Source organism: Manis javanica, chromosome 2, assembly GCF_040802235.1.
Source record: "Manis javanica isolate MJ-LG chromosome 2, MJ_LKY, whole genome shotgun sequence".
NCBI classification, from domain to species: Eukaryota; Metazoa; Chordata; class Mammalia; order Pholidota; family Manidae; genus Manis; species Manis javanica.
The window spans coordinates 103,167,081-103,239,169 of record NC_133157.1 but is presented as its reverse complement, the minus strand read 5'-3'; the positions used below and the strand labels follow the sequence as shown (position 1 = coordinate 103,239,169).

General features: G+C 41.0%; 1 protein-coding gene across 3 annotated transcripts; it reads right to left on the bottom strand.

Moving 5' to 3' along the window:
• Nucleotides 1–47,129: 47,129 nt before the first annotated feature.
• On the bottom strand, nucleotides 47,130–71,084 carry MAP3K8 (mitogen-activated protein kinase kinase kinase 8). 3 transcript variants are annotated; one of them, XM_017652264.3, is made up of 8 exons: nucleotides 70,456–71,084; nucleotides 64,581–64,942; nucleotides 58,107–58,274; nucleotides 55,725–55,986; nucleotides 54,151–54,257; nucleotides 50,108–50,260; nucleotides 49,173–49,419; nucleotides 47,130–48,241 (listed from the first exon to the last, which is right to left on the bottom strand). In XM_017652264.3, exons 2-8 carry the CDS (start codon nucleotides 64,917–64,919, stop codon nucleotides 48,111–48,113), a joined length of 1,407 nt encoding a protein of 468 aa, XP_017507753.1. In that variant the 5' UTR covers nucleotides 64,920–64,942; nucleotides 70,456–71,084; the 3' UTR covers nucleotides 47,130–48,110. The 3 variants fall into 3 exon arrangements, with proteins under 3 accessions (XP_017507753.1, XP_017507751.1, XP_017507750.1); XM_017652262.3 differs by lacking the exon at nucleotides 70,456–71,084 and adding an exon at nucleotides 68,970–69,742; XM_017652261.3 differs by lacking the exon at nucleotides 70,456–71,084 and adding an exon at nucleotides 68,603–68,941.
• Nucleotides 71,085–72,089: the final 1,005 nt, after the last annotated feature.

Sequence of the window (72,089 nt, the reverse complement as noted above, 5' to 3'; positions counted from 1 at the left end):
AGATAAACAAATCACAGTATTTTCTTATAACGGAATATACTGTACATACCAGACCAACAGTGAAAATGCATGGACTATAGTTGACCAGGTCCATCTGAATGAACCCACAAAATTTTAAAAGCAAATTGCTGAAGATTTTGGAAAGTATGATATTGTTTTTGTAAAGTTCAAAATCAAGCAAAATAAATAATGTTTAGGAATTCATACAAACATCGTTAAAAACTCTAAGGAAAGCAAAGAAATGTAAACCTGAGCATGGCAGTCAGCTCTGGATGCCAGATTAGAGAGGAGGTCGAAGGATATTTAAGAATACCAACTTCATTAATAAAATGTGTGTTAGATGCTTTTCTACAGATCTAACAGTTCATAATTTTCAAATAAAAAGATAAAACTTCATAGGCACAATCTTTTGGCTCAAGCTGCTTACAATCTAGTGAGGGGAGTCAAACCTACAAAAACAAACTGACACAGAATGTGTAAGAAAATTAGGTCAGGGAAAAAGTAACGAATGATAACTGGGAAAATCAGGCGAGGCTGGTAACACTGGAGATAAGCCTTGAGGAGATTTTTAAGGAGCAGAGAGAGGGGGAAAAACAGTACCACTGGGATAGGGGATCTTAGGAGAACCTGCAGAGGATGCTGGGGAAATGAGGGAGAGGGCACATGATTCCGTCTCCCTTAGAAAACCCTCTCCCACGTCCAGGTCTTCTTGTTTTCTCCAGTGCAATAGAAAGAACACAGTTTTTGAGTGTGAAGGAAGGTAGTTTGAACTGCAGCACCACCGGTCACCAGCTCTCGGACTGCACCTCATTCTCCTGTACCAAAAGGAGACGCCGTAGTTGCCACGTAGTTATTTCAAGGGATGAAAAATGTGGGCAAATGTTAGCTCACTTATTCTCAGGACATGTTTCTGTCAATGGCTTGATTTTTATCTTTAAATTCTAGGTAGAGCAGATATTGCTTCCTTGGGCTCAGAGAGAAGATGGCCTCAAAACCAGCCCAGCCACAGCATCCATGATTTGAGGAAAGTTTTTTAACCCCTGTGAACCTCAGTTTCATCACTTGGAAAGAGAGAGGAAGACTGCAAGGGTAGGTAAATAGATTTCATCTCACTTGCCTTTCCAGGCAGTGGCTGCCTGGCAACTGAGCAAAGAAGTTTCAGAATCCACTCTTAGCCTCCTTGGGAGAGAACCTCCCAACCAGTTTGACCAATGGGCCGTGAGAAACAGGGAGGCACTCTTTGTCTTCTTCTAAACGCCTATGAAGTCAGAGGCAAATTGAAACAGCGGGCCAACTGTCCAAACAGTCTAAATAATCAAGGTTATGATGAACTCCCTGATCATCTTTTAATGGAATTTCTTTAATCTAAGTAAACAAGTCAGTTTGTGGTTTAGGCTGATTTCACTCATAAAATGAACGTCAAAAAAGAGCTGAGTGTACTTTTAGGAAATGTCCCCTTTTGAGTTCTGTCTAGGGTGACATCATGCAGAACCTTCCAGATGGAGAGGAATCTTTTCTGGAGGAAAGTTTTGACCTTTAAAGAAGGGTGCTAAATAGCCTGTTCTCATTTCAACCAGGCCTTTGGTTTGCAACTTTGATAATCAATGCCCATTACAGTTAGATGTGAAACTTTGATTCAATATATGAGTCACTGTAGGCCAGCATGGGATGGGGAATACCCTGTCCACTAGAGAAAAACCTCACTGTGGTGTGAGGGGTGGCTGAGTCATACAAGAGCATCTCCATGCTATTTCCCCCACGTATCTCAGGTAAACTAAAGGGCTTTTTCCTTTGTCTAAAAAAAAAAAATTTTTAATGCTCTGAGATACCAGATGGGATTTCAGAAGTTAATTTCCAAATTTTTACATCTTAAATTCCTTTTGAAGGAATCTTTTGATTGTTTGCTTTAACTTTTTATTATGGGACCTCTCAAAATTATACAGAAATTGTGCAGAAGCAGAAGGAATGACAGAATGAAGTGCCATGTACTGGCCATTCAGCTTCATCCCTTATGAATTCATGGACTACCTTGTTTCATCTGCATCCCCATCAACTTCCCCCATGCCACCACCTGGATTATTTTGAAGTAAATCCCACATGTCACATCATTTCATTAGTAAATTCAATAGGATTTTTAACTGGTGTTTCACAAGTTAAACAAGCCATGGCCAAGCAAGTTGGTGCTGTCAATCAATATCAATAAGCTGTTTGTTGTTTCTCCCCTCTTACAGATGGCAACTCGTCCTAGGTCACCAGGGTAGTAAGTAACAGAGCCAAGTGTAAACGCAGGCAGTCTAGCTCAACTCAGACGATCTAAGCTATTTAAACTTGGAACCTTTGTCAAATTGCAAGTAATGCTCTAACAAGAAACACTGAATGTGGAAGGTTGTTGTTTGCTTGCATAATAGGCTCGACCAATATTTTTCCAAGCACCTGCTGTGTTCAGAATACCTGCTTATGCATAAATACAGTTTTGCAATGTACAAGCCCTTTAAACTTCCCAATAGCCCCTAAGAGTTATTGTTGTGCCTACTCTACGAAGGAATAAACTAACATTGTGAACAGCCTACTAAATCTCTCAGACATTCGTGCGTAAGGCGTTTCAAACTGCAACTTCAAAGACAACTCTCTCCAATACAGGCTAGGTGTGGCTTTCTCCAAAGTGCCTGGAAAAGTCAAAAGCATTGCACAAATGTAAATTATGTGTCTTTATCTCTATCAATAGCAAACAAACAAACAGGAGCTGTGTTTTCCTGAAGGAAAATAGAGTAACCAATCATAAGTTCACTACCAATTACTTGTAGCTAAAAGGCTCATCTTGTGGATGGCTGTACCAGCAACTCAGGCTGTGGTAATAAACTTGAGTCTGAGAAGATGAAATGTGCTCTAGATAAAGCAGAAGCTCCTATCGGATATTCCTAATTACTAAAACCCATCACCTCCAGCTTAGCTGTGCCCACTCCGTGCTGCCTGGCCAAGCCAGCCCCAAGGAGGAAGGCCACACAGAGGAAGCCTGTCTGAGGAGCAGCCTCAAGAGGGAAGAAAAAATGCAATAGGAAAAGGACTTTCAAGAGACCCACAGAAAAAAATAGGGGCACTGAAATTTATATTTCCTATAGTTTCAGGGAAAAATCCACTCTTCTTGGTCTGTGAATGTCAACCGCCTTTCTGCTTGTGCCCAGAGAGTGAGAGAAAGCTGTAGTGTTCCTGCCGGCTTTACTCCTACAAACTCTTGTAAAGCCTCCCAACCAAGTCTTACATGTTGAGGCCTTTCAATCAAAATATTTAAGTCACTCTTTTAATAAAACACTATTTCTGCACACTGAGAAACAATGCATGTATTAATTTCTTTTGTTGACTAAAGGAATAAAGTGTACTTTACTTATGCTAATTAAGATGAGCTTCCTTGAATTACTTTGCATGAAGTACTTAAAACAGATTTCCAGACAATCAAACATCTACCATGAGCACATTTTAAAGCAATTTAAAATTTAATGTGTTCTAGGGAATGATTTCCTATATTGTAGATTTAACCAAAAAGAGTCCTTTAAAAAATCATGGTTATTTTTTAAAGTAAAGGCTAAATATTCAGTCAGTCTTCTCAGAAATCCATGCCAAGTCATGATTTTTAATGTACTTTTTGAAGTTAGCTTTTCCCCAGATATAAGCCAGAATAATCTAGTACTGGGAGATATTTTTTAAGCTACAGGACAATTACCGGTTCCAATGAGGCAGATAAAATGTAGTTTCTCCTCTGGGAAGGGTCTAAGTTAAGATGTGTCATCTTCCATTCTAGCTGCCCAGGAGGACGGTGGGGTAGGTCGGGGAATCAAAGCAGGAAGGGGCTGCTGAAAAGTCTACAAATGATAATGAACCTTGTTTACAAGTGGCATGAGCTTGTTTGTTTCATTGATCCTTGCTTTCAGTCTTTTGAGGGTCATTCTTTGCTGAATTCCTTAAAATGAAATGTCAAGGCCATCCCAATCTCACTCCTCCACTTCCAAAAATATATTGAAAACCTAAATTTCAGTTTTGCTGTTCCAAAGGACCTAACTGGACATTTTTCTCACCTGAGCTTAGTAAACCCTCACTCTCACTACAGTGCTCTGGTTCTCAAGAACTGCAGACCTCTTCTCTGGTGGATACTTTAAGGGCCAATAAACATTTAATGAGGATTTGGATTTTAGATTCTATCCTGAAGTTTAGACAACACTGACCACAAATTTATTTTTAAAATCCACTGTTAAGTAACAGTCTAGATCTTGTTTGTTTTGAAGAGCAGAGCTCTAATGACTCAACAAAAACATACACCAGATGCACCTCTGCTGTGAAGGAACCAGAATGAAGTTTCCAGTCATATCATGGAGAGGTTAAATAACTTCCCAAGACACAAAGCCATGAGTGAAGCAGCCAGGATCCAAACCCATGCTGTCCATCCCAGAGTCCATATTGTTAACTGCTCTTCTATGACAGTGAGAGGATTACCCATTGCTTCCTCTAAGTTCCATGCTCAGTGCTTGACATGCATTACTTTGCAGAAAGCCCTCAGCAGCCCTATGAATTAGCACCCTTATTGTCTCCCTTTTCCATGTCAGATTCTGATGACCCAAGTCTTCTCAGAGAGCTAAGTCAATGTTTGAAGCCATTTCCATCCCATTATGAAACCTGGCTCTTAACCAAAGTGTACACCACAGCACACTGGCTTTGTATACTTTATGCTTTAAGCAACCTAACGCCTTGAACACAGACTGTCATATGACATGTGTCTGGTCTATGCTTAAAAACAAAAACAAGAACTGATAACATATGAGGAAGTAGGAATATGGAACTTGTAATTTTTCACAGCCATTAAAGAAGGATTCCAGGCTGAAGATTAAATGGTTATGAATAATTATTTGCTGAATCATCTGTCTGTTTAACAATGCTTAGCATAAGGAGTGCTCGTGCAGTGGCAGAGCATAATAAATACAGCATTTTCTACATACTCTAGTTCAGTGGTTCTCAACCTTATATTGAATATCTCCTTTACTATCGTGAAGTGAAATTGATAGAAAATAAAACCTACATGCATATCAAAACATTAAATAAAAATTTTTAATTAAAAAATTTAATGTATAAGGATTTGATTTGGATTTAAGATAAATTTTGAAGAGATTTAAGTTATTATTACAGAGGAGAGGTTAACTGTGCCAAAAGAGTCCATTATGGATGCCTTCCAGTTAAAGACACTGGGCTGAGCACACTCTCCTGAAGCATTAGAAATATGACAAAAAGGATTTTAAAGGCATACACCATAAAGACCAGAAAACAGAAAAAAAAAGGCAGGGTGGTAGGAACTGGGAAGAAGAAAGACATATAGTAACTGACTTAGTAGAACCAAGAAAATTGAACACTGACCCAGGATTGGGAAACGTCGAGAAGAAACCTGGTAAGAAACTACAGACCTCCAAAATGCTGAAGAAATGGTATCACCTGATACTTCTGGAAGGACCAAAAACTGGACATTTGGTTAAATGTCTGCTTAAATAGCACTCAGACCTCTATATCTGCTCCCTCACTCCTAAGACTACCTGACCCTATAAGACTGGAGGTTTATCCTCTGGAAAGAACAAAATAGAAGGTTCTGGACCAGGGAAATCAAGCATAATCAAGAGTGATGTTTAGGCTCCAAGAAAAGAAGGGTAAAGTGAAGACATACTGAATGTTGAGACGCCAACCATCTTTCATCCTCCAGTCCCAGAAGGCTGACAGCCAGGTTTATACCATCAGGACAGGAAAGCAGAAAATCCAAAATCCACTGCCAAAGGAAAGACTTAAAGATACAAATATTAATACAAATATTGAGTTTTTCCCAATAAAACAGCCCATCCAGATCATTCTAAAGTGCTTCCCACTGTTAAAAACTACTCTGTATGTCCATTGCTGATCAGCTTTGAGCACCTAACTGCTAAATATGAATGGACAGCCAAGGATTGGTAAACAAGTGAAAATGCCTTTTAATAGTAAAACAGAGGTCAAAGCAAGCTAACCAAGAATAAAAACATAAAGGTAAAGAGAAGAAAACTTAAAAAATAAACTATCAATAATTTCTTCAAAACAAAATAAGGCAAGATAGTCTATTCATGAAATAAGAACAAAATTTTCAGAGGTTCTTTTGAGAAGAACTCATGTGATTTAATATTAAAATATAATAGGAAAAAAAGTTTTAATCTCTGGAAGGTTTTATGGTTTAAAATTGATGAAATATCCCAGAAATTATGAAGGAAAAAATAGGAGGAAAAAAAACACCAGAAAATTAGAGTATCTAACTGAAGAGTTCAGAAAAAGCTAACAAGAAGATGAATGGGGGAATAACATTAAATAAATTATGCTTTTAAATTTCCAAAAGCTGAAAATGAGTTTCCAAATTAAGAGTCCCAGGATTCCAGAATAAATGGCCAAGACACATGACAATGACATTTTAGAATACTGGAGTCAAGGATCAAGAATTGGAATGACTTTAAAACTGTCAAGAGCAATACTAGGAAGTAGAAGCAAATAGAAAAGAGCAAAATTTTGAAGGGAAATTATTTCCCATCTGGACTCCTATACTTAACCAATTATCAATTAAGCATGAAAGTAGAATAAAGACATTTTCAGAGATGCAAGTTCTCAAAAACGTTGCCTCCCGTGCACTCTTTCTCATGAAGCTGTGAAGTCTTCCAAAATGGAAAAGCCAGTACGTAAAGGAGAGCCGTGGAAACCAGGATGGGTGGTGAAGGCACGCTCCAGACCTCTGGCCTCATTCTGTGACTCTGTGGAGCAGCAGGCACAGATCTGAGCAGAAGACCGGGAAATCAACTAGTCAGTGATGACACGGGGGAATCCCTCAGCTCTTCCTTCAGGAAAGAACCTGTTGGAAGGAGAGCAGTGAGTGACAGCCTCCAGCTGCCATGCTGTACCATGCTCTCACCGTGCTGCTCCCAGCCAACACTCGAGCATGGTAGTGGTACTGGGGCAGGTCACTTCTGCCCAAGGTGGGATCCTCTAGTGAGGCTCCCTGTGGCCATGTAGAGGTTTTCTCAGAACTGTTCCACATCTGAGGCTCTTGCCACCCCCATCTCCCTTCCCTCTCCTCCTTCCTCCCAGGTGTCAGACCTGCATCCTAGTCTGAAGGCTCTCTCTCCCTCCTCCTGCTCCTTTGCCCCTAACTCTATCCACAGGTATGTCTCCTAATAAATCTCTTTCTCTTCAAATATTGTCTTGGTGTCTGCTTCCTGGGTGACCCAAACTGACCCAAATCCAAAATATATTAGGTCAGAAAGTTTCTGGGAAAGATTCTTCCAGGAGATAAAATTATTAGAATACCTAGTATGCTTGATTTTATTGAACAATATTAATGTAGGTGGAGAAGAACTGGGGACAATCAGAGGTAAATACATAGACAATATATAGGCCCCTGCCTGTCTCCAAAAAGGCAATGGTTAATTCTAGGGGGGAAAAGCCTAATATATTGTACAACTCAGCTCTGAATAGCAGAATAACTATGTACACACTGCACAGTCATCTCACTGAAATTGTAACTTATGTTGGAAGAATAGGGACACAGGAAGTGGCCAAGAGTATGGTAGGGATTGGTTGTGAGAAATCCATAGATAATGCCTACAATAGGAAAATAAAGAAGTAACAAGCAGTATATTATTTAGTGAAATAAGGTAAATGTTACCAAAATAATCAGCTAACACTGTTGAAAGTAATTGCTCCTAGGGAGCAGAAAATGGTGAGGGTAGTTTGGAGAACTGGGGACTTAGGGTTTAAAACCACAAAGAACAGTTTAACTCTTAAACCATGCACAACCATAGCTTTCATTAAAAATGCATTGCAAACAAATGAATGTATTGCAAAGAAGCCAAATACGGAGAAACGGGAAAGATCTAGATAGATAGTGGAAGAGAGGGAAGAGGTACTGAGTGATGTGGAGTCAGGCAGTCCCACTAGCTGGAACGAAGAGCATGTGCCATGTCTGAAATAGAACTGATGAGAGGTCATCGCAGCTGGAGTGTGGAGGGCAAGGAGGGGAAAGGCATGGATGAGCCTGCACAGACAGGTAGGGATATGAGGGACCTTGTCAGCCACATTATCTGGAGACCTTATTTTAGGAGCCAGGGGAAGACTTTGGTGGGTTTTCTGTGGGAGGATGTCTCAGATTAACATTTAAGATTACTGTCTAGGGTGCTGAGAATACGTTGGAGAGAGACTGGGGAGCAGCAGGGTAAGTGGGGGAGGGGGTAAGGAGGAGGTTGTCCCCAGTGATGGCTACTTGTCTTCCCTGAGGTCCTGGGGAATTGGCTGTGAATTACTGGTAAAGCACAGAAAGCATGTACTGAGGAGCAGCAGATTTGGGAATAAAAGACATGAATGTTTTCCATTTTAGTTAGGGTGGGTTAAAGTCATCTGAAAGTTATCTAGGTCAAGTTGTCAAGAGATCAAAATTGCAGCTCATGGGCATAACATGGTCTAGCCTAGACATGCAAATTTAAGAGTCGTGAACATACAGACTGGTGGTAATTAAGTAGGTGGGAGTAAATGAGATGGTTCAGGACAAGAGCTCAGAGTGAAACAACTCTGGATGGAGCCCCCTGGACCTCCACAATTGAAAAGCCTGAAGTGGAAGAGCACGAGACAGAGAAGGATCAGCCAGAGAGCCAGGAAGGGAACCAGCAGAGTGAGTGCATGAAGATCCCCTGGGCGCCTTCCGACACAGAGTTCAGCTATTCAAATAGAAACCTCTCATGACTGAAGTTTAGCCAGGTAGGGAGAAGAACCTCATGAGTTTGTCCATAAAACAAAATGTGAGCAGAGGACTGCAGGCTGAGCACAAGGCTACTAAAATTAGAGGCAGAAGAAAGAGGATGCGGTCCCCATCAGGTGTAAGCCCGTAACCGTGACTCTGGTCACAGAGGCTAAGGCACAGGAAGGCTCAAATGATGCACAAAAATCAACATGAACAAGAAGCAAAGAGCTATTGTGACAAACTAGAAATTGGCTAAATTTCTGGGATTTCTGAGACCTGCCTTAATAAGTGTTCAATTGTTGTAACCATCGAGTTTATAAGAAACTGATGTGTAAAGACCAGATTGTGTGATTTCTTTGGTTTTTGACATTTGTTTGGGCAGATTTCTGCAAATGTTCATGGTGCTTTACCTTAGCCAGAGTATGTGTCATTTTTGGATGGGGCCTCCTCTCAGGGGTGGCCTGGGGCAGGTACTGTCAGAACCTCCGTGTCTGCCCTGGCTGCTTATCACACTCTGTGACTGAGGTCGTTCTAGCTGCTGAAACCACTTCCTAAGTACCAGAAATGAGATGTTTTTTTACTCAGATAAAATGCAAAATATAAACACAGCCTTCTTTCAAGGCTGCCTGAGTAAAATTATGCAAAAGTGGAATGCCTTCTCTGAAAGTCTGAAAGTAAAAACCCCTTTGCAGGAGCAGTCTTCTCAATTGCTATTTTTCTCTACACACTGTCTTGACAAAACAACACCAGAAAACCTGATGGGAAGGCATTATAATATTTCACTTAAGCAAAAAATAAATAAAAACAATGTAGCTTAGTGTGCACAAGCTTCTGGTTTTAGAATGGGCCATATGGGTATGTTCTGCATATATTCTACATATTCCCTTGAATGTTGTGGATGCCAAATAAATAGTAAATGCCTCGGGAGGAGAATGTTTAATGCAAAGAAATGCTGACTGGCAGGAGTCAAAATAGGGCGTCAGAAATATCACACAACTGACTTTGGCCGCGTAAGCTAGTTTGTATGGGCATCTGCTGCAATAAAAGGAAATGCTTACTTCTTTTATTCTTCCTGTTCCAAAACAATGCATGTTAAACAATGCTTTAGAAAAACAAAAATTTTAAAGGAATATGTATTTTTCCCTTTCACCTATCTCTTTACTTCTTCATTTGCATCCATATATTTTGCTTACTTAAAAATGTAGGCTAAGGGGATGGGTGGATCACATTCAAAGTTCAGCTTCCCAGAAAAATCTGTGTATTTTGGGCATAGTTCTTGGTGGCAAACAATAAAAACTGACTCCAGCAAGTTTATGCAAAAAAAAAAAAAAAGCAACTAACTAGAAACATAATGAATGGTTTACATGATCAGAAAACAGGTAGCAGCCAGAGGAGGCTGGAAGCTGGACTTATAACAGTGCCACACCAGCTAGAATCTTTCACCAGCCTTTGCTGTCCGATAGTGGTTACTTCCCATCTTTGACCATCCTTCTGCCGCTCAACTCCATCCCACCACCATGAATATAATCTCTGACTTCCATGATTCTCTGCTTCACCCCCTTAAGATTCAGATTTTAGGTGAGAAAATGCACTTGGTCCAGCCTTGCTAATGAGCTCATACTCCAGACTCCAGGGAGAGGAGAGACAGAATACATTTCCCACTCTGAGTTCTATAAAGGAGGACAGAAACCTGCCCCCATAAATATTCACACAATTCAGCCATCTGCAATGCCAGAAAGGGAGTTCCTATTCTGGGTAAAAAAAAATGACATTTGACTACCATACATATTTCAAAACTTTTTTGACTGTGACCCTTAATAAGATATACATTTTATAACACATGCATATAAATAAATGAAAGTTTCACATGATGCTTATCATTACTAATCAGAAACATCACCTATCATCCTGTGAGCGGTGCACAAAACCACTAGGGGTGCCATCCACATAGACTACAATGCAAATGACATCCCTGGAGTGTGCAGTGCACAACCTGCACAACCATACCCAGCGACCCTGCATACAATGTACTTTGTCCTGTTTTCCTCTATTTAATTTTTTGTAAAGTTCATTGCAAACCACTAAATTGACTTCAAACCCTATGCTATGGACTGAATTATGATTCCCACCACCACCAATATTCAGTTATTGAAGCCTTAGCCCCCAGGGTGACTGCATTTAGACACAGGATGGTTTTTTTTTTAAGCAATTAAGGTTAAAGGAGGTCATACGGATGGGGTCTTAATCCGACAGGAATGGTGGCCTTATGGGAAGAGGAAGAGATCTCTTTCCCCACCACTCTTCACTCCATGCTCACATACCTAGGAAAAACTATGTGACCACACAGCTACAAGAGTAGAAGGTGACCGTCTGCAAGGCAGCAAGAGCGCTCTCCCCAAAACCCAAACATGCTGGCAGCCTGGCCCAGACTGCCAGCCTTCAGAACTCTGACAAAATAAACTTCTGCTGTTTAAGTCACCCAGTCTATGGTATTTTGTTAGGCCAACCTGGCAGACTAAGACAGCACACTAATAAGGTCTCAACCCCACAGTCAGAGCAACATGACATTGCACTATGTTTAGGGCAATGTGTTAGAAATAAGTGGACCCTTTAGAAGTTTGCTTCTAGCTTCAGAGCCTCCCTGAGAATGCCACACTGCAGCTGTCCCCAAGGAAAGCCTACCTCTCCTGAACGTCCACCTCCTTTTTCTCTCCCTGAGGTTTTTTGTTCCCCTTCCAAGCACTTCATTCACTCTGCCTGGGGAAATTTGAGGTCAGCTTTCTTTTTTCCTTCCCTCTTTGCTTGCTGGCTTTTTCCCTCCTTCCTTTCTTTGCTCCCTCTTCCTTCTTTACTTCCTTTAATAAATGGATTCTTTAAGGCCTCAACACTTCCTTAAGTACAATATCTGTTAAATCATGCTTATTAACTCAAAACAGATTTCAAGTGCGTAAGGATCAACCCTGAGTATTTGGCTCTGAAAGCTTTCTTAAGCTTTATGATCTTATCATCATGAAAAAGGTTATAGCTTTTACAGATAAAGAAATAAAAGGCCAAATTTTTTTACTTGAATTCGATTTTTTATATTAAATTCAAGCCTAGCCCCACCCTCATTATAATATCCAATCTAATGTGGTCTAGATTAGAACATAGCCAAAACTGGTCTTTAACCAAAGAGAAAAATTTAGGAAAATATACCTAAAAATTGTATCTGCCCTGTACCCTGTTTCTGTTTATCTTATTAGATCTCCTTTTAGTACTTAGCACTGGCTCGCACTCCAGATAAGAATGTTTGTCTCTTCCTTTCAACGTCTCCTTTCACTTTTCCTAACCTTCAATGTTAAAAGGGTGCACAGTTGTCTTACATTGACTTTAATTACATTCCAGTTCCTTTGTACGTATTACCCATTCTTATTCTCACACCAATGGAGTAAATACTCTTAACCCCACTTTATAGGTGAGGATGTGGAGATTCATATAGTTTAAGTCTACACTGTACTGTCTTAGATCCACATTTGTCCAATTCACTTGAGATTCTTTATTCTATACAACATTGTCTTCCAATCACATCATTTTACTAAAATCCAACCAGACTACTTACTGTCTTTCAAAAATTCTGTTTGGACATTGGAGTGGCCTAATGAGGGGGTACCATATCCTGCTGCTTTTTGAGCCCCACAAACCTGAGTTCCAATGGTGGGCACTACATGCCAGCCCCCTGGGTGGTAGTACTTGTTTCATAAAAATTCATACTTTCTGGCCTTAGGGGCTCCCACTGAAGCCTCTGGTGAATTTTGAAGATAACCCAGCATGCTGGGAGCTCCATGGTTCCTTGTCATTTAGCACATTAAACTTTTTACATCTCACTTTCAAAAATACCTGTAATTTCAGTCCATCTATCCTCATCTTTCCCTTCTAAACTGTGACAGTATAAGCTTCTCTTCAGTGTCTTTTGGATCGTGTTGTAGAAATAGGATGAAGCCAGAAGTCAGAAAAGCCTGGGCTCTCACTCCGGTGGACTCCTGGCAGCTCTGGGCCTTACCCAGAAGACCATCTCTTCAGCTTTCAATTAACAGAAGTCTCCTAAAGCCCGCCTAAGGTCTCTTTTTGCTTTTGAAATTCAGTGGTCCTTTTCCCCTTTAGCATAATCCCAATTCATTATTTAGGGTTTCATTCATATTCAGGGTTTTAACCACAAGACTAAAAAGAGAACAGTGCTAAACTGCTCTATTTAGTTCTAAGTGTTGATTCTTAATGCAGAATGTAGAATAAACTCCATTTTTTAGAATAAGACATCTCATTTCTCCAGAGATGTAGGGGTTGATACTGGAATGGGTCTAGATGGGCAGGGAAAACGTGGGAAGGAAGTGGGAAGGGCAAGGTGCCCAGAGTACACCAACGGTGGTCAGCGAAGGCCTGGGGAAGTTTCTCTCTCTGGCCCTGCAAACAGCACCACACACCAGGCAGATTCCCCCAAACACCTTTCCCGAATGTGCCCCAGGGTGCCTGTCCCTGGAACCATGTTGCAGGCCTTGACTGGCCAGGTGGCTTTCATCAGGTGGTCAGCTGGTGGCTCACACTCTAATTCTCTCCTCTGGAAATAGAATTTCATCTTTTCCAGCAGTAAAACTTTGAACAAACTTTGGTACAAATCCAGAGGCTCAGCTACTTATAAACATTCAACTTTAGAAAAACCAGTCTTCCAGGGCACCAGCGCATGGACGTGCTCACATTTCTTGGCCCAACAGGGCCACTCAGAGTTCAACTATTTCTGGGACTTTTTAAAAATGTACTTTGTCTAATCAAGCAAACCCATATCCAAGTTAAACATTTTATACTTTGGGGGAATTTAGGGACATAAACCAATGAGGAAGATAAAGAAGGGGGAAGCCATAGGACTCTGAAGAGTGGCATGGAGCCAGCCGAGTCCCCGGCCCAGGGGGGAGCCTACAGGTGCCTAGGTGTCCTATAAGCAACTGGAAGCTGCTCTTAACCCACCTGTACTTGGGCAGGTGAGTGTCTGTGTTGTGAAAAGGCCATTGCAACACCGCTTTCATCCTGAACCTTAAAGATAGAGTTGGGGAGGATTAGTGACAGAGTCACCTACACGCTGTTCTTTGAAGGAACCATTCTTCCCTTCTTCCTCCACAACAACCTTCCCTACAATTCTGGAAATCTCCCCACCTATCATTTGTTCCCTTTAGTTAAGTTTTCATTCAAAGTATCAGCACTCTTGGGAACTGCATCACACTCCCTCCCTGGTACATTACTATGAATAAGTTTCCTAAGTGGTACCAAGAAGTAGGAGAGGCCAGTGAGGATGGAGATCAGATAGGTGAGGGAGACCGTATCTCAAGAGGAGAAACCCTTCTCCAGCATCCCAGATTTGCCTGGGACCAGCCCCATCCTATGACAAACGCTTTACTCCCACTGCAAGGGAAAGTCTGAGATCCTGGGTGTGTCTTTGTGAATCATTAAAGCATCTTTCCAAGATGGCCTAGATTTGACAACAATGTGGCAAAGGAAAGACCTCAAGTGAGGGAAACAGTAGGACATCTGGCACAAAGCCCGTCATATCACAGGCATTCAGTAAAGAAATACACTCTCCCTTCCTTTCCTAGTGCTTCTGTGTCCCAATCGTATTAATTCTCCCTCACGCAGTCTTCATTTCCCAGAAGTGTAGGTTTCATGGCTGAAATGATCAGGAATTCCAAATAAAGTTCATAAGAAATCAACAGAAGGACTATTGGTGTGGATATTGGAAGGGTCCCATGCCTCTTCAACTGATTGGCTGATTCCAGCTTACACTTTAACTGCAGCAGGGAGCTAATGAAAGTCTGCAAAACAAAGAGGTTAAAGTATGCTTTAGAGAAGGTACTAGAATAGAGCTCACATCCCTATATAGCATTTACTATTGCTGATTTTTCTGGGCCATATCATTTATAAGTGCTTTAACCATGCAAGGCTGATTACTTAATACAACATGATCATTGTAACTTGATTTTACATAGAAGTTTTTACTTTTCAAAGAAATAGGCCTTCCTTGTTTCTTTTTTATGCATGTGGAATGAAGATGCTATCTTCACTGATCCCACCAGACAAAAAAGTCCTCGCCAACACATTCATTTGATTTCCCACTACTCAATAAACATAAATTTTCATTCCTTTCTGTACATTTCTCACAATCTCCATCCCTGCTGCCTGTGTCTCTAGCTCTCTCTGTACAGCCAGAATCCTCTGTTCAGGTCTCCTCTTTACCACTTCTTTGGGATCTGGGTTATTTTTTTTTAGGTCTTTGCACCATTTTCCTGTCCTCCTTCTCCCTGCTGCAGCAGTACTCCTGTGTTTCTATTCTCCCTGCCACTCTTCTTCTTTAATATTGAGGCCTTCATTTCTTTATCAATTCATCGAACACACGTTTTGTACCTGGCACAGTAGCAAGAAGGGAGACACAAAGGGTATAGCCTTTCCTTAAGGGACTCACAGTTGAGGGTAGCCAGTGAGTAAACCACTCTTTGTCACAGAGCAAGAAGAACACATCACAGGAGACAGACTGAAGCTGGCAAGGGTGCTTCCTGGAGAGCTGGCATTTGAACTGATTCCTAAGAGCCAAAACTCATGGTGGTTAACCAGGCAGAAAGGGGGGCTGGAAGGTGGGAAGGACATTTCAGGCAGAGGAAATGGTCTTTGTCAAGGCAGGAGGCAAGAGAAAGGGTGCACTAGGCTGGAGGCTCTAAGTATTGCTGGAATGGATAGGGCACAAGGGGGAAGGGGTTAGGGAATGGGCCTGGAGGAGTGCTCAGGTGAGGTCAGTGCGCACAGCATGCCATGCTAAGGTATTTTAACTTTAAGTCAAAAGGATGTAGAGTCATTGAGCTTAAGTAATGGAGTGACATGCTGAGAGAGACCACACTGGAAAGACCTGACAGGAACCCCCCGGTGGAGAAGGGAGGCAGGGGTGGAGGGGGTGCAATGCAGGGAGGGTGGCTGCGATGTGGGAGTGAGGTGATACAATTTGGACCTAGAATACACAGGATTTGGTGGCAAGTGGAGGGGAAAGTAGGGAATGGAAGCAGGCAGACAAGGTTCCCTAAGTCTCAGGGAGAGAAGCAGGCTTGGGAGAAAAGAAGAAAAATATCCTTGCCACCCTCCCCAGACCCACACTGGGCCCATACAGGTTGGCTGCATGGAGCTCAGGACAGAGTCCAGGCTGGAGGCACCAATTCAGGGATCTCCAGGATATAGCAGTGGCGGGTGGGTGCAGATGAGCAAACCAAGGGCTCATGTCCCTGGAGCTGGCAGCCCTGTATGACCCGGCCCCTGCCTCCCCTGACCCTTCCTGAGAGGACCACCACACGGCTATTGTTATTTCTTACCAGCTGGGGTCGCCGCAAGGCCAGGCCCTGACGGAGCCTGAGCACACTCAGCAGATGTTCAATGCCAAGAAGCTGATGGCTGCCTTCCACCCTGCCATCCATGTTCAGGGACCACATATCGCATCCATGAAGGCGGTGGACAAGCAAATGCTGAATATCCAAAACAAGAAGAGCTGCTATTTTGTCAGGTGGCTCCCCAGCCGTGTGGAAATAGCTGTCTGTGACATCCCACCCTGGGGGCTGAGAAAGGCCTGCCACCTTCATCAGCAACAGCACCACCATCAGCAGCTGTTCAAGTGCACCTCCCAGCAGTTCGCGGCCACGTCGGGGAGGGCATGAATGAGATGGATTTCACCAAGGCCTAGAGCAACATGAATAGCCTGGTGTCCGAGTACCAGCAGTGCCAGGAGGATGAGGGCATCTTTGAGGAGCGGGAAGAGGAGGAGGTGGCCTAGGGCTGCCGGGTCCCTGAGAAAGCATGGAGCCCTGTCACCTCTTCACTGTGACAGCACATGGCCCTGGGTGTGAGCTTGCTCTCCTTGCCCTGACATCACATGCTGTGCAGACACCACCATGAAAGCATTTTCACAGTGGAAAAAGATGCCAAGCATGTGCCAACAAGTTCTTCCCCACCTGAGGACCTTGATATCTCCTTTGTCTGGAAAAAAACTCTCCTTTGGCTTTCCACCTCTTTGCCCATTAGGCCCCATTAGGTCCCTTCAGATAAGACATCCCTGTGCTCCCTGGCTTAAGAGGTTTATCTGTTATTCTCGGTAATGTCCCCATGCATATTTCCTTCCTAATATTTAGGGCAATATATAGTTTGATCATGTACTGAGCTCTTCATTTTCTGTCTCTCTCATTAAGTTTCACAGTGGTGGGAACTAGTCTGTCTTGTTCACCACTGTGTTGTTTTGCCTTATGCAATGTTTGGCATGCTGCAGGCTCTGCATAAGTATTTGCCAAATAAATGAGTGAATAATGGACCCAAAGTCTTCCCCACTGTATCGTCAAGGCCGCTGCAGGAAACAATGGCAAACTTAAGTTGAAGAGAGCTTAATAAAGGGACTGCTTATCAAGCCTTGGTGAGAGTGTAGAGAGACCAGAAGGCAGAGTGCAGGACCTGGGGCTAGGAGCAGCAAGTGCTCCATTACCACCCCAAGGCTCCAAGGACAGGAAGGGGGCAACTGCCAGAAGCTGGAGAGGCAGAAATCCAGGAGGAAAGGGCAATGTAGCAGCACCTGGTATCTTGGCATGAGGAAAAGAACCACGTGCCTGACCTCACACTTCTCGTCTCCCCCTGGTCCAAACACAACAAGAAGCCAGGGAGGAAGGTGACAAGAGAGGATGAGCACATTGATATGTCCTACACAGGTCGGCCCTCTCAGTACAGGGCAGGTGGAGAGGTGATCGGGAGTGGAGAATGAGAATTCACAGCACAAGGACCATAAGACCCAACAAACCCACAGAAACCATGGAGAGACTGGTTGAGACTCTTACAACCAAAAGACCCGGCTGTATGTTCAGACCCATATTGCAAAGGCTCTTGGACGTAAGGCAGAGACATTTTCAAGCCCTGGGAATTTGGGTCTGTTCTAAGCAGGCAAGGACCATGTGGATTGCATTTCCAAAGTGTGTTCTTAGATGTGTTTCTCAAAAGGAAATTCGCCATGACATAAGGAAATGGGTACCACAGTCCTATACATTCAGAAAATCCTGGTTTAAATTGGTTTCTCACTTCAACATTTCTGAAGCCCTTTACTGGTCTAGTGTACATGGCCAGTTTCCAAAAGGAAAGGCTTCTTGTTAACATCTCATGGACCAGAATGTTCTTTACAATATACCTAAGTGATGCCCTAAGAATCTGGTTCCTGCATCCCAGCTCTAGAATTCAGTTCTGCCATCGCCCAGCTGTGTGGACACTGCAAGCCACTTAATCTCATTTTTCTTATCTGCCCCAATTACAAGGTTGATCTTAGATGCTCATATTTTTAGGATTCAACATCTCTCCCAGAGTCAGGGTTGCTCAGTAGCCTGGAATTTCTCAGGGTAAAATGCATGAATCTTTCACAGGACTCAGAGCAACAGCCTCCTTGGATGGCTGCTGGTGTCTGTTTTCACCCCTTGACCCAGATCATAGTCCTGAGCTTGTTTGTCCCAGCTCTAGTCCCCAGCAATGACACAGTGACGCACATAACCCGACTGCGTGCAGCACATTACTCAGCCCCAGGTTCTGCCTGGTCGGGTCCTCCCTCTGTGACTCACTCCTCTCCATCTGTAACCCTTCAGTATTCTCCAGGGTCATCACCACTGTACCCAGGATCACATATCCTGTGGTTCTGATCGCACCAGCCCTCAGCAGCAACTCCACCCATTCTGTCCTCAGCAGTCATCTGGCTGCTGATTTCCCCCCTGTATCATTTTGTTTATTCCTTATGTCTTCCTCTTTCTTCCTGCCAAGTTAGACAGCAGGTTAGTTTGCTTCTCTTTCTCCCAAAGCTGTCACTTTCCTCCTTCCTTTCTCCTTATGGCTCCCCTTCCATAGCAAGACCTTGAAACCCAACTGCCCCTTCAGTTGAGACACAGTAGCAAGTTAGCCATTCACTAGGACCTCCATAGAACTTACCATTCTGATTGGGATACTTTTGAGTATGAACAAGGGTGCTGTTAATAATTATGCCAAATTGATGGGTATAACCAAGACTGCTCCAAATGGGGCTTTTCGGTCAGCTCATTGTTTGCAGACATATGACCTATTGTACCACTGAAATGTCATACCATTTTCTTTTATGAGATGCATGTATGTTTTAATCTTGCAAATTTGAAGTACTATTCCTGACTGTGGTTTCTTGAGTCGCATGTATTGCATGTGTCTGACTGTCCCTTAGATCAGCCACAGGCATATTTCCATCAATTCCTAGGTGTGAGATTGGGTATGACAACCAGGAGCCCCTGAGCTCACTTGGTTGGGACAGCACAGCACGTCTAGACATGCCTGTGGGCTGGAGTATGGATGAGATCTGTGCTTGGATACAGGGAGACAGCTCCTAACTGCTTGTGTTATTAAGGCCCCTGCAGGAAATAGGTTTATCAGGGGTCTGTGACCACTGGGAGTTTCTCTTGCATTCTCAGATTCTTTTGCCAGTTTTTGTTGATGACTGAGTAAGGAAGAACAATCACTTTGTTTAACTGATGTTCTTGGCAAATGCCTGGCCCACCTTAATGCTTTAGACACAGAAATAACTAACTTCATGTCACTGGGTCTCCAAGTCTAAAACTCCAGGCAGGAGCCAGCTTGGGTCTGGTTTCCCAGGGCTATCTGAATCAGCCAGCCAGAGCAAGAAGGGCAGCAGCAGCTTCCAGGAGAAAGGTTTGCTGGGCTGTGTTTCTGAGTCTCCGGGACCCCAGTACTGCCAGCTAAGTGAGTGAGCAGCTCTCTCCTGACTCTAGCAGAGGTTGGAGATGTGCTTTCTCCCACCTGGCGTGCTATCAGTAAAACTCACTCCAGCTTCCTTTTGCACTGTTGATTTATTTTATTTGTTCTTATCAGCTGCTGGTGAGCTTATGTTATTTTAGGAAGGTCCTTAACAAGCTGTCATTATATAGTTACCCCAGCCTGTCACCAAGCCAGCAATTGTCCCAGACACTCACCTCCACCCAGGTTCACCTTGCAGGATAAACAGCTTCTCACCTCCACCCCCTTGCCCAGCTCTCCAGTTCCTCCCTTGGCAAGCTGTGTCCCTTGCTGGCTGGGTTAGTCACATGCATGTCAAATTTCACTTGGGTTTCACCACGTGAGTAGATATATTAATCTTAACTGAACCCCCAAGTTTCCTTCATGACATCTTTCTTCCTTGCACCTTGAGCTTTTTTTTTTCCAGATAAAATCTGAGGCTCCTTTTGGTCAAGCTGCATGTGCCTTTGAATTTCTTGTGGGTCTCTTTTGAGGACCTTGCTGCCATGTGCTCTTTGATGCATGCATGCACACGAACCCCCCAACCCCCCCACCAGACGCCCTCAGAACTTTTCTTTCTCCCTCTTTCACTTCACGGATCTAAGCCAAGCAAGGCCATCCTTGTCCCAGTGGGAATGATCATCTCCTGGCTATTGTGCCCAGTTATTTTTCAGCATTATCTGCACATTCCTTCAGCATACGCTGACCTGCCTTCTCTTTCCCTACCCCCATTCCTGCATAAAACCAGGCTTTGCCCTCTTTGGGTCTATGGAGTGGTCCCTTCCCCTCCCTGCCTGCCATCTGGGTGGGTACTGCCAGCCCTGTGTTTCATTTCCCTCTCACTCTAGGTCCCCTCTTCTGTGGCCTGCATATGGGTAGTTTATATCAATGTCACTTCCCTCCACCCAAAGATTATCCCAGCTTTTTTTTTTTCCAATTCAAATCATGGTTATAAGCATTAAGATTGAAACACTGTTCTTAACTGCACAGTTGTATTAAATGTTTCTTGTTTTTCTGTTGCATTTTAATATTAAAAAGTGATTCTTTGTTATTGCAAAAATAATACATGGCTGCAATAGAAATGTAGCAATTAAAGTGCTAACATGTCTTTGTATGGTATATCCTTTCTGTTGTTTAAGACATAAAGTTTAAAAAAATATTTGTAATCATATCACCCATAGAGTTGTGGATCTCCCCATTTTTTACTCAATATTAAAACTCATTCATCATACAGCCATTGAGCATTTTTATGTGTGAAGGATTGTATCAGGCCCTGGTGATACAAAGTTCCCCACCCTCAGTGAGCTTATGGTCTGGTGTCAGAAGACATGAGGCAGTTACAATACAGTGTGGAAAACACAATGTCCTGTGGCCCCCAATCTGGTCTTGGAGGGGGTGTTCAGGGAAGGCTCTCTCAAGTGAAGTGAGGTCTAAGCCCAGATCTGAAGAATGAGCAGGAGCTACCTGGGCAATAGAGAAAGACTGTTTGAAGCACAGGGAACAGCATGTGTGCAGCATGGAAGGGAAAGAGACAGGAAGTTTTGCAGGTTGATTCTAGAGATAGCAGACCATGTAAACTAGGTTATTAACTCTGTATTTTATCCTAAGATCAATGAAGACTTCCTTTGGGCATAATCAGATTTGCTGATCAGACGTCCTTGGCTACAGTAATGGAACATAGGTCATATGGAGCATTATACCATTTTGTGTCATTATAAACTCTTCATAATGTATTTTTGTATTGATAACATAAGGTCCACAAGTAAACGCATCATAATTAACTTATCATTCCCTTGCTATTACTCATAATTAACAATTATAAATAATGTTGCAGTAAACGTATTTTTCTTTGACTCTCCTCTCCACAAACTAAAACCCTTTTTTGGATGCTCATTGAATCTCCTGTTCTATGTAATTACCTCTATCTTTTCTTAGTTCTAACTCTAATTCATAATTATGCCTCTGATCCAATTTGCAAACTGGCCTACAAATTTAGCAGGGCCTGTTAGGAACTGCAGCTGAAAGGAATTCCCCCTGGGCCAGGCCATCCATGTTTACTTCCCTGCCTCCACTACAACTTCCACTACAGCCCCCAGCATGGAGGGAGAGACTCAGACAGCAAATTTCACACACAAAAAAAAACCCAGCTCCAAGGCCCAGATGGCATGTGTTTCTGAGAGGATCTGGAACACCCAGCAGGGAGGAAATTGTGATAAACTGACAGGGTACGCACTGACCAAAATGGTACTGAAAACTCCCACCAACCATTTGCACACACTTCCTCTTTTTTTTCTTTCTTTCTTTTTTTTTTTCTTGAATCTTTTTTTAGTTATCCCAGCTTCGTTCTTAATTACTATCAGTGGGTCTAGAAGAGGAAGCAAATACCACCCTTCTGAGTAGCTGGGCTATTTCAGGTCAGACGTGATGATCTACAGTTGAAGCTTTGAATGAAAAGTTCTATTAAGCTTCACACCAGTGTCATAAAATTCTAAACTTCACTTCTCTGGTTTGGGTGCCAAAAAGCCAGTATGTGTGTTGGCTGTAACTATTAAGGTAAGATGGCAGTCCTCCTTTTCCATGTTATTTTCTGCTTGTCGCAGCTCACAAAGATGTTATTTTGTCATCTTTCTCAACCACTTAGTGTTCTCTCAAATTAAATTTTTCTCATTAAGGAAAAGCCCTGTTTTCAGGGTTCATAATATTTTGCTAACAAGACCATGTACAGTCAAGATACTCAAAGCCATGCCAAAGCGTATAAATCTTCCAGAAATCTTACAAAAATAATTTGTCTCACCTTTACTTTTTAGTGTATTTTCAAATCCCTTCTAAGTCCTATTTATATTATAATATTATATCTAATAGCATGTATAATAAATACTATATAATAGTCCTGTGTGTCTGCTTCTTTGTGCAGAAAAGAGATTCCCTGACAGAAGTGGCCTTCATTTACTTACTCATCCATTCATGTGTTCAAGAAATGTTTATCAAAACAACCACTGTGCACAAGCTCTGGAATACACCCTCTAATCTACCAAGACCTGGCTAAAGTGAGGCAGAACCTGATTCCAGCCCTAGTCTCAAACTTTTGTCAAGAATTAGAAAGCTATTCAATGTTCCAAATACCTGGACCAAGCAAGACCTCTTTGAAAAATTTGCAAAAATGACTCTATGACAGTGACAATAACCCTCAGAGCAGATCACTTTTTCACACTCTCTTCCTCTATAGGACAAAATAATTTTCAGTCATAATCATGAAATGAAATAAACTGTAGTTGTGACTAGAAAAGAAGCACTGACAAATGAAAATGGTCTCTTACTGCACCTCAACTATATAACCATGCCAAGAAAAACATTAAAAGAAAAATAAATATTATAGTTCAGAAAAAAAAGATGGAAAAGATCATTTTAATTTCATTAATACATTTTTTGAAAAAAAACTGTATTTTTTTCTGTTGCAGTGAAGAATAGTAAATTATAGGTTATGTGTTTCAGCCATAATTCCTTCAAGTCTGTCAATGACAGCTTTGATCTTTGATTGATTATCTTGGCATGTTCATGAGCAATAATACACTATGGTATGGCCAGATTCATTCATCTTTCTTCACTCATAATTGATTAAAGGCAATGTTTATTTAATTTTTAATTATAAAAGTTTCTTTCACATGAGGTAACAGATATATAACTAGAATATAGTTTGGCAGAGATTCTCAAAAACCCCTTTTCACAATAAATTCCCAAAATTTCAATACTTTCAATGTTTTTGTTTCTTGGGGATAGATCCCAGCAGTTTTCAAAAGTCTTCACATTCAAAACATTTCCACTATGTCCCAAATAACTTCACCAGAAAATTCATCATAGATTTCTTCATTTGCTAAAAACTTTCGAAGTTTTTCTTCTATAAAAATCAGAGAGTAAAGATTGGCATTACCTAATCTATTCCTTTAGAACAAGTGTTCCATTCTTGGGGAAAATGATAGGGGCATTCCAACACTGCTCTTTTGGTTTCTTCTGATAATATAAGGGCAGTATCTGTTGTCATTGCTCCACGTTCTTCTTCAAAATCAAATTCTATTTTCTATGTCAGTGTCATCTGTTTACATTTTGTTGCTGCAGAGTTAAAGGCCTTCTTCATAAAATCTAAACTGAGACTCCCAATTTCAAAGTTAGGATTAATTTTTCAAAATTAGTCTTTATGGTATGCACAGCTTCAGACTGAGCACTCCCTCATTTCTGGGAAAAGCTTTGGGTTTGTTAACCTACAGTCTGCTGCATTTTTCACTGATGAGATGAGATTACTAAGAAGGAATAAAATTTTCCCATCATTCTAAAAATAACACACATGAAGAAACACATCTAAAAGAGTCAGCTCAGCAAAGGTGCAGAGAATGAATGCAGAAAGCACAAATAAGAACTTGATCAATTCCTTAGGACACCACCCAGAACAGTGGTCAGAACTGCCATGCTGTCATTACTTTAACCATGGCAGAGGGTTTTGTTCTATTCATCCATATCCAATGTAACCAAGAATGCTTTGGTGCAGTCAACAGCAATCTTCCCACAAATAGAAAAAAATGATCCAAACTGATTAACTTAACCATCTTCAATATGGACACAACTCATCACTTCAAGTTAATAACTGAGAGAAATTTCAGGGGTGCAATAAAAAGAATGCCAATGCATTTTGCTTTTTTTTTTTTAACACCTACCACTATTCTTCAGTTCAATTTAATTTCCCAGAAGTGTAATGAACTGATTTTGAATTCTTTGGAAATAGACATGAAGTAAAATCTCTTTTAAAAGAATAGTATGTTTAAGAACTGCATTACAGATGGCGGCATGAGAAGTGAGACAGAAACCTCCTCTCAAAACCACATATAATATGAACATATAGTAAATACAACTAATCCTGAAAGAACAACAGGAAAGAAGACTGCAGCAGACTGCCAACATCTGAGGAAAAGAGAAGACCTCATGGAAAAGGGTAAAGTAGTAAAGCCATGATCTGGTGGGGCCCAAGCCCTTCCCCCACCCCAACTCACCAGCAGGAGGAAAAGAAACAGAGCAGGGTTGGGGTGGAGGCTTAGGACTGCTGAACTCCCAGCCCTGGAGATCTTCTCTGGGAGCACAAACCTACATTACACAGTAGATAGGAGATTAGTGGGGTTGGACAGCTAAGACAGGCAGAATACTTGGAGAGACTGAGATTCCAGCCACTTGTGGAGAACAGGTACTCACAACCACTCTGGGACAGAAGAAAGGCGGACACTCTGACAGACTTCCTAACAGCTAGAGGGCTGCTACAAGGGCAAGGATTGCACAAAGCTTACTGCTCCGGAGAAAGGACAGGTGGACAAAATTGTCCTGACACACTCAGCCCAACAGGTTGGGAACTTTTGGGAACTTCAGGCACTCCATCCCCTGGCTGGCAATGCAGCCCCAAGAACCCCCACCATGATACACAGCCTGCTGTTCCTGCTGCCCAGCTGGCACCAGCTAACAAACCTGCTGACACCACCATGGCACCAGGCCAGCCAGAGGGTGTCCCTGCCAATGGCAGCTACAGGGGCATAGCACAGAGACTCTTACCTGCATGCTTGGCACACTGGCCCTGGCAGTGGAGGCAGGCACTGCAGTCAGGAAGCAGGAAAGAGCTCTTCCATCTTGGCAGGCACCAGCACCACTTGCCTGTGACACCCGCCATCACTCCAGGGACTGAGCAGCTCCAGAGAGCAGAGATTCTGGTCACTAGAGGGCACCGCCTACACAAAGTTATTATTCCACATTATTCATTAAAAATATGAAACGTCAAAGAACCTGGTACAAACCAAAATCCCACAAACACCAGAAAGAGGACCAAGTGAAACTGAAATTACCAATCTTCCTGATAAAGATTTCAAAATAAAAATAACAAACATGCTCATGGAGCTACAGAAAAATATTCAAGACCTCAGGGAGGAATTCAAGAGATAGAGACTACAAAAAATACAGTATCCAAAATGAAACCTACAATGGAGGAATTTAAAAGCAGATTATATGAGGTAGAGGAGATGGTAAATGACACAGAAATTAGAGGACAGGAATACAAAGAAGCTAAGGTACAGAGAAAAAAGGAATGAAAGAATGTTAAGAGAACTGTGTGACCAATTGAAATGGAAAAATATTTGCATTATGGGGCACTAGAGGAACAAGAGGGAGAGGAAGGGATGGAAAATGTCTTTGATAAAATAGGTGCTGAAGACTACACCAATCTGGGGAAGGAAATAGTCTCTCAGGATATTGAAGTACACAGATCTCTCAACACAAGAGACCCAAGGAAGACAACACCAGGACATATAATAATTAAAATGGCAAAGATCAAAGACAAGTACAGTGTATTAAAGGCAGCCAGAGAGATAAAAAAAGATGACATACAAAGGAAAACCCATTAGGCTATCATCAGACTTCTCAGCAAAAGCCTTATAGGCCAAAAGGGAGTGTCATGACTTATTTAATGCAATAAAACAGAAGGACATACAACCAATACTCTACTCAGCAAAATTATCATTTAAATTTGAAAGAGGGATAAAACATTTTCCAGATAAGCAAAAGTTGAGGGAATTTGCCTCCCACAAACCATCTCTACAGTGTATTTTGGAAGGACTATTACAAACTGTTGCAGAAGTGTTCCTAAGGCTAAATAGCTGTCACCAGAGAAAGTAAAACCACAATAAAGGAAGTAGACCAATTAATTACTAAGCAAATGCGAAATTAAATCAACTACCCCCAAAGTCTGTCAAGGGATACACAAAGAGTACAGAATATGACACCTAATATATAAAGAATGGAGGAGGAAGAAAAAGAAGGGAGGGGGAAAAAAAGAACCTTTAGATTGTGTTTGAAATAGTATACTAAGTGAGTTAAGTTAGACTTTCAGATAGTAAAGAATCTACCCTTGAACCTTTGGTAACCATGAATCTAAAGCCTGCAATGGCAATAAGTATATATCACCCTAAATATATATGGACTGAATGCACCAATCCAAAGACACAGAGTTACACAATAGGTAAAAAAGCAAGACCCATCTATATGCTGCCTACAAGAGACTCAAACTGAAACCCAAAAGACATACACAGACTAAAAGTGAAAGAATGGAAAAAGGTATTTCATGCAAATAATAGAAAAAAGTAGGAGGTGCAGTACTCTTATCAGAAAAAATAGACTTCAAAACAGAGAAAGTAACAAGAGACAAAGCAGGACACTACATAATGATAAAGGGGTCAGTCCAACAAGAGGATATAACCATTATAAATATCTATGCACTCAACATGGGATCAACTACATATGTGAAACAAATACTAAAAGAATTAAAGGGGGAAATAGAATGCAATGCATTTATTTTAGGAGATTTCAACACACCACTCACTCCAAAGGACAGATCAACCAGACAGAAAATAGTAAGGACACAGAGGCACTGAGCAACATATTAGAACAGATAGACCTAACAGCCATCTACAGAACATTCCACCCAAAAGCAGCAGGATGCATATTCTTCTCAAGTGCCCATGGAACATTTTCAAGAATGCATCATTTACTGGGCCACAAAAATAGCCTCTGTAAATACAGAAGGATTGTAATTGTACTAGCCAGCTTCTCAGATCAAAAAGGTATGAAACTAGAAATAAATTATGCAAAGAAAACAAAAAAGCCCCAAAATACATGCAGGTTTAATAATATGCTCCTAAATAATCAGTGGATCAATGACCAAATAAAAACAGAGATCAAGCAATCTACAGAGACAAATGAAAACAATGCTCTACAACCACCTTCTGTGGGACATAGTGAAGGCTGTGCTAAGAGGGAAGTATACTACAATACAGGCTTACTTCAGAAAAGAAGAAAAATCACAAATGAACAGTCTAAACTTGCAATTAATGAAACTAGAAAAAGAAGAAAAAATGAATCCCAAAGACAGTAGAAGGAGGGACATAATAAAGATCAGGGCAGAAATAAATATAATCGAGAAGAATAAAACAATAGAAAGAATCAATTAAACCAGGAGCTGGTTCCTTGAGAAAATAAACAAAATAGATAAACCCCTAGCCAGACTTATCAAGAAAAAAAGAGAGTGTACACACAAACAGAATCAGAAATGAGAAAGGAAAAATCACTACAGACAACACAGAAATACAAAGAATTACTAGAGAATACTATGAAAAATTAAATGCTAACAAACTGGATAACGTAGAAGAAATGGACAACTTTCTAGAAAAATACAACCTTCCAAGACTGACCAAGAAAGAAACAGAAAATCTGAACAGACCAATTACCAGCAATGAAATTGAACTGGTAATCAAAAAACTACCTAAGAACAAAACTCCTGTACCAGATGGCTTCACCACTGAATTTTATCAAACAGTTAGTAAAGACCTAACACCCATTCTCCTTAAAGTTTTCAAAAAAATAGAAGAGGAGGGAATACTTCCGAACTCATTCTATGAGTCCAACATCACTCTAACACCAAAACCAGACAAAGATACCACAATAAAAGAAAATTACAGACCAATATCCCTGATGAACATATGTGCAAATACACTCAACAAAATATTAGCAAGTCGAATTCAAAAAGATCATCCATCATGATCAAGTAGGATTTATTCCAGAGAGGCAAGGATGGTACAATATTTGAAAATCCATCAACATCATATACCACATCAACAAAAAGAAGGACAAAAATCACATGATCATCTCCAAAGATGCTGAAAAAGCATTTGACAAAATTCAACATCCTTTCATGATAAAAACTCTCAACAGAGGAGCAAGCCAAGATGACATCATGAGTAAAGCACTGGAAATCTCCTCCCAAAACTACATACATTTATGAAAATATAACAAAGACAACTCTTCCTAGAACAGAGACCAGAGGACACAGGACAACATCCAAACCACATCCACACCTGCGAAAACCCACTGCCTTGCAAAGGGGCTAAGATACAAGCCTCGGCCCAGTGGGACCCGAGCGCCCCTCCCCCCAACTCCCGGTGGGAGGAGAGAAGTCGGAGTGGGGAAGGAGAGGGAGCCCAGGACTGCTGAAAACCGAGCCCCAGCCATCTGCACCAGAGCACAGACACAGTGCATGTGTGGGGTCCTGGATACAAGGGAAACAGGGCAGCAAGACCGGTGAGTGGGTCCCTGAGGCCGGCACCATAGGACAAAGAAAAGTGAGCGGCTTTTTTTTTTTCTTTGTTTTTTTTGGCGAGTGCTCTTTGGAAGTCCGAGGCCGGCACCATAGGACAAAGAAAAATGAGCGGCTTTTTTTTTTCTTTGTTTTTTTTGGCGAGTGCTCTTTGGAAGTCCTAAAGGGACAGGGACCCCAAAACCAGATGGAAGCACCCCGGGACACTTAGTCCAGAGGCAGGGAAACTGGGGATCTCTGGGCACTCTAACCCCCTGGGCAGCAGGGAGCACGGAGGCCCCTCATGGAGATAAATAGCCTCCTGGCAGCTCCCCCCTCCAACACAGCTCCACCATTTTATAGCAGCAGCCCAAGACAGGACACGCCCACAGCAAAAGCGGAGATAAACTCCATAGCAGCCAGGCAGGAAGCAGAAGCCCTGTCAGCACACAGCTGCCCTGCACAAGTCACTAGAGGTTGCTGTTCTCCCAGGAGAGGAAGGCCACAATCCAACAAGAAGGGAAGTTCTTCCAGCCGTCACTCGTCCCAGCTCTGCAAACTATTTCTATCACAATGAAAAGGCAAAATTACAGGCAAACCAAGATCACAGAGACAACACCAGAGAAGGAGACAGAGCTAACCAGTTTTCCTGAAAAAGAATTCAAAATAAAAATCATAAACATGCTGACAGAGATGCAGAGAAATATGCAAGAGCTAAGGGATGAAGTCTGGAGGGAGATCACAGATGCCAGGAAGGAGATTACAGAAGTGAAACAAACTCTGGAAGGATTTATAAGCAGAATGGATAAGATGCAAGAGGCCATTAATGGAATAGAAACTATAGAACAGGAACGCATAGAAGCTGAAATAGAGAGAGACAAAAGGATCTCCAGGAATGAAACAATATTAAGAGAACTGTGTGACCAATCCAAAAGGAACAATATCCGTATTATAGGGGTACCAGAAGAAGAAAAGCGAGAGAAAGGGATAGAACGTGTCTTTGAAGAAATAATTGCTGAAAACTTCCCCAAACTGGGGGAGGAAATAACTGAACAGACCACGGAAACACACAGAACTCCCAACAGAAAGGACCCAAGGAGGACAACGCCAAGACACATAATAATTAAAATGTCAAAGATCAAGGACAAGGAAAGAGTTTTAAAGGCAGCTAGAGAGAAAAAGGTCACCTACAAAGGAAAACCCATCAGGCTAACATCAGACTTCTTGACAGAAACCTTACAGGCCAGAAGAGAATGGCATGATATATTTAATGCAATGAAACAGAAGGGCCTTGAACCAAGGATACTGTATCCAGCACGACTATCATTTAAATATGATGGCGGGATTAAACAATTCCCAGACAAGCAAAAGCTGAGGGAATTTGCTTCCCACAAACCACCTCTACAGGGCATCCTACAGGGACAGCTCTAGATGGGAGCACTCCTAAAAAGAGCACAGAACAAAACACCCAACATATGAAGAATGGAGGAGGATGAATAAGAAGGAAGAGAAGAAAAGAATCTCCAGACAGTGTATATAACAGCTCAATAAGTGAGCTAAGTTAGGCAGTAAGATACTAAAGAGGCTAACCTTGAACCTTTGGTAACCACGAATCTAAAGCCTGCAATGGCAATAAGTACATATCTTTCAATAATCACCCTAAATGTAAATGGACTGAATGCATCAATCAAAAGTCACAGACTAATAGAATGGATAAAAAAAGCAAGACCCATCTATATGCTGCTTACAAGAAACACACCTCAAACCCAAAGAAATGCACAGACTAAAAGTCAAGGGATGGAAAAACATATTTCAGGCAAACAACAGTGAGAAGAAAGCAGGGGTTGCAGTACTAATATCAGACAAAATAGACTTCAAAACAAAGAAAGTAACAAGAGATAAAGAAGGACATTACATAATGATAAAGGGCTCAGTCCAACAAGAAGATATAGCCATTCTAAATATATATGCTCCCAACACAGGAGCACCAGCATATGTAAAACAAATACTAACAGAACTAAAGAGGGAAATAGACTGCAATGCATTCATCTTAGGAGACTTCAACATGCCACTCACCCCACAGGATAGATCCACTGGGCAGAAAATAAGTAAGGACACGGAGGCACTGAACAACACAGTACAACAGATGGACCTAATAGACATCTATAGCACTCTACATCCAAAAGCAACAGGATATACATTCTTCTCAAGTGCACATGGAACATTCTCCAGAGTAGAACACATACTAGCTCACAAAAAGAGCCTCAGTAAATTCCAAAATATTGAAATTCTACCAACCAACTTTTCAGACCACAATGGTATAAAACTAGAAATTAATTCTACAAAGAAAACAAAAGGCTCACAAACACATGGAGGCTTAACAACATGCTCCTAAATAATCAATGGATCAATGAGCAAATTAAAATAGAGATCAAGAATATATGGAAACAAATGACAACAACAACACAAAGCCCCAACTTCTGTGGGATGCAGCAAAAGCAGTCTTAAGAGGAAAGTATATACTGATCCAGGCACACTTGAAGAAGGAAGAACAATCCCAAATGAATAGTCTAACATCATAATTATCGAAACTGGAAAAAGAAGAACAAATGAGGCCTAAAGTCAGCAGATGGAGGGATGTAATGAAGATGAGAGAAGAAATAAACAAAATTGAGAAGAATAAAACAATAGAAAAAAATCAATGAAACCAAGAGCTGGTTCTTCAAGAAAATAAAATAGATAAGCCTTTAGCCAAACTTATTAAGAGAAAAAGAGAACACAAATAAACAGAATCAGAAATGAGAATGGAAAAATCATGACAGACTCCACAGAAATACAAAGAATTATTAAAGACTACTATGAAAACCTATATGCCAACAAGCTGGAAAACCTAGAAGAAATGGACAACTTCCTAGAAAAACACAACCTTCTAAAACTGACCAAGGAAGAAACACAAAAGTTAAACAAACCAATTACGAGCAAAGAAATTGAAACGGTAATCAAAAAACTACCCACGAACAAAACCCCAGGCCAGACGGATTTACCTCGGAATTTTATCAAACATACAGAGAACACATAATACCTATTTTCCTTAAAGTTTTCCAAAAAATAGAAGAGGAGGGAATACTCCCAAACTCTTTCTATGAAGCCAACATCACCCTAATACCAAAACCAAGCAAAGACCCCACCAAAAAAGAAAATTACAGACCAATGTCCCTGATGAACATAGATGCAAAAATACTCAATAAAATATTAGCAAACCGAATTCAAAAATATATCAAAAGGATCACACACCATGACCAAGTGGGTTTCATCCCAGGGATGCAAGGATGGTACAACATTCGAAAATCCATCAACATCATCCACCACATCAACAAAAAGAAAGACAAAAACCACATGATCATCTCCATAGATGCTGAAAAAGCATTTGACAAAATTCAACATCCATTCATGATGAAAACTCTCAGCAAAATGGGTATAGAGGGCAAGTACCTCAACATATATATATAAAGGCCATATATGATAAACCCACAGCCAACATCATACTGAACAGCAAGAAGCTGAAAGCTTTTCCTCTGAGATCGGGAACAAGACAGGGATGCCCACTCTCCCCACTGTTATTTAACATATACTGGAGATCCTAGCCACGGCAATCAGACAAAACAAAGAAATACAAGGAATCCAGATTGGTAAAGAAGAAGTTAAACTGTCACTATTTGCAGATGACATGATATTGTACATAAAAAACCCCAAAGACTCCACTCCAAAACTACTAGAACTGATATCGGAATACAGCAAAGTTGCAGGATACAATACTAACACACAGATATCTGTGGCTTTCCTATACACTAACAATGAACCAATAGAAAGAGAAATCAGGAAAACAACTCCATTCACAATTGCATCAAAAAGAATAAAATACCTAGGAATAAACCTAACCAAAGAAGTGAAAGACTTATACTCTGAAAACTACAAGTCACTCTTACGAGAAATTAAAGGGGACACTAACAAATGGAAACTCATCCCATGCTTGTGTCTAGGAAGAGTTAATATTGTCAAAATGGCCATCCTGCCCAAAGCAATATACAGATTTGATGCAATTCCTATCAAATTACCAGCAACATTCTTCAACGAACTGGAACAAACAGTTCAAAAATTCATATGGAAACACCAAAGACCCCGAATAGCCAAAGCAATCCTGAGAAAGAAGAATAAAGTAGGGGGGGATCTCACTCCCCAACTTCAATCTCTACTACAAAGCCATAGTAATCAAGACAATTTGGTACTGGCACAAGAACAGAGCCACAGACCAGTGGAACAGATTAGAGACTCCAGACATTAACCCAAACATATATGGTCAATTAATATTTGATAAAGGAGCCATGGACATAAAATGGCAAAATGACAGTCTCTTCAACAGATGGTGCTGGCAAAACTGGACAGCTACATGTAGGAGAATGAAACTGGACCATTGTCTAACCTCATACACAAAAGTAAATTCAAAATGGATCAAAGACCTGAATGTAGGTCATGAAACCATAAAACTCTTAGAAAAAAAATAGGCAAAAACCTCTTAGACATAAACATGAGTGACCTCTTCATGAACGTATCTACCCGGGCAAGGAAAACAACACCAAAAATGAACAAGTGGGACTATATTAAGCTTAAAAGCTTCTGTGCTTCTGTACAGCAAAAGACACCATCAATAGAACAAAAAGGAACCCTACAGTATGGGAGAATATATTTGTAAATGACAGATCCAATGAAAGCTTGACGTCCAAAATATATAAAGAGCTCACACACCTCAACAAACAAAAAACAAATAATCCAATTAAAAAATGGGCAGAGGAACTGAACAGACAGTTCTCCAAAAAAGAAATACAGATGGCCAACAGACACATGAAAAGATGCTCCACATCGCTAATTATCAGAGAAATGCAAATTAAAACCACAATGAGGTATCACCTCACACCAGTAAGGATGGCTACCATCCAAAAGACAAACAACAACAAATGTTGGCAAGTTTGTGGAGAAAGAGGAACCCTCTACACTGCTGGTGGGAATGTAAATTAGTTCAACCATTGTGGAAAGCAGTATGGAGGTTCCTCAAAATGCTCAAAATAGACTTACAGTTTGACCCAGGAATTCCACTCCTAGGAATTTACCCTAAGAACACAGCACTCAAGTTTGAAAAAGACAGATGCACCCCTATGTTTATTGCAGCACTATTTACAATAGCCAAGAACTGGAAGCAACCTAAGTGGCCATAAGTAGATGAGTGCATAAAGAAGATGTGGTACATATACACAATGGAATATTACTCAGCCATAAGAAGAAAACAAATCCTACCATTTGCAACAACATGGATGGAGCTAGAGGGTATCATGCTCAGTGAAATAAGCCAAGTGGAGAAAGATAAATACCAAATGATTTCACTCATATGTGGAGTATAAGGACAAAGGAAAAACTGAAGGAACAAAACAGCAGCAGAATCACAGAACCCAACAATGGACTAACAGGTACCAAAAGGAAAGGGACTGGGGAGGATGGGTGGGTAGGAGGGATAAGGGGGGGAAGAAGAAAGGGGGTGTTATGATTAGCATGCATAATGGGGGTTGGGAGAAAGGGGAGGGCTGTACAACACAGAGAAGACGAGTAGTGATTCTACAACATTTTGCTATGCTGATGGACAGTGACTGTAAAGGGGTTTGTGGGGGGGACCTGGTATAGGGGAGAGCCTAGTAAACATAATATTCTTCATGTAATTGTAGATTAATGATAACAAAAAAAAGGAAAGAAAAGGGGGATTACTCCTTGGTAGGATAAAACTAACTGTAAATCAACGATTAAAGCATGCTTTAAATATCCTTAATTTTGATCATTTAAAGGGTGTCAGATGATCAGCTATTGAAGTATATTTTTCTCATAATATTCCTTTCTCTTAAAAAAAGAAAAGCAGTTCCTGTGTGGTGATCTCCAATAAGTTCTTCACAGTGATATAAAGGGCATATCAAAGTGTGGGCAAAGGGTTTGTTTGTGTTTATACAGAGGATCAAAGCCTAATTTGGCTACCCAGAAAACGAATTAAGAGACGATATGAAGAAGAACTTCCAACATCAACATTTTCTGGAAGAGTCACTCCAGAAGATGAACATCAAAAATCCTCAACAAAGATCCTGGCGATGCTGCAGTTGTAGCTGCATTCATCCCACCGGTTCCAGGACTTGCCATTGGAATGAAGAAGGAGATATCTAAGCTGGCCTGTGCGTACAGTAAAACAACAAATTTGACTGGATCCATACTGTCGGAACACAACCAAGAATTAGGAGAAGTGCAAGTTGCAGCGCTCCAAAATCTTGCGACTACAGACTATCTACTGTTAAAAGAACATATGGGATGTGAACAGTTCCCAGGAATGTGTTGTTTTAATTTGTCTGATTTTTCTCAAACTATTCAAATTCAGTTAGACAATATCCATCATATCATTGATAAGTTTTCACAAATGCCTAGGGTGCCTAACTGGTTTTCTTGGTTTCACTGGAGATGGCTGGTAATTGTAGGTCTGCTTTGGTTATGTAGCTGTATTCCTATTATGTTAATGTGTGTACACAGTTTAATTAGTAGTTTAAAACCTATACATGCTTATGTTTCTCTATAAGAAGATATGTCAAAGAAATAATCAATCTTCCCATGTTTTTTTCCATCTGCTACTTCTATAGCTTTTCTTCTTCCTTCCTAATTACAGCCCTTTAGTAGAATTCGTGCCTCATATTTAAAATTACCGAGTATCATAATTCTTCCAAGTGGTAAAGATACCTCAAGTCAAGTGTTGGGCATAGAAGCCACAGGGCATAAATCTGCAAAGAAGTAAAAAGCTAACCTTTTCAAAGAATATTGCTTCTCTCTCACTTACCAAATTTACATTTCCCTTATGGCCATGGAAGACGGCTGGTTAGCCAGAGACAGGTAAGATTCCTCAAGGGAGGAACAACCTAAGACAGGCACAGTCACAGGGGGGCCATCAGGTGAGAAATTGGGGATTAACAAAGGTGAGGTTTAGAACCTCACCCCCCCTGTTTTGAGAGAAATCTTCTGCATCTGTGGAAGTTTTGTTGCCCTTGTCTAGCTTGGATTAATACTTAGTCTAGAGGCACACAGGTAATCATCTACATTTCCCCTCTTACAGCACTAAACTATGTTTTCTACCTTTATCTTGCATCTACCTACCACTTCAGCATTTTATTAAAAATAATAATAATAATAATAATGGAGAAATGTGGGATTCACATATAATCAAGTATAAAAATCAAATGAATATTCACATTTGACCTGATTGTTTATAGTTCATAATGTGTGATCAAAACCAAAAGTTTCTGTGATAACTGCCCTTGCACTGTTCACCATGTAAGAATTTATTCACTATGTAAGAATTTGTTCACCATGTAAGAACTTGTCCGTTATGCTTCAGAAGATTGGAGACTGTTGAGAATTAGGCTTGGGGTTTAATGATTGTGCATTGAGTCCCCTATACAGAATTTTATTGTTGTTAACAACCATTTGATCAATAAATATGAGAGATGCCCTCTCAAAAAAAAAAAAGACATTTTTATACTTGATACTGATCACAATATTCAGGCATGAAAGCATAGTCAAGATGACGTTATGGCAGGGTTATGGAAAAAACCAATACATATACCCAGTGCCTACATGTCAAAAAATTATCTATACTAAATATTTTCAGTAATTCCTATCTTAGATATGAATTCTGAGGAGAGAATTGTTGCTGAGATGTCGAATGCAGTCAGTAGGAACAGCAGTTGTACTAACTGCATTTTTACACCCTAAAACACTAAGAAGGAAGCCGGCAAAACAGTTTTATGCTCACCAGCATGGGGCACTTTTGATTAAATTTCAAGGGTTCAGTCAACTAACCTTTTTTTTATCCAGGTATAATTTTTACACAGTTATGTTTTATTCAGCTAGGAAAATCTACCTTTGTCAAAAAAGGAACAGATTATTTTGGTGTACAAAATTCACCTGACAAATGTCATTGTTTACATTTTTGCTTTTGGCATTAATAAGAGAATAATTTCTATGGGAAAAAAAAACTCTCAACAAATGGGTACAGAAGGCAAGTACCTCAACATAATAAAGGCCATATATGACAAACCCACAGCTAACATCATACTTAACAGTAAGAAGCTGAAAGCTTTTTCTTTAAGACTGGGAACAAGACAAGGAAGCCCACACTCTCCAGTTTTACTCAACATAGTTCTGGAGGTCCTAGCCACAGCAATCAGATAACACCAAGAAATAAAGGGCATCCAGATTGGTAAGGGACACAAAATCAAACACAGAAATCTGTCTCATTCCTATATACTAATGATTAACTATCAGAAAGAGAAATCAGGAAAACAATTCCATTCACAATTGCATCAAAAAGAATAAAATACCTAGGAATAACCTTAACCAAGGAGATTAAAGACCCCTACCCTGAAAACTATAAGACACTCATGAGAGAAATTAAAGAAGACATCAATAAATGCAAATACATCCCATACTCATGGATAGGAAGAATTAATATTGTCAAAATGGCCATCCTGCCTAAAGAAATCTACCAATTCAATGCAATCCCTATCAAAATACCAATAGCATTCTTCAATGAACTAGAGCAAATAGTTGTAAAATTCACATGGAACTACACAACATCCCAAATAGCCAAAGCAATCCTGAGAAGGAAGACTAAAGCTGGGGGATTATGCTCACTGACTTCAAGCTCTACTACAGAGCCACAGTAAACTAGACAATTTGGTACTGGCACAAAAAGAGACCCATAGACCAATGGAACAGACTAGAGATCCCAGATATAAACCCAACCATATATGGTCAATTAATATACCATAAAGGAACCATGGACATGCAAAAGGGAAATGACAGCCTCTTCAACAACTGGTGTTGGCAAAACTGGACAGCTACATGCAAGAGAATGAAATTGGATTACTGTCTAATTCCATACACAAAAGTAAACTCGAAATGGATCAAAGACCTAAATGTAAGTCATGAAAACGTAAAACTCTTAGAAGAAAACATAGACAAAAAACCCTTGAATATAATGAACATGAGCAACTTTTTCCTGAATGCATCTCCTCAGGCAAGGGAAACAAAAGCAAAAATGAACAAATGGTTCTTCATCAAATTAAAAAGCTTCTTACAGCAAAGGACTCCATCAGTAGAGCAAAAAGGCATCTTACAGTATGGGAGAATATATTCATAAATGGCATATCCGACAAAGGGATAGCATCCAAAATAAATAAAGAACACACATGCCTCAACACCTAAAAAAGCAAATAACCTGGTTTAAAAATGGGCAGAGAATATCATCAGATAATTCTCCAAAGAAGAAATGCAGATGGCCACAAGGCACATGAAAAACTCCTCCACATAGCTAATTATCAGGGAAATGCAAATTAAAATCACAGTGAGATATCACCTCACACCAGTTAGGATGGCCAACATCAAAAAGACAAGGAACAACAAATGCTGGTGAGGATGTGGAGAAAGGGAAACCCTCCTACACTGCTGGTGGGAATGTAAATTAGTTCAACCATTGTAGAAAGCAATATGGAGGTTTCTTAAAAAACTAAAAATAGAAAGACCATTTGACCTAGTCATTCCACATGTAGGAAATTTACCCAAAGAAAACAAGATTGCAGATTCAAAAAGACATACACCCCTATGTTTATCGCAGCACCATTTACAATAGCCAAGATGTGGAAGCAACCTAAGTGTCCATCAGTAGATGAATGGATAAAGAAGAGGTGGTATATATACACAATGGAATATTATTCAGCCACAAGAAGAAAACAAATCCTACCATTTGCAACAACATGGATGGAGCCAGAGGATATTATGCTCAGTGAAATAAGTCACACAGAGAAAGACAAGTACCAAATGATTTCACACATCTGTGGAATATAACATCAAAGCAAAACTGAAGGAACAAAACAGCAGCAGACTCAGAGACTCCAAAAGGGGTCTAGGGGTTACCAAAGGGGAGGGTCGGGGAGGGAGGGAAAAGGGGATTGAGGGGCATTATGATTGACCCTCATGTTGTGTGTGGGGCTGTCACAGAGAAGACTGTGTAGCACAGAGAAGACAAGTAGTGACTGTGGCATCTTACTACACTGTTGGGCAGTGACTGCAATGGGGTCGGGGGGGACTTGATAATATGGGTGAATGTAGTAACCACAATGTTGCTCATGTGAAACCTTCATAAGAGTATATATCAATGATACCTTAATAAATAAATAAAAGAATAGTATGTTTAATTTTTACAAAATGTTTCTTCAAAACTAGATTGCAATTTGAGACTTCCTACCCGCGGGCAACAAATTTCTTTTTGATTCCTGATATGTCTGCTCTTTAAGTGCAGAAAAGTTTGTTTTGGTTAAAAATATAAATTAGGCCCAAATGATGGCAGAAATCTCTCACTGCTTTTTCTTTCTTGACCTATTTTCACATTTTGGAGTTTATCAAAAGATTTTAGGAGTTTTCATTCAACTACCAGGAATTTCTCTTCATCTAAAGCAAGAGAGATATGATTCAGCTATCTCACATTCAAGGACTTTAAAGTTCTTCAGGTTTTAAAGCCATTTTAAGCTGAATGTGCCTTTTTTTTAATGTCATCTTCAAGCAGTCTCCAATGAAAAAGAAACAAATTTGAAATTTTTTAATAAACCATCTATGATCTCTGTTGATAATTAGTAGACACTTAAGAAACTGTAAAGGCATATATCTACCAAGTTAAGAAACTTATATATAACTATAGTTAAGAAACTATAAAGGCAAAGTTTACTGTCTGCTTCATTCTTTTCTCTGTTCTGTTGAACAGTAGAGAAGAGACCATCTTAAGTGTGAGAGAGTCTTATTTTCTCTCTTAATCTTACTTCTCAAATCATATGCCACTGGTACTGGCCAAAAAAAAAAAAAGTTTTATTTTCTTGATCCATTTTTTAGTTTTAAAACCAACAGTTAGTAATTAAAAAAAGAAAAAATTGATTTTAACTTTCAAGGCACTGTTCATATTTAAAACAGTTCATGTACGAACTAAAGTTCACACTTACCAAACAAAAATATTTTACCTCACAATTTATACTCTATTTTACATTTTAAACCCAAATAGGGATTACAAGTGGTTATATAGAAGGACAGAATTGAAGGGACGCACATTCCATTGCTTCTCTAAACCACTGGGCTCTTAATCATTGGCCATTTTGAGTCTCCTATTTAAGCAAAGGGATATGTAAGACCACAGGGGCTGTAGACATCAACCACTGTACATGAACTTCAACCCTCATGTGCCATCTTGAAACAAAAACATGTGGCTGGGTTCTCTGTGGGAATAATTTTATAATTAGTTCCCCAAATTAGCTACCATGCAATGCTTATTAAAGGATAAGTAATGATTCAACTCTTATGAGGTACTTAGAGCAGTTAAATTTATAGAGATGGAAAGCAGAATAGTGGCCACCAGGGGCTGGAAGTGGGGCCAGTGAACTGTACATTTAAACATGGTTTAGTTGGAAATTTTATATTTTATGTGGCATATTTCATCACAATCTTTAAAAGTAACTTTTAAAACAAAAAGAATAAAGAATTAAAATGTGCATTAAGCATATATGTTACTAAAAGTCAACAGTAATCAGAGCAAATAGACCAAAAAAAGATTTTTTTCAGGAGCATTTAATTATTAACCAGGGCATAGTAATAATCAAAAGCACATCAGTTTTTGGTTGACTTCATGATCAGTTGTGGGCTTGCTATAGACAATGCACCCCCTGCTTGCCTGCTACCGAACATTTGATGTCACTGCTCTATCCTTTCATGTGTAATATCCTTGGTTGTACTCGGTTGCATGTCAGGATTAAAAGAGATGATTAAAAAATGGGTTTTCCCAGTCTTGAGATATCCCAACCACTCCCCTGCTCTAGATGACCACCTGTCCCATCTTCTTCTCTGTCAAACTCATAGCCATTTCTTCGATCACTTAGACTTAGAAACTTATGCTTACTAGGGGCTCATCCCTTTCTCTTACCAAGACACCAGCAATATGCAGCTATGCCAATTTTCCCTCTGAAGCACATCGAATGTCCACATCCTCTCCCATATTGAAATACAGGCTTGCTCCACTCTTTTCTTTATTTATTGATGTTTCCCAGCCAGACTCCCTGCATCCAACTCCTGTTTACCACAGTGGATCTATTGTTCCACTCAGGCTGGTCTCAGTGGTGCTTTCATTTCCGAACCTTCAATAGCAACTTCTTTCCTGTCCCACCAAGGGGAAACTGACCTGCCTACTTTTTTTGTTGTTGTTTTGGTATCATTAATCTACAATTACAGAAAGAACATTATGTTTACTAGGTTCCCCCTTCACCAAGTCCCCCCCACATACCCCTTCACAGTCACTGTCCATCTGCATAGTAAGATGCTGTAAAATCACTACTTGTCTTCTCTGTGTTGCACAGCCCTCCCCGTACCCCCCACGCACTATACATGCTAATCATAATGCCCCCTTTCTTTTTCCCCACCCTTATCCCTCCCTTCCCTCCCATCCTCCCCAGTCCCTTTCCCTTTGGTAACTATTAGTCCATTCTTGGGTTCTGTGATTCTGCTGCTGTTTTGTTTCTTCAGTTTTCCTTTGTTCTTATACTCCACAGATGAGTGAAATCATTTGGTACTTGTCTTTCTCCACCTGGGTTATTTCACTGAGCATAATAACCACTAGCTCCATCCATGTTGTTGCAAATGGTAGGATCTGTATTTTTCTTATGGCTGTGTAATATTCCATTGTGTATATGTACCACATCTTCTTTATCCATTTATCTACTGATGGACACTTAGGTTGCTTCCATATCTTGGCTATTGTAAATAGTGCAGCGATAAACAAATGATCTGCCTACTTTTAAGGACCTTCAAAGTATGACCCCCCACCCACTTACCAGTATTTCTCGCAATTCTTCACTTTCCATTGGGTCAGGATGACCCTCAGTCTCTGCAAACTTGCCTTGCCCATTCCTGCCCTTGGACATTTGTTTACCCTTCTTTCCTTGCCTGTAGGCAAGTTTCCTTCTGCCCAGCTACGGTCTACTCACTCTGTAAAGGTCTCTCCCAGTCTGATAATCTTGAGCAAGCTACATTACCCCTCATATAACAAAAACACAAAATGTCAGGCAGAGAAAGACCTCGACAGTTACTTTGTAGGACTCTGAGCCAGAGGTCATCCAAACGCCTCTCCAGACCCCCTGTCCTCACTTTTCCACCCAGCCCAGTAGATGCACCTGCACGAACTACCTCAGTAGACTTTACTCTCTGGCCTCCAATTGAACTCTTACCCTGTGGCTCATTCTTTGTGAGGTTGACCTGGGGTTGGCCATGTCCATTGTTTCTCGCAAGGTAAACTTGTCTCTGTCCTTTTGAATTCAATAATCACTCTCTCCCCTAAATCCCTCTATCCCAGAGCTGGTAATGGTTCTGCTGTCACTAGCTCAGAGCCATCAAATTATCTCCCGTGGTTCCCCTACACTGCTCTCTGGGAAGTGCCACAGTGAATACATTTTTTTCAGATTATCTTATCTCTTGAATTGGATACTTCCAGAATACCCTCTCTCTTGAAGGCCCCACCTCTTTTCTCTTGGAACATTGTGTCAGATACAATTGACATACCTTCACAGATTCACTTGGGCCCCCTTGTCTCTGGCCCCTCAGTTGCTCACTCATGGAGAACACCCCCCACACCAGCCCCCACCACTGCCCATGCCACAGCCACCAGCATTGATCACTCCCATGTCTACACCAAGGTTGTCACCAAGTCCCAGCATGGCCTCCGCTGCTCCCGCTCTGGTGGGAGCCACAACAGCTGGGACGCCCAGGCCGAGCGGACCCAGGGGCCTTTTGTCCCTCCCATCACTTATGCTAATGAGGTGACTTTTGGAAAGCAGCAAAAATGGAGACTGGCTGCCAGGGGAACCAACCATGTGAGTTGTATAATCTCTGGTTCCCTGCATCCTTTACCCCAGAGCCTACTGTCGTCCACATAGATGGTATCTCGTGGAGACAGGATCTAGCCTATTGGTACCAACAAAAGGGGAACTTGATCCGTCTACTCCGATTCCCAGCACTCCAAAGCTAACAGCGCGTAAATGCTGTCTCACTTCTGCTCTGGGATTTTCCAGGCTCTCAATAGCCAAAAAGGAAACAGTGAGGAGCAAAGAGCAGGGTGGTCTGGTGGCAAGGCTCTGAGGTTCCAAGTCCAGGGTTTTGGTTCCCATCCCTGCCTTGTAAGCAATTAAATTTCCACTTTAGTCAGATCCATAAACTTGTTGTAATTCAATTTCTTTTCCTATAAAATGAATCTTAAAGAATTCGGGGACTGGAAGCAAACTGAGAGATCATCAGTTTCTACCCCACAATTTCCAGAGAAAAGAACAGCAGGAAAAAGTGTTGGGAAAAGGCTTTGGCTACGACAAAGGCAAGACTCGTGTGAAATAGGATTGCTCTTATTAAAATACTCCCTCTGAAATCTCTTGGAAATACTCTGTCAAAAACCAAGACCTAAAAATAGGTATAAATCACACTACCATGTGCACATTTTGTTGTCTTACAGAGAAGAGTTGCATAAGCACATACGTTTATGCATAAAATATCTTTGCTAGCAGCAAGTGCTTCTGGGAGCAGAACTGAGGAATGGGAGGGATGCAGGTGTCAAGAGTGAGAGGAAGGGCTGAAGAGGCACTTGCCAGATCTTTCTGTTCACTGTTGCCTGCTGTCAAGATGAGAAAAGGAACGTTGGGTTTCAGGGAGAAAATTAAAAACTAGTTTCCATGTTCATTCTCTTCCTTTCCTGTGCAATTTAAATAAAATAGAAACAATTTGGACTTTCTTGCTCTCTGGCCCTAGTGAAGACTCACAGAGGAGTCCACACAGGGAAGCTGTGAGAGGTAGAGAGAGACTTGTAGGCCCTGAGTCACCCCCAGCCCTCTGTTTTATTGGGAGCAAATTTTAGCAAGATGAGAATTTCCAATCAGAAGAAATACCTCAGCAGAAGGAGTGGGGTGTATGGGTAGGGATCATGCCATTTCCTTTTCACACAAACCCAAGAGTTGGCAGAAGACTGTGCTGGTGCCAGCTGTTGTCCCATAAGTTCTCTGTTGTCATCACTGCCTATGGCTCAGAGCCCCACGGTCTGCAGTGGTGCTGTGGTGGAAAGCAGTACTGAACTGGAAGTCCGTGCCACTCCTAGCTCCAAGCCTTCAGCTGTACCAATCAACTCTCTTTCCCCTGACAACACTCATTTTCCTTTTCACCTTCTTGATGCTTAGGATAAATGTTAATTAGGCTCAGATAAACCAAGTCTGTTGGAATGTATAAATGGACCACTCTAGAGACATACTCCAATGAAACACGAGAGTTTCTGCTGTCTGAAATTCTGCATCCAGGTGGGAAGAACAGACCTGAAATACATTCAGCATCACAGAGAGAAAATTTAGCATGAATTAATTAGAGAAAATAATAATAATAGCCAACATTTGTGGAGCAATTCCATATCTCTTCTAATCTTTAGTGTTATTCATATGATGATAAAATTACTAGGCTGACACAGGGCACCTCTGTGTAAACATAGCATAATAATGAGAGAATGCTGTGCTCTCTAATTGATTCCTCACTGATCTGCATTTCCATTTGGCTTTCTTTGTATGGTCATCTGAATGAACAGGTCTATGAAATCATCTCCGGCAGTCTAGACAGCCAGATAACTAGCTTTTATCATTTCTATCTGCAGTCACTGACGAAACCGATGTCTCTGAATTGGTTAAGTACCTAGAAACGCCCCAGCACTGAACATAAATGAAGCTTATTCTCTGTTAATTATGGGGGAGATTGCTGAGTGGCCATCTCTAATTTTGATTTTGAAGGGAGACAAAACATACTTCCCATGCCTAGGTGAAACATAGAGGTACAAGTCAGGCTCCAGCTGTTGGGGGCCAGCTGCTACTCCTGGGCTGAGGGCCTTTGAGCATTGGAGTAGGGTATATGATTACATGAATGCCCTCATCTGAACACTCACCCCAGAGAAAGTTAAGCAAAAACCTTGGTGAGGATGTGTGCAGCTTAGTATACAGCTTTGTACACAGCTACTTTGCAATGCTCCTCACTCTGGCCCAAAGTGGACTTTTGAAACTATGTTACAGTAATCAACGTTTTTCTTGTGCATTTGAGATGAAATCGACATTTGAAAATCAAGTTCACAGGCAACAAGTAAAACTGCAAGTAAATGTCCAGCCAAAAAATTCTTTTTGGAACAAATGGGGATGTACTTCAAAACAATTAACCTTCTAACAATTCGAAAATTCGAAAATGGAATGTGCTTCCATTCAACATGGATTGGATAAGTAAAAGGGGCTGGGACCCTCCCTTACTTGTTCCCTGCAGAAGCCAGCACAGTTTTTTGTCCAGAGACAGGCCCCATAAGACTTCAGCTCTCCACTAAAAAGCCCTGTTCTCCCCCTGGGCGCATTCCCTCCTGGCTGCCCTTGAGGGTTGGCCCTGGACCCATAGCATCAGCAATCTTTACTCCCAGTCACATTGCATACTTACAAAAGGAAAAAAAAAATCAACAGGCCTTCTAGAAAACACTGGTGTTTTGTGCAGGGCAAATTATGCTCAAACACTGACACTGTCTTTGCCAGTAATTTATTTAACACAGGTTTACTGTGGGAATTATAATTTATAGTAATAATATTTCACAAGCAAATAGCATACAGGATAATGCTTCTTAATAAGCCTACAAAGAAATAACTCCAAAACAATGAAAGATTAATTACACTGTTGTTCCAGGCAAAGGGGAGGCGAAAGAGATAAAGTCCAGATTTTGATGAGGTGTGTATACCTTTCTATGAGTTGGCTCTCGGTAAAGTCAGTCCTTCCAGCTAAAAGCTGGTATCAGCTGCCAGCTAAGCACCCTCACAGCTTGGTGACATAGCTAGCAGGTGAGCTTCTGAGGAGATAATCCTCCAGGGACTCTTACGTGGTGTGCTCCACTGCCTATAGGGCACAGTCTTGCCAAAGCTGAACCACGTGTCCCTTCTCTTCCTGACACTGCTGTACAGGTAACACCATCACTGACCAAGAGTGACTTGGCCATAGCAGAGGCAAGTAAGTGTCTCAAGATCTTTAGAGAGCCATTTAGATCAGCTTCTCTGAAGTTGATTCTCTGTCCAGGAGCCCATCCTAGGCTATAACTCTTGGTTTCCTAGGGCTTCCTCTGCAAGCCCTCCTCAGGGCACACAGGTCTCAGCCTGGAACGTCCCCCGCTAGCTCTTAGGACTGCTCTCTCAGTCTCCACGATCCGGATCAGCTCTTGGCAAACAAACACCCCCGAGTCTTTCCACAAGCTCTAATTTATTTAAAAGGAATGTTTCTCTCCAAGTGGAATTTGTTAATGGGAACTCAATTCATACTGACCGTTTGTCATGAAAATCATCAAAAGTTGCACACCCTGACCCAAGGCTGATCTGGAATAAACATGAAGGTGGGCACAGGGCCAGGGAGCTCACTTTAGTGAGAGGCCCCCAAGACAAAGTTTCATTAGCTTTATGGTCAGTCCACCATTCACCTCTGCCCTGAATCCCAGAGGCAGCACTGTGACTTCTCTGCAGGGAGATGACCTATCACTTATGATGGTCTACCACTCACGAGCAACACAGTATGAGGAAGAAAACCAGCACCGGAGTCAGAAAGGCCTGGGTTCAAATACCAACTCTGTCTTCTTCACTTACTCTGTGATCTTAAGCGAGGTTATCAACTCCCACTATGCCTGTTTCCCCTCTGAAAAAAAATGTAGCAAACAATGCATCTTTCCTGTGCATGTTGTGAGGATTACAGGGATGGTGTGTTTTACATAACATGTTTAATACTGTCTGCTCAGTGAATGACAGATCAGTCCATTCACAGTTTGCACTGGAATATGTGCACATGATCGAAGCAGGCCTCATGCAAAGGCCAGTTAGTGACTACCTTGAGGAACAATAACAGGCACCAAGTATATATTCAAAGGTAATATAAATGTATAAAAACAAGATGCAAAATAGAGCCAGACTTAGCCTGAACTAGTGGCGAACAATTATTTTTCTACCTCAACTTATGGAAGGGATGCAACATATTCCAGATGACAATGGCTTAACACAGCAGCAGAAGAGGGACATGCATACAAGTTGCAAAGCTCAGATATTTTTTGCCTCATGATACATGTTCCCTCCAATGTATAGCCCAAACCTAAAACCCATCCCTGATCCCAGCTGAGAATCATACTCTTTATAATAATTAAGGCAAAATACTGAGTTTATTTGACTAACCATGCTGGAAAAGGTATTGGCTTCATTTGCATGATGTAAAAATATATTTTAAGTAGGAATACTCTTATAGTTTACAATGTTAAATATATACATTTATATATATATAAGAAAGATTCATGAAGGCTTTTGATATAAAACATACACAGTATGCTATTTTAATATACAAATCCATAGAAGAAATAGAATCACAAGAATTACAAAAGTAGCATCGTTAAGAATTTATAAAAGTTTCCATTTTTCTTAAAAGTCACATTCTCATCCTTTGGGATGTACAGAAATGATGTGGTTTACACAGTTTCATCCACATTCAAAACATCATGTTTTAAATGTCTTAAGCATAGCATATACAGTACAAAATGTTTCCATAGGAACATAACAGAACCTGTCACTAGTGGTCTGCTGTCAGATGGCTCCTAATTAACCAGTTAGCCATTTTAAGACACTAGTTCAGCCTACTGCCAACAAGTTGTTCTATTCACCTAAAACAGGACTTTAATTTATATTAGAATATACTGACAAAGGCTCAAAGAGTTACCATATAATATATACCAGTATACACATAGCAACCATTCTGAGTTAAATGAAGTTTCCATACTTAAATCAGAAAAAAGAATAGTTATTTTAGGCTAATATATTATCACTGTGATTGATATTTTAAAAATTTTGAGCAAAGTGCACAGTGAATGGAATCAGTCACCAGAAATGATCCTTCTATGAACTCTCAACTTCTTTTGAGACACGCCACCTGAGACATGAGAACTTTTAAGACCTTGTAGGTACCAGGGCAGCTTCATAAATCAAACACACAGGAGCCATGTGGAGACCCGTTCATGAGCAGGGGAGCCCCACACTGCCAGCTAATAAATGGTGCAATTCACTATATAGAGTCCCTGTGCAGAGTCAGCAGAACCCAGCTTCCAGACATAAATGCTGCAGATGATGTCATCAATCAGCCATACTCTAGCGTTGGTGGACCCCGTACAAGGTTCAAATAGCCAGCCAGGGCTCCCAGGTCTATGTAGAGAGAACGTTGTCTCTTTAGCATGTCTGATTCCTCAGTGCTTCCTGTACATGAAGAATCTGAAAAGGGAAACATTGAAAAATAAATGATTAGGGGACATGTTCAATAATAAATACCTGTTCCTTCTGAAAAAAAAAAGTAATATTACTAATACTTTGGGCCTAATGAAACAGCATTCAAAGCTCTGCTTTTTAATAAATACAGCTGAACACTATGAGCTAGTTTATCTAATATGACATAGAGAAAAGAGTTCAAATAAGAGTCAATAATGATGAGAAATTAGCTAGAAATCCTGGCATATTTTCTAACATCCCAGATGGTTCTCTTTAAATACAGAAAAGTCAGACAAGAAGCAGAAAAAAAAAGAAAACAAGCATTCCAGATTTGACATCTGGGTTTGGACCTAAATGGATTAAGAATGCCACAGATTTTAATAATAAAAATAGAAACCCCTCTCCATGTATATTCAATGCTCCTGGAATGCATTACTGACCTTCCTAATGGGAAAGATTAACAGCTGGCAAAGAGATTTTAAACACAGAAAGACAGAAATGCAAGCTGAATTCAAACTCAGTATTTTATTTGTGCAAAGCAATTCCATGATATTTCCAACCAAGGACTGGTGAAGTTTACCATGAATAAATTAAACAGACACCAGCTCTTTACTAAGAGCAAAACTGTCACGCTTGATTTGTTTTTAAAGGCAAATGATATCCTCTGTTGCAAAAAAGCAAGTCAGAGGCAATTCTCAATGACTGTGTACCTCCATTTGCCCTGAAAACTTATTACAGTTTGCTGGTAAATTAGCCAATTTAAAAAAAAAATGTTTTTGCTAACATTCTGGCTGAAATTGCTCAAACAACTTACGGCAAGCACTCAAGAAGTGACTCCTGTGGTTTTCCCAAGTGCTTTCATGAACTATGTCAGAGGTTTGATGGAGACAGAAAAAGCAAGCAAGCAGAGACACTGGGCACAGCAAGGTGTCCATACCAGCGATGTTCTCAGGAAGTTCCAACTCCTTCCTGCTCAGCAGCCTCTTCCTCTCAAAGAGAGCAGAGTCCAGACTCTGACAGCGCGGCTGATCCTCTCTCGGGGGGTTCAGGGCGTCGTGTTTGAGTAGGTCTGCTGCCCTGGGGCGGTGATTTGGGTTCCTTTCCAGGGCGGCTTCTATTAGCTCTCTCATGCCAGGACTACAGTCACCTGCAATATCTTCTAACGGAGGGGCTTGCTTGTGAATCTACAACAAACCAGCTCTCTCTCAGCATCAGTCATATGAAAATACACCCTCAACAGGAAAAGTTCTCTAGAAACAAGACCCTGGAAAGTCATTTGTTTCCCCCCTTGTGTCCTGGCAAATACAGACCATACTCTTAAACAAGTTTTCCTTTAATTTCTTAAGGACACTGGGTTAAACCCATCTTTTGGGTTAATGCAATCAGGGATACATGCTAGGTCTGAATAAACAATGATAGCTTTATATCTGACTATTGGCCCAAGGACTACTGTGAAGTAATGGGGAAGTATCTGCTCCTCAATTTCTCAACAATAAAATGGGAGTTGCATGTTTCACTACATGCTAGGCTGGCATGGAGATCTGTATGTAGTAGTACCTTCTTTATGAAAGAATTCTAAAACCATATGTAACTTCTTAGACCCAAAGATTTATGCTACTTTGATATGCTGAGTGGCAATTTTTGATTACACATATAACAGAATGCCACATAATTTATGACCAATGCACATGTTAGTAAGTTCCCATTAAAAGAGCAATGCCTTCTTTGCAAGAATGGGTCTTCCCTCCATGTGGGAGGAAATTTCAACTTCATCTCATGGATTGTTAGTTTACTACCACCCCCCTCAGGTGTGTTAAAGGACGGAGAGCAGCTGGGACTCCTCCCACCTCTTCCTGGGAGATCCCTACTCACTATGTACAGGTAGGAGGGATAGGCTGAGCGAGGGTAACGCTTCACCCAGGGCGGGGTGCCGGTCTGCATGTGGATGAGCGTGGCCCCCAGGCTGTAGATGTCTGCTTTAGTGGAATGGCCCCTGCAAAGGATCACCTCTGGGCTCATGTAGATCTGAAAGAGCAGGAAACATTGGTCTGACTTGTCTCATTTATCTGAGCTTCCATGTTGATTTCCCTAGTCCAGTTCTGGCACCTTTACCATATTACTGAATGCACATGCCTTCAGAAGAGCATGTCGTCACTGCATTCCCCAAATAACAAAGACACCCTCAGGGAGCCAGGCTGCCCTGGCCGGAGATGTCCTTGCAGCCTTCCAAAAACACCCCTTTTTTCCCCACGGACTGAACACATGGTAGATCTAACAGCCGAGAACCCACCTGGGACTCCCACTCATCCAAGTTCTGCAAAGCACTGATTGATGTTTAATTTTTCTGTCAAAATATCAATTCCTATCCTTTTAAAATGGACACTACAAACGTAGTTCTTCACTTCATGTTTGTCATTAAATCGCCAAACCTCTAATTATCTGCAGCGATACGAGGTGGCAGAAGTCCTCAGCATAGTAACACTGATCATTTGGAAGAGAAGAACTTAAGCTAAAGCGTAGCATTAAAAGTGATTGTGATTAGTCATTTCTATGAACTATTTCTCATTTCTTCCAGCCATGAGCCCAGAGACTAAATATTAAAGGCTTGCCACATTAACACTGTATAAGTTCTATTTGGTTTCATGAATTGATACTGGAAAAGTAGGGTTAGTTTTAGAAATAGTTTCTCTAAGAAGTGTTTGTTTTTAAACTTAAAAAAGTAAGAAAAAGAGAGCAAACACTGGTGACCACTGATCTGCATTATGGCTGGGGCAGACATACAGTAGGTATCAACCTAATTACCAGTATTTATCCCTAAGGAGTTTTTATACAGCCTGTCATTTGAATATGGAGAGGGGTAAGTGTTACCGGAACACACTTCAGAGTGAGTAAGTGAAGGACTAAGTTACAGAAACGGGAAAGTGCCCAATTTTCCCCATCCTAACCAAACTCAACACCTTCCTAAAACTCACTTCTGGCTGGTTTGTTTGTTCCCTTGCTCATTCATATTCTGCATGTGCGTGCATCCATGCATATGTGTGTGTGTGTGTGTGTGTGTGTCTCAGAAAACAGACTAAACTGAACTCCTTGTCTTCAAATTTTTCCTGAAGCAAAAACAGAATATTTGGATACTGAAAGACTTTCTTCTACATATAATCACAAAATTAAACAATAAATAGAGTGGGTGGGGAGTAGCTGGCAATGGAGGCCGCCTGCCTCCTCCCCTACTAAGCAAGGAGCAGGCCACGTATTTACGGTTGGTGTAACCATCGGCTGCACACACAGCACCTGAAGGCTCCCAGTGGCTGCACATTTGAGGACAGCAGTGTCCTGTCCACCTGGGGACCTAGCTCTGGCCCCTCAGGCAGATGCCCAAGAGCCCATGGCTCAGAGCTTCTGCTTCCTCAAACTCCTCAAGAGCCAGAGCAGCAGGGCGTGGTGTTCAAGGACTCTTCAGGCTGGAAGTCTTCAGGCATGAAAGAGGCTTGAGGGGACCGCGCAAGGGTCTCTGACACTTGCATTCCCTCAGGCATGGGCACTGGAGCAAGGGTACTAGATGTTGGGGGTCAAGCCCATTACCTCTCAACACATTTATTAGAAAGGGAAAGAGACTGTGTGTGCATGTCCGTGTATGTGATGATTATGTGTTAACTTACATAAAATAAAACCAAAGGCAGACTCAGGAAAATATAGGAACTTTTAAAAAAGTGCCATGCTACAGAAGCTATTCTAAATAGCTATTTTCATTAGTTATTCTTTCCCTGCATCATACATTAAATATGCAATACATTAAATAGGTGCCAAATTAACTCTGGATAGGTATTATATGGTTACAATATAATGCTCTGAAAATGAATGCTGAGGAAGATAGAGAAAGAGAGCTCCAACACAGGTGACAAGTGCTTCCTGTGGTGAGCGATACTGTGATTGGTCACCTATGGCTAGGCATTAGCCAAGTGACCCAGTTCCAGTGGGAAGCAGATCTGCATGGTTGATTTGGATTCAGTATCTTTTTGGTGCTTTAAATATGAATGATAGAAACAAGCTTGCTAAAGGTTTCATGGGTGACTTCACAACCTTGCTCATTATCAAACTGTAACTTGTGAGGACCAAACAGATAGTTAATGCAGATTGACTAGAAAAGAGGTTATCACTCTGAACACCAAGTCAATTTAGCACGTCAGAAAAAGCAGTTCACATTTGCTGAAAGTAACTCAATCCAAATACTATTCAGGAGTAAACAGCTATTATCTCACATTCAAGCATACAATCTCTTTGGGCTGCAGAATCCCAGAATCTTTCTCCAGCCATTGCAAAATGTTCAATTTGATCACACTGCCGGGAAGAGAAAGGTATTTCTCATCTTTAATAACCATAAGTAGTTTGCATATCAAACTGGCTCCAGGAAAAAGAGTAGAAAGTCGTATCTGAAGTTCTGACTAATGCCAAAATATGCTAGTACATTTTCCAAAATAAACATGTCATAAGCATTAAGTCTTAATAGGTTTTGTGCTTTGGTGAAGTATTCTTAAGACCTGGGGACGAAAACATTTTTCTAAGTCTACAGTTTTCTCTTAGGAATATAATTCTGCTCAGAGAAACTTATCAAGGATAATGTCCTAAGTATTTTCCAGAATAACTTAAGTAATACCAGCAAAAACAAGGATTTCTTCTGTTGCCCAGGAGAGTCTTTCCTTTAAAATGGTTAAGAGAAGGCTTACAGAATCTCAGTTTGAAATGAAGATAATTTTTTTGCACTGTAATTGAGTTCAGTGCAATATACCTCTCCTAGCTAGTCTAAGGGTTGTCATTTGGTTGAACACAAGACTGACCTGGCAATCTTGAGGTAAAGATGCAGCCAAGTGCCATCTCTCCATGTCCTGGGGGCACTTTTAGCAAAAAGAAGGGTATTGTGCTGGGGGACTCTGATAGCTAAAACATCCACTATAGTGGACATGTGCCAGGGAGGCAGCTTCTATACCCATTTACCTTCCCAGTTGCATCCAATCCATATCCATTATATCCTACTGTGAACTAAACTATTGGTCTTTTAACAATTCAAGTAAATCTAAAATAGCTCCTTTCACTAAAGAGCAGGGTCAGTTGAAGTACCACTGAGGGTATGGTCTTTTGGCCTTGTCCAGCGCTCTATCCCTGTGCACACACCCTGCCACAGCAGGTACTCAAAAGATATTCATTATATGAATCGAGCATTCAGTCTAATACTGTGAATGTTAAACATATATTTTGAAAGCCCAATGAATGTATTTATCTGCATCTCATTCAGATCCAGGAAGTTTTTTTGTTTCACTTTGCTTTTTGCTTCACAAATGAGTTATATATTACAGCTAGTTTATATTTTCAAATTAAGATTTATTTGTGCATAATAAATGAGGTTTATTATAGGCTCTTTAGGATTAAGATAGGTCTGAAATGTTCTTGGTTTGCAATCCATAGTATTAATGACCATGACAATTATGGCTGTTTGAACTAAAACAGTAATATTAGTTATACTAAGAATATATGTATTAGTTATATTAATAAGTTTCAAAGTGGTTAGGCAGAATCTAGACAGGAAAAAACTGGGTCCAAGTCCCAGATCTGTCACTAGCTAAGTTAATTTGGGCACTTTATTTTAACCTCTTCAAGCTTATTTCCTTATTGTAAAATGGGAATCATAATAGTATTTGCCTATAATGACAGTATTTTCCAATAGGGTTGTTATAAGGATTAAATAAAAAAAAACACTTAAAAGTGCTAAAATTAGTACTTGGCACACAGCAAGTGCTCACTATGTCCCAATGATGATAATATTTAATGCAGTAGGTTTTCTTCCTTGTCCTATCTGCAGAACGCTAAAGCATTTATTTTTACTCTTGAAAATATATTGACCATTTTTGTGGGAATATAGTTACCTCTGTTCCACGGAGGTCCTTTGGAAAATAGATATCTTCTGTCATTTGAACACTTAGGCCAAAATCCACCAGAACAGCTTTGGTGGACATGAAAACAATGTTGCTAGCTATAAAGAGAGGAAAATTTTAGTTACAATTACATATACCCATAAAGAAAATGAAAACATTACCTAAAACAACCATCTATCCAAATCAGAATAAAGTGAAATGCATTCCCTACTGTGATGGGTATACAATGTTCAAAAGAGGAAGATGAATCTGGTTGGGAGTTTAGGTGAAAAATCACTTCAGATCTGTCAAGAATTCAGCCAATGCAGATATAAATGATTGTAGCCATTAATAATGTTCAAGATACAAAAACCAGGACATGGAAACAATCTAAGTGGTGTCTATGAACAGATACATGGATAAAAAAAATGTGATGTGTGTGTGTGTGTGTGTGTGTGTGTGTGTGTGTGTGTGTGTAATGGAATATTACTCAGCTATAAAAAAGAAGGAAATCCTGCCATATTTATGACAGCATGGATGGACCTTGAAGGCACTATACTAAGTGAAATGTATCAGGCAGAGAAAGGTAAATACTGTATGATCTCATCTATATGTAGAATCAATATAAAAAAACTGAACTCACAGATACAGAGAACTCCAGAGGCAGGAGTGGGGATTAGGGGAAATGGATGAAAGGCAATCAAACGGTCCAGTTAGAAGATGAGTAAGTTCTGGGGATGCAATATGCAGCATGGTGACTATAGTTAATAATACTATATTATATATTTGAAAGTTGCTAAGAGTAGATTTTAAAAGTTCTCACACCATGCACACACACGATTATAACTATGTGAGGTGATGAACATGTTAACTAACCTTGTTATGATAATCATTTTGCAATATATACATATATCAAATCATTACATTGTATACCTTAAACTTGTACAATGTTACATGTCAATTATATCTCCATAAAATTGGAAAAAATATAATGTTCAAGAGCCTGAGTTTCAAATTCTAAGGTATATAAGCAGCATACTATTATGAAGCCACTTTTCTAAAACAAAAAAGAAAAATACCAATTTTTTTTAAAAAGTAAAAGTTTTGCTAGTCCAACTTAGCATTAGATTCACTAAGGGTTTAGAATTGCTTATTTCCCCACCCTCTCTTACTCTTAGAAACTAGTGAAGGCTTGTTTAATGGACTAATGCTAAAATAGTGTTCAAAACTAAAAAGCTATTTGTTTCTCAAAGTTATGTGATGCTGAGTATGTTTTTAAGTAAATTGTTGTTTCAAAAGTCTTATTAACAAGGGTATAGGCAGTACGTAGTAGATATGTCAATGAATAGATGAATTTTCACAAGAATTGGGTAATCATCCTTCCTTAGGACTTTGAAAGCTCTACTGACCTCCACTGGCTTCTAAATGTGTTTCATTCACAAGCAGTGAGGAGAGTGACAAGTGTTCCACAGGAGCCATGCTCCCTGCCACTCAGGGTCTTCAGACTGAAGGGAGGCGCCCACTGGCTTCTGCCCCATTAATTGGCCTCTTTATGCCAAGAACGTAGGCATCCAAAGATAACTTACGTTTAATATCATGGTGAATCACTTTCTTTGAGTGTAGAAAATCAAGTCCCTTGAGAATATGCTTTGTCACCCAAATAATTTCAAATTCTCTCATTGGTCCACAGCTCTCCAGTTTCTCTAGAACAGACCCGCCCTCTCCTGCTTCCATAAAGAGATGCACAGTTTCATCCCACAGGACCACACCATATAACTCAGCAATGTTCTCATGCCGGAAGCAAGCCTGGATTTCCACATCAGATGGCTTAAATTGATCTACTGGGATCTAGAACACAAAATACCAGTGAGATCTAAATAACCATAGGATAATAAAAAATATATATAATATAGGTCAACCCACAAACCTGAGAGCAAACAGATGTCCTAAAGGATACTGTGATCTGTATGAAATTGTATTGCCAAGTTAAAATAATGTTGACTTCAGATCTGCTTTTACATTATGTCAGTTTTAGGTAAACAAAATAAGAAAATAAAAAAATATATTATTTTCATTCAAAATGTAGAAATAGAACCAAAGAATTATGATATGACTGAATCAAAAGGGAGATAATTTCCCATCTATTTTACATGTAATTTCTATGGCACTTAGACTTCAGGTTGTATTTTCAGTATTTCAGCCCAAACTGAAATAATATCTTTGGTCCTACAACTCATGCTCTAACTAGCTTATTCTGTGGAAAGTCAGAAGTCATTGATAAAGAAAGAACTAGATCTTTCAGTGAAAATAAATCTGGAATGTCTCCAACACAGTGTTAGATGAAAACATCTATCTATTTCTGTTAGATACAGAAGTTATGTATATTGTTTTTACTTATAAAAAAAATTTTAACTGTACATATAAATGTCCATAGAAGTTTTCTGGAAGGATATATAAGAACCCAATATGGTAGATGCCTTAAGGAAAGGATCTCATTCTGCAGCCTACATCCTTTTCAATCTGTTTAATCAGATGTTTTTCTTTTTTAAGAAAAAAAGCTTAAAAATTAAATATAACTACAAGAAAAATAAACCCACAAAGCTCTTTTCCCATGTCCATTGTGCTAAAACAGAAAAACAAAACATTTTAGTTCTAAGGGCTGTATAAAATGTCACCAGACATTTTTTTAGGACTTGGAATATGTCCCCCCTAACTGCAAGCTTCAAATGGCTTATTGTAACACCTCCTTTTTTAATTTTCCTAACAGATATGCTAACAAATCCTTATGAACAAATGAGGCCAACATATTGTTAACCTTTGAATTAAGAGAGACTAAGATGATATTCAGCAATTATTTTGTATTTGATTTTTTGTTAACTCAAAATTGAGTTTATTTTATTGCACTTAAAAAAACTTTGTTAAAATAAAAGACATACATAAAAAGGCAAAACTGGTTAAGTATGTAACTCAATGAATTTCCAACTGAACATATACATGTAACCACCCCATAGATCAACATACAGAGCTCTACCAGCACCCAGAAACCCCTGCTGACCCCTGCCCGTCACTACTCTTCAAGAGCACTCACTAACCCGATGTGCAGCAACATGGGTTTACTTAGCTTGCTTTTGGCCTTTATGTAAGTGGGATCTTGTGCAGCACATCTTATTTTGTGTCTGGCTGTTTGGGCTCAACATAATGGTTATGAAATTCATCTACATTATTAAAGTTATAAATCACAGATTCTCTTCACTTACAGTACCCCACTGTGTAAATATACCACATTGCAACATCTGGAAACATTCCAGTTTGGGACTATTACAAACTATGCTGCTATGAGCATTCTAGTACAAAGCTTTTGGTGATGATATGTACATGCCTATAGGGTGTGTATCTACAAGAGTGGGATTACTGGGTCACAGGGCATGTGCATGTTCAACTTGGGTAGATATGACCAAAGAGTTTTCCAAAGCAGAGGCGCATCAGCAATGATTGTTTAATAAGAAGAGATGGGGTCTTTTCAGTAATCAGTCTATTAAATCTAGCCCTTTAATCTGTAGGCCCGAAAAGCCTTGCAACTTCCCCAGCTTCCGTTTCCCTGCCTGGGCTCCTCCCCTCCCCAGTGGGAGGGATTAAGGGAGCAGCACGAGGGGACAGCTCCCCTCCAGCCCACCCCACCCTGAGAGTGATGCTGTTATCTAAGCTGGTGCTAAATAAGCCAGCAGCACATTCTTTTTTTATCAAGGCAAACTAAGATTAAAATCAACCATGCACCTAAGCAGACTTAGTAGCTGAACAGCCCCAGGTACCAAACAAATAAAAAAAAAATGACAAAAACCAGATACATTCGGACAGAGCTCTCTAAGGTAGATCTGATCTACCTTTGATAACAACTTTTCAGTAATGCAAACAAACAAAACCCACAATGCTAAACATGCAGCTCACCTGTCTGGTTATTAAATACATACCAGTTTACAAGCCATTCTTTTCTTCGTCTTTATGTCTTGCGCTAAGTACACTTTTCCAAAGGCCCCCCGAGGAATGAAATCAGAGCCAATATTCCTGTAAGTCAGCTTCCAAGGGATAAGGAGGACATCAGAGTCTATTTGATAGCGTCCATTTTGAGGAGTGATTACCTACAACAAAATAAAAATGCAGGAAGGTGAGAATTTCAGTGAAGCCCTTTTCTAAGACCTACTCTTTAGATACTGGTTACTTTAGACTGCATTTCTATGCACAGTGTTTGAAATTAATGTCACTGTGTGTAATCATAAAGTATACAGAGACTATATTTAGAGCTGCAGCAAAACAGAAAAAGTATGTAACAGAAAGATGTCCCTGGTCAGACCTGATCATATTCCCATCTGTTTATGGGTAATTAATTGCCAAATAGAACTTTAAAAATTATCTAAGGGAGCATGACTACTGTGACCAAAAGTTGAAAATAAAGATTGCATAAATATGAATTGCACCTACGAGTTGACTTGGTTCCAATTAAAATGTGCTAACCTGTTGGTCCACATAGCATTTACTCACACATGATACATACAGAGAGAGTGTGGAAATTAGTTGATGATCACAGAGGATCCCGGAAAACAATGTGTTATGCCAGAGCTATGAGGTGACAATGCTGCATAAATAAAGTAAGGGCAGAATTATTTCTCATCTACTTACTCATTTAACATTTACTATGTGCATAATATGTGCCAGGCACTGCATTTAGAACTGAGGCAGCAGCTATGAACAAGAGACCGACAACCTCTGACCTCCAAGAATTCCTGAGCAAGCAAACACAGGTTTTGTAACCAGTCCAGTCAAAAATGAAAAGAGAGGTAGCCTGGTAGCAGTGTGGATTACAATTGTGTGTGTAATAGTCAAAACTCATCAAACTGGACATTTAAGAGGTATGTATTTTTCTGCACATAAACAGTAAAAAATTAAAAGGAGAAATAATTTAAACTTAAAACAAATTACTAAAATAATCCACAGGAGGTATGACCTAGGGCACATGCCAAAAAAAGGTTTAAAGTGTTCCCTTGAAGGGATAAAGGGTCCCCAAAATACAAGTTATTCTTAAATGTATTCAGTAATATTATGACTTCAGATTATGAATTCAGGAATTATGAAACTATCAAAGTGGCAGTAAATTATTTCAAGTACAGAAGAAGCTGAAGGGGAATGTGACCACACGGGAACAGAATGAAGACCTGACTCATCTGCAGATGCACAGGGCTCCCCACTCAGGCCCCTGATGTGAGAATAGTTCTAGCAGCCCTGAAGGTTACTCATTCAGGCTCCATTTTGCTAACCTTAGCTACACCCCAACAGCTGTGCTCACTATTAGTCAGGAATGAAGTAGAGGCCAACTTGAGTACTTAGAAATGTGAAAGTCACTAAATTTAATATAAAATGTCACTGAGGGCTCCCTCTGTACCAAATCCTCCCCCTGTGCAGAACCCAAGGGGAAGGATGAGGAAGTACAGACCACCGTCTTGCCTTGTGTGAAACATGACCTCCTTTCAAGAACTGTGTCACCTCAAGTTGCCAGAGGCCTCTTTTTACCATGTGCTAAGCATGCAATAAATTTAGTCCCCGTCCACATTTAGACAGGACTACACACAGCACTCAGCTGCACTTGCTTACTGCCTCTTACTTGTTATTAAGTATTTCTTCAGTGGTTAACTTGCCTTCAGGGACATTTTACTTTGTCCAGCTAAATTTGTCATAACCCAATTTGACCCAGTGTCCTCTTATTCTAGCCAAGGGATGCAGAATAATAACAGCAGCTGTATACTGAGTGCTACCTGTGGGCTAGGCACTGTGCTCTGTACTTGCATACATAATTTCATCAACGTCCACAACAATCCTGTGAGGTAACTCTTTTTATCTCCATTTTACAGATGCAGAAATTGGCTTCAAGAGGTTAAGTCACTCACTAGGCAGTGACAGAGTCAGGATTCGAACTCAGGTCTACCTGACCCCAAAGGCACCGCTCCTAAGCTTGGACAAGGGCCTTTTGTCTTCCAGAAGGCTGTAATTAAAAACTGAGCCATGATCAAAACCCAGTTATTAAAAGCCTACATTCACATGTCACCAAGCACCTTAGCTTTAGATCAAATACTGCAAATTGCTTCACTATTTTAAAATCTCCCGAGTTCTGGAACCCTTGTCTTAATGCCCTAAAAGTTCTCAACAGCTTCCCTGATAGGCCCTGCCTGTACAGTGTGAAGTGTAGATACTGCCTGGTGTGCAACTCTGCAAAGTCCCCGGTTCTTCCCCTTCCCCTAGACCTTCCCTATTTGGGTTTGGAAACTTTTTTTTCCCCTTCCTCCTAGGGGCCCTGCCAGACAATCTCACCGAACTCTATGCTGCTTAAGTCTGCCAATTATTTAACTTGCCAAAGCCATCCTCAAGTGAAGACATTATAAGCATGTTCTGCATTTCTTTACCTGGATCACTGTCATTGATACTGAATAATACTGGGCCAGGGAGCAGTTGAGAAAAATCCTTCGGTATTGCAGTAAGAGTAAAATCTGTAAGAGACTTGTGGGATGTGGCTGCTATGAAATGGATGTGACCTTGGATCACATTAAAAGAAGCATATTATCTTGCACAAATGCAAAGCCAGCTCTGTCCTACTCTGCTGGTCACACAACAAAGGGACTGCTATGTTCAAGTTCTGCAGGCCAGGCCCTGGCACTGGCTTGATTTCAGAGGGCAGTAGCCAGATGAGGAGGAAAGTCACCACTACAGCATGCAAGAAGCAACCCACATTATTAGAAGTGTTTGTGAAAAGAAGACGTGGCGAACATGCAATTTTTAAAATATTGGAAAGGCTGTCATAACAAAGAGGAGTAACAATTGAATACAATAACTACCGCAACCACAATGGCTTCCCTTCTTCCAACACTCCTGTGTGTAAACAGGTCACGCACATTATTTACTACACACAATAAGCTCACGGACTAAGTGCTATGATGCTGCCATTTTACAGCATTTTACACTAGGCAGTGACAGAGTCAGGATTCGAACTCAGGTCTACCTGACCCCAAAGGCACCGCTCCTAAGCTAGGCAGTGACAGAGTCAGGATTCGAACTCATGTCTACGTGACCCCAAAGGCACCGCTCCTATGAGTAAACTGAGGCATAGAGGGGTGTAACAACTGGCCCTATGTCACCCAGCTAATCCATTTCAGAGATGAGATACCTACACAAGCACTTTAATTCAGTGGCCTGCTCTCCTCACCACCCCTCAACATAGAGACCTTTTTTATGGCCAAAAAGCAGGACCAGGACAAAGAGGGGTCAGGCATGAATTTTAGTTCTACATCAGAAAGGACTTTCCTACAATTGGAATTGGCCAAATATGAAATTAAATGCCCCAGTATGGGATGAGCTCTTTATCACAGGAGATTTTCAAGCACAAACCAAACTATTCCACCTATTATTGGAAATGATGAAGAGGATGATTCAAGTGTCAGACAGAGAACCTGACTCAAGTACCTTTAAGGGTTTTTCAACCTTGAGAGGCCCAGTCTCCATGACTAACCCCAGAGGAACAGCATTCCCATCTCATACTCACACCTATGAGTGAGCCCTCTGGGGCCCTCCAGCTCCCCTAATAATCACCAGTGAGTTGAATGTCTGGAACCATCTGAGGTTATTCATGCCCAGATTGGGTCACGAATGGTCTAGATTATAAACACTGTGTAGCACTCCCACACAAAGCAAACCCCAGGTTAGTTTCCTAAAGTTTCTTTCCCAGGTCCTACTGGATATTGGTGGAATCTTTATTAAATATTATTTTTAGGAAAACAGTATACACTTGACACACACATACAGACCACCATTTAATATGCCTATGCATCAGGATATTATTACAATTCCTGGTCCTCCATCCTCTCTAATTAACTCCACAGGCTTTGTGATTGTTGGTTCCTAGAAGATATGTTTCTCTGCCTTCCAGGCCTTTGCATATGCTCTTCTCTTCATCTGGAATACTCTCCACTCTCCATCCCCATCATTTGGCTGATTCCAACCTAACAGCTCAGGGGGCAAATCCTCTGGGAAGCTGGCTGACATTCCCTTTCCTTACCCACTTTCATGGCTTTATGAGATACCTTGCCTGAGCTTCCCCACAACAACTAGAGTGTAGTTGTATTGGGAAGTGCCCCACTGCATTAAAACTGCCTGTTTACTTGCCTCCTGCATCTAGATTGTAAGCTACCAGAGGACATAGACTGTTCAATACAGCATCTCTAGCACCTGAAAAAGTGCCTGATACACTGTGGATGTTTGAACTACATCTCCAAATGAATGGGTGAATACTTAAATGAAAGTATCTGTCCCTGTGTAGATACATGTAGATCAATGTTGCCTTGAAACCAATCTATCTGGTAGATAATTAGCTTTTCTGTAAAGCAGAGAAACAACAGTAAGTAAAGCCCAGGAGAGAAGAATTTGGGTAGGGTATTAGCAGGAGGATCATGGGAAAAGAAAGGTCTTGAATGCAGGATGGTTCCAAGGAGAGCACCACATGAGGATGAAAGGCAGTCAAGAGCAAACTGCCTCCTTTATCATCCTTTCTCAGATTGGCTATGATTAGGGCAGCAAGTCAGGATTCCTTATGTCATCATTTGTAAAACGGAGCTGTGAGAGGTTGTTAGCAGCCACAGAGTTGTAGCTAATCATTAAGCTCAGGGACGAGAGTCAGCTAGGGCCCCCTGAGCCATCAGCCACTGGGTTAATTTGCCCAGTGAGGCGCGGTCTACAGTCTACATGTAGATTTTAAGGTTCACCTGTTACTCCATTCTAGTTTTAAGTTTTCTAGCTTTATATTTTATATTCTTGGTCATTTTTAAAATAAAAATCTTCTTGAAGTTTTAAAGATCCCTGCCTTTATGGTATGTCTGGTTCTTAAATTTTCTCCTGAATATGCATTTATTTATTTAAAGTAGGAACATACTATCCTTGGCAGCAGCTGACAACATTTTCCTCTTACTCTTTGTTGATAAAATTTTCACTTCCTTTTAATTTCTTCGTTTCTCTCCTTTTCTGCATAAGCTTTTTTCTTCTTACTCCAAAACCTTCAGGAAGCTGTTTCTTTGTATCTTTATAATTTTCCTGTATTTCTTTCTGTATATCCCCTAATGACTCTCTATGGCCTATCCCTAATCAGTCTGATAGGCCAGAAGAAATATACCCAAGTTTCTATGCATTTACAAGCAAGAATAATTTGCTTATTCTGCACATTTTCCTTTAAAATACCTATTCTAACAAATAATAAATATATTAAAAAATGAGAAAAAAATACATTAACTATTATGTTTCGCATTATAGGTATATATATTATTTTGAACAGAGTTCTCCAGCCATATTTTAGCTAAGAAAATTGGGTACTGCTCCTAGTTCAAATTACCACTTTCCATGTGTAAGAAGGAATATTGTCAAGATAAGGTAAAGTACTTAGTCAACTATTAATTGCTAATTAGTTTTGCTAATCTAGACCAAAGCGAGTCACACAACTATGCAGAAGGTAATCTTGTTCCAAATTGAGCTGTAGGTGAACACAACTAGTTTCTAACAAAACAATTCACTACATAGCTGACCTAAATTACTTGTTTTTATTGAATGTGGTATGCAAAAAAAACAAGATAATTAAGTACTTTGGCCAATCCGTACTCCTTAAGCACTGACCTTCATTAGCCATTTTGCCATGTAGATACACCAAAGGAAAAGGAGTCACTTTCATCAATAAGTACATTTTGCAAGTTACCACCTACTCCTTTGCCAATAGTTGCTTTAAAAAAATTAGATCACCTTTGACATACTAAGACTGACAGAATCCTAATCCCAGGCACATGTAAACACATCAACTGATCTACTTTGTGGCAACAAAGTGTTGTCACAATATTTTGGATTATTTGCATATTTAGGATGACTAAGTAAATATATCATTTGCCATTCATACTCTGCCAATAAACAGAGTAAATCTGTGGATAGCTATTTACTGCCTATGAACTATATTTCTGAAAGAATGAAATTCAGCCAGTAGTAATATTGTGACGTTTCAATATGTGACAAGAGAGGAGCAAAAAACTCAGCCTTCAAATATGTTAATTAAAGTCTGTACGCTCCTCTTAGATGAAGGATTCTCATTAAGCCTTTCTCTTCTGACCGATGAGCGAGATGTGTAATGGATTATTAAATTAAACATTCTTCTCAATTACCTATTTGTAGAATTACTACTAAAATATGGGAAAGATTCTTTAAATGTAACTTTTAATGAAGGCCTTTTTGGAACCTTTAACATGGAGGGACTTCTTATAGATATTACATTTTTCAAAATCATACCTGGCAACTAGTCTAAACCAAGTTCACATGCCACTCTGCATTAAATGAAGCTTCAGTAGTAAGGCTGAACTGATGCAGAAAAAACATACCATATTTAATAAAATTCCGGATTCCTGAGGCCGGTGTCCATAAAAACGCTTTGTGGTATTGGATATATGGTTTGCAAAAGCAAGCAAATCTTCCACAGTTCCATATTTGACTGATGATAACCAAGACATCTCTTGGCCACTGAGCAGCAGAGACTCGGAATGCTCCTCATTATGATTATTATTGTCTTGGCACATGGTCATTAGACTGGGTTCATAAACCGCTGGCTCTTCACTCACATAAAGGTTTTCCATAATGTCTATGACATCAGACATGTTCAAATGTTTAATTAACAAATCGATTTCTTCTTTATTGTCACTGTCAGTGCTCATGTACTCCATTACTGTTAGGCTTTCCGGGGAGTCTGCAAAAGAAAACACAAATCCTTAGCTTACTGTACTTGCATTTGAAATCAATGGGAAAATGACATCAAAAGATTGGGAATAGGCTGCTATATGCCTATGTTTATAAAATGAGGACTTGGTGTCTACAGTGTGTATGAATTCAAGTTGGCAGCCAGATAACCTTTTGTCCATCCACTCAGTTTGCAGAGGGGAAACTCTAAGATCCAAGGAGCTAATTCGTTATTCACTTACTCACTGAGTTGGTGGCATCAGCTATACCCACTGAAAACAACTTTCGCTGAACATAAACACAAATAAGATCAGCTTAGGAATCTGAGGAGCTAAGGCTTCTGACCCTTTATAGCAGCTTCCAACCCTACTGCTCCCCTAAAGGGGCCAATCCTCCCTGCTCGGATCTCTGGGGCTTTTATGCCTCTGGGTGACTTTTAAAAACAAAAAGGAACTACTTTACCAAAGTCAGGAGTTAACTTAGCAAATAAAATTCAGGCCCTCAAAACAAAATTATGTCAAATGAATTTTAATCTAAGCAAATTGATAATGGTGGGTCAACTTTGAGGAATAACTCTAGTACAAATCAGTTAAAGAGCTCCTTTAGATGGGGGATATAGTCTCAAATCCTCATTCTGCCAGCAATGAGTATGAGAAAGGGGAAGCTTCATTTAACTTGTGAATCTGTGTATCCTCTTGGGACCAGAAATCTTTAACGGTACAAAGCTGTTATCTCAAGGGCCCAGGAAGGCTAATTTACTATCTAGATCAACAACCCTCTAGAAGTTGTGGTACTACAAAGATGCAGGGAAAACTAAACCCATCATAAGTAAGGCATGCAAAAGGTTGACTAACTATATTAGCTAGTATTGTATTTCAGTTTTTACATATAAAGCAGGTGTTACATCTGTAAATGAGAAAAAAAAAAAAAGATAAACCAAGACTGAAAAAATGATAGTTAGGATTTTAGAACAACTCCATTCTAAAGGATTAAAGATGAAAGGACTGAAGAGATCTAAGAGAACTTGGAGACATGTATTTCTACTTAAATTACTGTGCTCCTAAAAGTACCACCTCTCTCTTTGAAAGATGGTTCAGGTTCTTAAAAGCACAAGCCTTTATTTAACACGTTCAATGCTCAGTGCCACAAGCTATAGGCTTTGATCAACTTGGAGCTCAAGTACAAGGCTCTAGGAAATATTCCCCCTTAGGGGCCACCTGCAACTCTGACTCAGACATTGGCCTCCGAATTTAATTTAAGAGAAGAATCATGCAATGCAGTGTGATTCAAAGTTACATGACAATCATTTTCTGATGTGCAAGTTGTGTCTGAGGAGGACAATCTAGAATCCTGCAGTTTCACATTCCATCTAGACTCAACCTGCTTAGGAACAGGTCTCAGCCCCCATTTCCTGCCTACATGATCTCAGGCAAAGACCTTAACCACTTTGCACCTTGACTTCCCCCATTTGTAAAATGGGCATAACAACAGCACCTACCTCACAGCATGGTTGTGAGAATTTAAAGAGCTCATTTCATGTGCATAAAGTGATTGGTGCAGTGTCTGGTGCATAATTAATAACCTGTGTCATCTGCCATGGCTACTGTATGCATAAGAGAGACAGGTACTGAGGCAGACCCTGGCTTTTTAGGTACTGTACTAGGACCTCCTTTCTTATCTGCAAATGGGATGTGCTTGCTCATTCCCTGGGACTCTTCCCAGTGAAGTTTTAAAGACACTACAACAAGAGATAAGGGAAAAAAGGCAGAAACTTAGGTAATGCTTTGATGGCTGTTACCCCCAGGGCTGCATCTAGAGAGCAGAGGGAGCCTCCCCCATCCCTCCTTCAGAGATTTTGTATTATCTTTGAGAGAGAGTGTGATCCAGGCTCCTGGAATCTATTAAATCATGAAAGGAATTTCTTAAGCTAATGGAGGAACATTGGACTTTGACTTCGTGGAGCTATTTACTTGCAGTTTCTGCTTGCAGCATTTACTGAAAAACAGAAGTTAAAACAAAAACAGTCTGATTTAGCACCCTACTGGCTGAAGAGTTCAAGGCTCCTTGACTTATCAAATGGCCTACTCGGGAGGAAATAAAGTTCCCAGTAGTAACATGACTCAAAAAAGAAAGAAAAAAAGCCCATAAAGTTTACAAGCCAGTCAGCTGACCCAGAGAGGAAAGACAGGTTTTGTTTCTTAAGTCCTGCAGATTGTCTCAAGCCTTTATATCTAAAATCTAAGCGGTTAATACACACACCCCTAAACTGCACACTGAGGGAAGGTGTTAGGAAGAGAGGAGAAAGGAGGCCAGGAGAAGGAGCGGCGTGTAAGACAGGAGACCATCTTCACCCCCCGACATAATTCCTTAGCAACGCAGGGCTCCTGTGATGAACATCAGCGCTCCCCTAGCAACTCTGCTGACCAGTCCACCTGCTGAGTGCCCCTGCAAAAAGCGTCAGTACTTTCAGGCCTTAATTAGCACACAATCCGATAATCATTTCTGGATTATTCACAGAATCAGTCCTCATCTAGAAAAGGTGTGGATTGTGAAGATATTCTACTGTTGCAATAAAGACCCTTCCCCACATAGATAAAAATAAAAATCCTCATAAAATCCCAACTTGTTAGCACAGTAGATGATTATGCCAATTTTAGACGTGGAGAAATGGGCGATATAGTCCAAATTATTTGCTTTGAATTATTTCAGAAATCAGCAATAAAGCCCAGGGAAAATCCTATTCCAAAACAGTCATATCATACTTTCGGCTACTTCCATCTACCTAAACCAACGTTGAGAAAATTCCTGGCAAGTGTAAATAAAATGGCCAAGATTATAGGCATGGGCTTCTGCCTAACAAAAGATAATTATGCCTGTGTTACTTCCCACTTAAAAGATGTTTTTCTGCCAGAATAGTACATTGCCCCACCAGGCACATGTTTCATTATATTTTCGTTCCCCAAAAGCCCCAGAATGACACAATCTGACTATATAGGAGCTCAGACACTGCTTCAAAATCAATTTTCTTTACACAAAAAAAGTCCTTAAGGGCCATGTGCCAGAAGTACTGCACACAAACCTCCATCCATCCATCAGAGCTGAGGGCGTGTGCTATATTCAGATTATACTCTAGTAGGCAAGTACCAGAGAATCAGGCCACAGATGTGTTAAACAACGGTAGTAGTGTGCCTTTCTGTTTTTATCAGGTGCAGCTCTTTATTTCGGACCAAGTATCTCTCTCCAAAAGTGAAATACACAATGTTTTTCTTAAATACAGCTCCCTGCTCACTTTTGGGGCAATCCGCGTGCACACCGCATTCCCTTCTAAACTAGCGAGGTTCTCCGCCTAGATCTGTAATTTCAGAGGCCTCATATCGCTTTACCACAGGGAAACATCTGTGAATTAAGGTTTGTTTTCTCCTCTAACATTCTTTCTTAGACCAAAAGCCCGGCATTCACGTTCTGCTATAACGACCCTTTAGTCACAGAATAGAGTCCCGGTTAGAAGCATTGAATTAAGTCTCAGCTATTCAAAAGGCTCTCTGCTTGCCATCCACCCCCACTCCCTTCCTCCTATTAACGCCGGGGAGCCAAAAGGTCCTGTAATCATAAAAGGAGCCAGGATTCCGGGGGCAGCAGCCGAGTCTCCCGGCCTCCGAGGTGCACTCACCAAGGCCGGACAGGGAGGGTGCAGCCGTCCCGGCGGTGGACGCAGTTAACAGCGGCTCAGCTTCCCTACGCACTGCCCAGACTGGCACTGCTCGCGCGCTCGGGATCCGGGAAGGGGAGGAAGGGGGAGGAGTCGCGAGCCTGCACCCCGTGAGACCCTTGCGCAAGGTGCTTTCCAGCTGCCCCGGCTGCAGCCGCGACCCGAGCGAGATACTAAGGCGCAGCCGCGCGGTTGGTGGGCACGCCCCCGCCTCCTCGACCCCTGCGTTCTCCGCGGGGGCATCCTCCATTTCAGGGTGTCAGTCGCTGGGGAACCCGGGAGGGCTGCCACCAGAAAGACATTCCCAAGCCCCCCAACTGTGTGTTACCTGCGGCCTCCGCGCGCCCCCGCGGGCCGAGCGCATCAGCCGCCTCCCCCAGATGGCACCGTGCACAGCTGGTGGTCGGCCCTCCGGGGCCACGGGGCCCGGCGGCAGTAGGAGATGGAGCCAGGGCGACCGGCCCCGGCGCGTGGCGCGTCGTCCCGAGCGGAACGGACTAGTGAGCCCCTGCCGCCCTCGTCTGCCCCTGACTCACGGCGTCTGAGCCGGCCGAGGGGCGGTGCAGCGGACGCCACCCGCCGCCGCCTCCCCGCCTTTTCCATTTCCCCTTTCTCTCCGTAAACAGAAAGAGGCTGCCGCGTTGCGGGGAAGCCGGAGCCCCTGCTCTGGGAAATTCCGTCCTCCCCCTGTTTGCCCTCGGGGTGCCCGGGCGGAGTGGAAGGCGGGACGGGGGAGGAGCCGAGAGCTGCGCAGGGAGGGGCGCTGGCCGAGCCCGGAGTCGGGAGACCTGGCGGTATTAGGAGTCGCAATGGATCGCGGGTAGCGCCGCACGTCCGCCGCTGACTCGGATCACGTTCACACACGAGTGCCACGATCTGTGGTCTGCACGCACGGACTCCGGTTTAAAGGCCTGGAAGAGGCTGCCGCAGGGTGGGCCTGAACCGGGGTCCAGCACCTGGGCAGGGGCTGGTGTACTCCGCCAGCCAAACCTGGTTTTGTTCTTTACAGCCTTATTGGAAAGGACCATTCTGTGGCACCGTACCATAACAAAGTGTACCAGTACTTATCTCCTAACTCCAGCTGCGAGTCTGGGATTCTCTGTCCTGCTTGGGAAGATCAAAGTTCGTTCATAGTGTTCTTTCTTCTTGAATGATTAGCGTTTGCTCTGGGTGAAGTCGGAAGAGAGTTTTAGGGAAATAGAACTTATCTCCCCGAAATCCACTCTCCCGGACATTCCCAGTCCCTACAGAGTTGCAGTGCACCGCCCCCCCCCAACCCCCTCCGCCCCAATACTAACCTAGTATCAAGCACTTACTATGGGCCTGACGTTTTGCAAGGCGCCTGGAGAAGAGAGAATGTAAGGTAGACAGACATCCTCCCTCTTACCGAACCGGACATTGGGCTTCCCAGGCGGGGCCGGATTCAAACGCCCAGGACTCTGGCTCCCTGTCCTGCCCTTTCCCATAGCAAACTTCCTTCTGCCCCGAGTTGCAAAACAGCATGGGACTCGCTCTAACGCTCTCTTTTGTGGGAAGAAAATTGCTTTGCCCACCCGAAGAAGGCACGTGAGAATTGCTAATGGACCTGGCTAGTCTTCGTGACATTCAAGGCCCTCCTTGTAGGGCTTTAACTCCGGTAATTGCTTTGTGCTTCTCTCCAGGCAAGAATGAGGATGGTAAGTGATTGACAGTCACCTATACCGTCGGTAAAAGTGAGCCGGGCTAGCAAATCAAACTGCTTGCCTGAGCACTAAATCACTCTGCCCTCTCCCAATTATTTTAAATCCTGGAGTGCGGTAACAAGGATCACGTACCATACCCTCGAACTCGCCAGGTGGCCCCAGGCAGTGGAAGCGCCCCAGCGCCTGAAGGAAAAGCCCTGCTTTGGCCCTGGGCTTTTCTGGTCTCGGACTGAGCGCAGCTTTAATCAACACTGCTTCTCTGACTCGGCTGGTGCAGCGTGCTTGCGCTGGAACTGAAGTTTGAACTCCTTCAGCTTTTTCTCTGGAAACCAGGTTAGCCAGGTTGTTACTTCTAATTGTAACCTGAGACGCCTGCCCCTCATCTGTTGTCTTTGAGGAACAAAGGGTGATCTTTATATCCATTTTAAAAATAGAAACATGGAACCACTCCTGCCCCCACCCCCTTGAATGAGCTCATCAAAAACCACACCTAATCTTCTGGGAACTAAGTATTAGCCTTACTTCCTATATAGAAGTCTCCCAAATATAGCTACATTTTAGGGAGATGGTGAAATGGCTGCTGGAGCAGGGTTCTCTCTGGCTGTTTAATGACTTATGCAATAACAGAGTTCACCTGGTAAGGTGCATTAAGAAGAGCTTTCAGTTAAAAACATTTTTAAAGACTAAGTTGAGGTTGGATTTAGTGACTGGTAAAGACATTGAGAAGAGAGAAAACTGAAAAGAAAGTTTTTTGATTCTGCAGTTTTCTCGGTCAAGACTTTGTTACACAGGCTTCCAAAAGCAATCTTACTCTTTGAGGAGCATACCACTAAAGTGGGGTTTAAGCTTGCTGGTGAGCGGGTGTGCACAACCATACAGAAGAACTCTCTTGAAGCTTTTTGCAGCAGAGGAAATGCACTTTAAAATTGACTTGCAACTGGTTACAATTCACTTGAAGGGGCTTTCTCCACTCACAGATTGGGACAATAGTGGGTTTGTAATCTTTTAGTTTGGAAATCAGAACTCATTTACTCAGGGAAACAAAATAGTAACAAAGGGTAAGTGACCTGGTCCACACATTGGCATATGTTACCCCAAACAGTGCTCTATACTAATAAAACACACTGCTCTCCATGTTTTTCATAGTCATAAAATGTAGTATGTTTAGAAAATTCTTTGATAAATTGGAACAAATTGTGAGATATCTATATGTGTCTTGGTGAAAAAAGTTTCATTTTCTTAAATTATAACAAAATACAAAGTATTTGAGGAAGGTCATTAAATACTGAAAATACTGAATTTGAGTAAAGCTTTAAATCTGATATTTTTAAGTTAAGAGGAAGTTGGGCCTGATTTCATCAGCATAAGTTTCTTCTGTATGCCTTTGTTGTAACAACTATACTTATCAATTGAGATGTTTGAATAATGATCTTTTCAGACTTCTGATAATAATGTTCTCAGATGAGAAACTGCACAGACATGTGGGTAAACTTAAAACCATTATTATAACCTTTAAAATTCTTAAACAACTGAAGTTGTATTTTAAAAATCCAGTAGCTCTTCTTTTTCTTTCATTACCATATGTAACTTTTTTTATGATGATGTGCATGAATATCATTTATAATTGAACTTTTTCATAGTAGGTCTTTCAAAATGACAAGGCTTAATTTGTAGCACATGCATGCACTGTTAGAGCACTTGGCTTGGACAACACAAAAAAGACACACCAGCCCAAAGGCTGAAGTGTTCAGTGAAGGAGGAGATTC

What these genes read in the sequence shown, in the direction of transcription:
- MAP3K8 (XM_017652261.3), bottom strand. Translation starts at nt 68,891, where the DNA reads ATGGAGGATGCCCCCGCGGAGAACGCAGGGGTCGAGGAGGCGGGGGCG. An exon ending in GATTCACCATGATATTAAAC is followed by an intron (nt 54,258 to 55,724) that starts GTAAGTTATCTT and finishes CTCTCTTTATAG; the next exon opens with CTAGCAACATTGTTTTCATG. An exon ending in ACTTCCTGAGAACATCGCTG is followed by an intron (nt 48,242 to 49,172) that starts GTATGGACACCT and finishes TTCCCTTTTCAG; the next exon opens with ATTCTTCATGTACAGGAAGC.